Genomic DNA, 70,678 nt, shown 5'->3' on the forward strand with positions numbered 1-70,678 from the left:
AAGTCTATGGGGGGGATTGGGGAGCCTTCCAGATAACTAAGCATATCATATTTAAGATTATCATGCTACATTTTCTGATTCTCAATATTTTTTTATTTGAGAAATGCCATTGCCTTCTCAAATACATACTTTCTGGTGTGGTGTGAAAATTATTGCTGAATTTTTTGTGAATCACTATTAAATTTTAAATTCAATAACAATTTTTATTGACACATCAAAAAATATGCACTTGAGAGTATATGTAGCATTTATCTTTTTATTTTTGTGTTCTTTGAATGCTGTTAATGCTTACTCATATTATATGAGTAAGTATTAAGAGCATTCACAATGAATATGGGTAAGTATTATAAGAGCATTCACAATGAGCTCTTTAAATTTTTTCCAAATTTAACTCTAAAAATATATTTTTATTGATTTAGCTAATCACTTTTTTAAATTATGAAACAACAAATTCTTTAAACGTTTCTTTACTTTAAATAAATATTATTTTTTATTGATAAAGTTAATTGCCAAAAACATTAAATTCAATTCAAGCCAAACTTTTTGAAGCATTCAATGCAAAAAAAACAAAAAAGTTATAGCATTCATTTTTGCGCCCCATTAAATGTAAAGAAGGTTATAAATGTTAAATGATAGTTTTTGTGAATTTTGTTAAAAATATAGAGAAAAACCAAATATAAAGTGTTCATTGTGAGTGCTCTAAGTTTGTTTAACAAAATTTTAAAAATGTGTTTTTTGTTTTGTTTTGTTTTGCTTTTCTAGAAAACAAAAAGCGAATTATCTCGTAATGTACCACTTAATGTGGGTTAGCATATCATATCATATATATATATATATATAAAAGTCGAGTTCTAACTTATAGTTTACCTTGAATTATGATACGTGGTGTGAACCCATATTTTTTAAACATTGAGCTAGTCATTTAAGTAAAACTGAAACGATCCATGTATTTTAAGTGACATAAACGGTACATTTAATATGCCTAATTAACTCTTTTATATTGAATAGAAACGTCAAATTCTTTTACTTAAAAAAATCATCCTTTTAAGTAAAATTGAACCCCATGTATTTCAAGTGAAATATATATAATAGTGCATTTCATTTCCCTAATTAACTCTCTTCTGTTAAATAGAAAAGGAATAGAAACGTCGCATTTGCAGTCATTAAATTCTCTCTGATTTTTACCTATCTTTCCTTACTTTTAAGAAGCATCAAAACAATAAAATGATTTATCTACATTCGATCATGTAACGGGGGCATGAGTTTTCTCTTGGTGTTTCGATCATCTCTATCAACTTTCGGCTCAAGGGAGGAAAGTATGACAGAGAAGAACGGGAACGAATTGGATGGATTTCCAATGTCTGAAGGGGAACAACTGGGTATCGAAATTGCCGATGAGACAGTCCATGATCTCCGGATTAAGGGATCTAGGTGCCTTGTTGATCGCTGGGTGTGCCTAAAAATCTCAATAAGGAGACGTTCATTACAGTTCTCCTCTGTATTTGGCAACTTGCTGGAAACGTGTTGTTTAAGGAGGTACAAGAAAATTTGTGGTTGTTTGAATTTGCAAAGGAGTGTGACAAACAAAGGGTTCTTGCTGGAAGACCCTGGACCTGCGACCGTACCCTCCTTATATTGAACGAGCTTGACGGGCGACTAGCTCCATCTTAGATGCAATTCTCGTAGTCCCTTATTTGGGTGCAGATTCACAACATGCCTTTAGGGTGTATGAATCGTGCGGTGGGAACCCAAATCGAGGGTTCAATGAAGAGAGTAGAAGATGTAGCTATTGCGGAAGATGACGTGGGATGGGCCGCTACCTACGGGAACGAGTGGCGATTAATTTGTTTCAACCTCTTGAATGTGGCCGGGCTTCGCTCATTGCAGGAAACTCATGTTGGGTTTCATTCAAATATGAAAAATTGCCGGTATTCTGTTTTCGATGTGGCCGTATTATTCATGGCCCTAAAGGTTGCCCTGGGGTTTCCAACAGAAAACCGATCCATGGCAAGAATGCAGAGGGATGGGGTATGTGGCTTCGAGCAGATGACTCATCAAGGCGGGTGGGGAATTATGACGGCCGGAAAGCAGACGGGTATCCTTCTTTGGCGTGCTCTTGTCAAGGGCAAACATGGGAGGATCCGTGAAGAGAAAGCCCAAGAAAGGAAAAGCAATCCCCAGCGGAAAAGAAGGCGGATAGTGCTGGATCATTCCCACAACCTAAGGTGCGATCCCCACGCTCAACGGTCTACCCTGTGCCTGCTCATTATGGAAAGATTGCGGATCCATCGAAGAGTGATTCTCGGCAACATTTAATTTTTATGGAAGAATTTCCTAACTCTTTGACGCACGTATCTAACTCAAAAAGGGAAAAGATGAGTTATGCCAGAGAAGACAAATACTCAAAAGGAAACAGTGCTAAAAAGTAAGGGGAAGGCAAAGGAAAGAAGCAAGAGTATGCCAAGGAAGTAAAATTGGGAGATATGAACGTCGGGCTTCATATGGGAGTACCGAAAAAGGTGGGAGGATTGGGAGTCCTATCTGGCAAGTTGGGCCAAGCTAGCCTCTCCTATAGGCCCAAGAAGGAAATAATAGCAGGGAAGGACAACTCAAGACCAAAGAGGGGCTTAGGCCCACGTGATAAGGTCCAGCTCCCCATGGGTCCTTCTAATGACCCCCATGTTCAAAAGGAGGTTCTTGAACCTTCTGCACGTGAAGAATCTGTTCAGAAGACTGTTCTTCCCTCAGTCAACCTACAAGAATGAAAAAGAAAGATCGGGGACTGTTTGGAAGGAAATGGGGGTAACCTATTGTCGGAAAACTCTCCGGAGAAGTCTGCTTCAGATGGGGGGGACTCAAAACTGGAAGAAAAGGGGCTACAGGACTGTTGGCTAATGATCTGAGAGAGGTGGATTTGTCTGATTCCAATCATCTCGGGCGGTCCTCGGTGGGGGATATGGAAGGAGACTCACCTCTCACAACAATTTCTTTTTCATCCATGAAGACTATACTGGTTGCCTCTGAGTACAGGTATGGGTTGAACTCTTCTGGGTGTAATAGTGAATCGGCGGTGGTTGCAGAGCAACCCCTCCGGTCCTCATGAGTCTTCTATGTTGAAATTGTCGAGGGCTTGGGAACCCTCAGATAGTTCGGGAGCTTCACAATCTAGTGAAGATGAAAAAATCCCACTTCTTATTTCTTTTTGAGACAAAAGTGAAGTCTGGAGTGTTACATCGTCTCAGACATATGTTGGGATTTTATGGAATGTTGCAGGTGGATCTAGTGGGTCATAGTAGCGGGTTGGTGCTCCTCTGGAAATCCGAAAATGGGGTGGAAGTTAAAAACTTTTCACAGCGCCATATCTCAGTAAATATCACTAACCATGAGTCAAACTTTTCGTGGACATTCACAGGGTTTTATGGTCAACCTGACCAGACTCTCTGTGAAGATTCATGGAAACTGTTGGCCCATCTGGGTCTCTGAGCAGGGAAGCTTGGCTTTGTATGGGTGATTTCAATGAGATAGCTGATCTGAGTGAAAAATATGGGGGAGCAATTCGAAGTGAAGTTCAGATGGCCCAGTTCCGGGATACTCTAGTGAGTTGCAGATTGGGCGTCTTGGGCTATCATGAGTCAAAATATACTTAGAGTAATAAGCAAGAAAAGTAATCATTTGTTAAGGAAAGACTGGACCGAGCAACTGCTACTCCCAGTTGGTGTGCCAAGTTCCCGAATGTCACTGTCAAATCACTTCTAGTTACCAACTCGGACCACCTGCCACTATTGATTGAATTCGAACCAGTGCAATGGAAGCCACCAAAGCTATTTCGGTATGAAGCAAAATGGAAAATTGACGAGGAATGTCACTCGGTTATCCAGGATGCCTGGAATGACGAGTTGGTAGATAGGGATCCTATGAGATCAGTGGTGCAAGATCTGGTCAGTTATAAAAATGTTTAATAAACTAGAGTCGTGAAAAGTTTGGAGCCTACTCCAGATCTTTGAACCAGTTATCTAAAAGGTTGGAGAGATTACAGAGGCAGGAACATCCAGGTAACTTGGATTCTATTAGACAGGTTCAAGGGAAAATCAACAAGCTTCTTGAAATGGAAGATGTTAAATGGAGCCAAAGAGCAAAGAGAAACTGGTTTAAAGACGGGGGACTGAAATACCCAATTTTTCCATGCTTGGGTGAATCAACGCATAAGATCCAATTATATTGGGTGAATTAGAGATATGAGAGGGAATATGCAGAGGGGACAAGAGGCGGTGGGAGATGCTTTCACAAGCTACTTCCAACACCTTTTTGAATCAGAGGGTGTTGAAAGGATTGGGGAATGTCTTCCTACTGTGAATGCACGGGTCCAACCAGAGACGATTTCTTGGTTAATTGATAATTTCTCTCATAAGGAGATCAATACAGCTCTTGCTCAAATGCAACCCCTCAAATCCTCTGGGCCAGATGGTTTTGGAGCAGGTTTCTACCAACATCACTGGGATTCTATTGGGGAGAAGGTTCGAAAAGCAGTGATGGAGTTTCTGCATGGGGGTGCCCTTAACCCTAATGTTAATGAAACTTTTATCGTGCTGATTCCTAATATAGCCAATACGGTTTCTGTGGCGGACTATTGGCCCATTAGCCTTTGCAACGTGATTTATAAGATCATTGCTAAAGTCTTAGCAAATCGGTTGAAGGTGGTGTTGCCTACTATCATCTCCACCAATCAAAGTGCTTTTGTCCCGGGTAGGCTTATTACGGATAATATCTTAATTGCTTTTGAAGCCCTACACACTATGAAGTCTAGGATGAAAGGAAGGAAGGGGGACATGGCTGAGGAAGGCAGATATGAGGAAGGCCTACGATAGGGTGGAGTGGCCATTTCTTGAGGCAATGATGCGCTCTATAGGGTTTATGGAGAAATGGATCACTCTTATTATGAAGTGCGTAAAGAGTGTCACCTATTCAGTGTTGGTGAATGGGCAACCTTTTGGGAGGATCATCCTTACACGGGGGCTGAGGCAAGGTGATCCATTGTCACCTTACCTGTTTTTGATTGTGGCGGAGGGGTTGAGTGCACTGTTGGCACAGGCAGAAACTGACCAGCGTATTTTTGGTGTTCCTATTGTAGTGGGTGGCTTTAGACTTAGCCATTTATTTTTTACGGATGACTCATTCCATTTTTGTAGGGCGAATTTTAAGGAGTGGAATAATCTTTTTCAGGTGCTGCAGATCTATGAAAAAGCCTCAGGACAACAGCTGAATACTGCCAAAACTTTGATTTTTTTTTTCAACGGTAACACAAGGGCAGAATTCCAGGATTTCATTCGTAACACTGCGGGAGTATTAGTCACTTTGGGCTTTGAGCGGTAGCTGGACTCCAAGAGGCAGACTTTTGCAAGCATAAGTGGCCGGGTGAAGCGCAAATTGGACGAATGAAAAGAAACATTTTTGTCTTCGACGGGGAAGGAAATTCTAATCAAAGCTGTCGTCCAAGCTCTGCCTACTTACTGTATGAGCGTATTCCGATTGCCTCAAGCTTTGTGTAAGTCTCTTAATTCGCTAATGAGCTGGTTTTGGTGGGGGCACAAAAATAATCAAGGGAGGGTTCATTGGATGAGTTGGGAGAAGTTAGGTGCACCAAAAAATAGGGGAGGTATGGGCTTCAGAGACCTAGAGAAGTTTAACATGGCATTACTTGCAAAACAAGGCTGGTGGATTCTCACCAATCCTAATTCGCTTGTGGCTCGTATATTGAAAGAGAAGTACTTTCCGCGTGAAGGTTTCCTAAAAGCAAAGTTGGGAAGCCGTCCTTCCTTTGTGTGGAGTAATATGTTAAAGGCCAAGCCACTTTTGCCGCATGGAGTGGGATGGAGGGTAGGTAATGGTGAGAATTTCATAATCTGGGGGGATGCGTGGCTGCCACCCCCTCAAGCTCAGTTATTCCTCCCTAACCAATCAAGTTGGTCTAATGATTCTCGGATTAGTAAGCTTATTGACCCTAGTTCGGGTTGGTAGAATTTGGAGCTTATTCGGAGTATCTTCGATCCAGGAGAGGCGGCCCTAATTGGTAGCATGGTTTTAAGTCCTCTGCAACAGCCTGATAAACTTATTTGGAGAGGGACCCCTTCCGGTGTATTTTCAGTAAGGAGCGCTTACCATTTGGAAATGAGACGACTAGCCCAGACTAGTGGAGAAGGATCAGAGGTTGACAAGTCGAAAGACATGTGGAATAGACTCTGGAGGTTGCAAGCTCCCCCTATTCTCCGAAGCTTCTGTTGGAAAGTGTGCAACAACTTATTTCCTACTAAGACTAACCTGTTTAGACAGAAGATAGGGTCGGATCCATACTGCCCTTTTTGTAGAAGTGAACCAGAAACAATTTTTCATTGCCTTTGGGGATGCTCTGCAATAGTTGCAGTATGGCAGGAGGGGGGGAGAAAGTTCCAAAAAATGGCCTCAGGAATCACTGATGGTAGGGGCTGATTTCTCCTTTTCTTGGAGAGATTCGATTTTGAGGAGTTGGTAGAAGCATTGACTGTGGCTAGGATGATTTGGCATAGGCGTAATGAAATTGTTTTTCAAGGAGTATTCAATCCTCCAGCCCAAGTGATGGCAGCAGCTCTCGTATCTTTGCATGGGTTCACCAATGCCACAATGGACGAAGGTCCAAACCAGAGAGCAGCGTCTGCAATCCCCCATTTGCGGCATAAACCCCCAACAGGCAGTTGGAAAATCAACTGGGATGCAGCTATCTCTAAGGAGATGAAGAAAATGGGTGTGGGCATAGTGATTTGGGACGTAGACGGGAGAGTTGTGGCAGCACAGACTAAGGTGGTTCCTTATATCACGGACCCTTTAGCAGCTGAATCACTGGCAACCTGGTATGCAGTATTGTTGGGTATTGATAGGGGGCTAGTAGGATTATCCTGGAGGGTGATTTCATGGTGGTGGTCTCAGCTTTGCGTTTGAAGGATTCTTGCAGCCGGGCTTTTAGACAAGTTCTGGATGACATCAAGGACTCCTTCACCCACTTTTCTTCAGTGGAAGTTCTACATGTTTATGGAGATGTAAATCGCATGGCTCATCACTTACTTAATTATTGGACAGTGTCTAGATAAATGAGTGCCCCTATTTTATTCAAGCTGTTGTTTCAGTATATTGTGGATGTAATTGATTGAGCAAATAAGATTCTTTTCAAAAAAAAAAAAAAGAAGCATCAAAACATTAGGGCTCACTCTATATTACTCTTTGCTAGAGCCTTTGAAGTCAACAAGTCTCCTCTTGAAGGTTAGTCAGGTGTGAGGGGTTATCTCTCACGGCCGGTTTAAATAATTTTTTCTAAGATATTTGGCTACCTTTGTCTTAGATCTTCCCTGTTCGGAGCATATCTGCTCTTTAACTGTTTTTGTAAATGGATTAGCGAAAGATGTCATAGATAACACTTTATTGTAAAAATTTTTTTTGTATTTATGACTTTGTAACCTCATAGCATGTGGCTATGATTTTGCAGAACTTTATGTTTTGTGATGTAAAAGCTTTATACTCGTGATCTTTTATCAATGAAATACTAAGATCTTTTGTTTAAAAAAAAAAAAATGAGTCTCCTTTTGAAGGCAAAGAACTGGGCAAACCTATTGTACGTCCACCTATAACACTAGCAACAACATTCAAGTAAATTGTTTTGTTTTGTTTTGTTTTTTGAACTACTTTGCTTTTATTTTCTTTTTTCTTTCTTTTGTGGTCTTGAGGTAGTTGAATTAGAGGTTGATTCTGTCTAGCATTTCAATTTAATAAAAAATAATGGATTTGTATTTTAATTCATTTAAATTTTTATGAGATTTGTTTTTTTTTTTTTTTTTTTTTTTGAAAGCAAAATAAGGTATAAATTTATTTGATTACCTTTATGTTTGTTTCTCGATAAAGTTTTTATAAGATACTCCGATATAAATTTTTGTTTGGGTGGAGATCTAACCATATTTATGTTTTGTTTGTGAATTTTTTTGGTTGAGTTGTTCTACATTTGTATGTTTTATAGGATTTTTTTTCTTCGTTTGTGTGATTTACTCATATTTTCAGTCTACTTTTGAAAGCAAAAGAATGCAAAATTGAATTGATTGTTGGGCAGAAAAAGAATTTGTGAGAGAATTTTTTTGAGAGAATTTTTTTGATTGAGCCAGATGTCAGAGGATTTATTTGATTCTTGTGTAGAAAAAGCAAATTTTTATTTTTATTTTGAAAACACCAAATATATATATATATATATATTTTGAATTTAGGTTCAATGCTGCTTAAAATGCTTAATTATCAAATATTTGGTGTTTTAAAAAAAAATAATAAAAAAAAAATTGAATTTTGATTATCAAAGCATGAATAGAAAATTAGCAGGACTCTCTAATATTGTTGGTGTGATACTTATTATATTTCAATAAAAATAAAATACATATATTTCTGAACTTCTGAAAAAATACAAAGAAAAATAAACTCTTTTATTTATTTATTTATTTATTATGAATACAAAATAAAACCAAATATTTCATTCAACATTTAATGCAATCAAATAAAGACTCTCACATTAGGTTCAATGCTTAATTATCAAATATTTTTATTTTGAAAACACCAAAAAGTATTATTGGTGGTACTTGTATACATCAAATAAACTGAGATGGTACGTAAATTCATATTCCATCTAATATTTTAACGATATGCCATGTCAAATTAATTAACAACTGACACGTGTCTCATATCCTTATTAATTAGGGTTAAAAGTGCTTTAATAAAACAATAAAAGATGTTAGAGTCAAATCTAAAAGAAAGGATGGAGAATTTTAAACTTTTGAGGATTTCTTGTGTATGTTCAAAGTTGGACAGAGAATATTCAAGGTCAACGATTGACGTTGGTTCTTGAACGCTCGATGACGAACATTTAAAGTTGGACTCCGAACAATCAAAGTTAAATTCCAAACGTTCAATGCTTGACTGAAGTTTTTTATTTTTATTTTTTTTAATCTATTTTTAAGGACGCGTTATTCTTTTGGACACACATTGAAGTTTATAAATAAGGGACTTACACCCCTTAACCCCAATTTTCGTCCTTTTGAACTGCAAGGACCCTAGAGGAAGAGAGAGTGGAGGTTTGGAGAGAGGAGGAGTTTATCTTTGGTCTTATCTTCTTCAATAGGTAATATCCTAGACTTAAACTTGTTTGGCTTGATGTTATTAGCATGTTTAGTTCATCTTAGTGTTGTTTTCGTGGTTTAAACAACTATATTTTGTAAAACTAGGTTATGTGTTTGATATTGTACGTTGAGTTTAATGGTTGTTAGTCTCTCATTAAGGTTGGACGTGCTTTATTATGCATGAGATGTTACTGTGGTTTATGACTGTGGTTAGTACCTTAGAAGAGCCTTAGGCTGTGTTAGACTAGAAAAGCTTGGACCTTTGATGAAAATAAAGATTTTGCATGATTATCGAACGTTTGATAAGGTTATCAAATGATCGAGGTATAGGTCAAACAACCAACATGATAACCGAATATTCGATGATCAAGCATAATAACCATTTTGCCCCTAGTTTAAATTTAATGGTATTTCATTTAGATCGGAGTCTGAGATTAGATCCTTTCTCTGATTTTGAGGTGGGAGAATAACAAAAAGTTGACCAGGAGGAAAAATACGAGCAAGGTGAGTAAAATTCACACTGATACTTATTATTTTAATTATGTCATGATATGATTATTTTATGTATCATATGTTCATGTTTATAACTAACATTAAATACATTTTGAAATTATGCGAACTCTACTTTCATGAAAATGATTGATGAATAATGAAAATATGAAGTATGTGGGTTTTGTTAATACATACACGTAAAAGACTTTGAAGAATTGCATTGTATGTCATGGTACACCATGTAACAGGATAACAACCATGGACTACTACTATATAGGTTAACCTTATGGTTAAAGATATTTATTTTTATTGCTTGGCATTTGATCCAATTGTTTTTTAGGTGGTTGGTGCACCATGTACGGATGGAGATCACATTTACAACATTGTTAGTGGTGTGGATCACCCAGGGTCAGACTCGGTCGGGCTATTAACGATGATGATACGCGGCAACATTCGGGACACAGGTATTTTAGCACAGGTCCATCGCGACAGCATCAACCCTGCCAAAAAGTTAATATCACAGATAGACCATATACATGTTTAACTATGACATGTTTATCTAATATATCTATCATGTAATATATCTATAATGCATTACCATGACATTTTTTTTATTCAACATACGACCTCATTTATATTATTGGTGGTGATTCACAAACTTTTGCTAAATAACTGAGTTCACTACAAGATAACATGTATACTATGTATATTATTACTCACTAAGTTGTGAACTTTTGCTTGTATCTTTTTTACTTGTAAAACATGTGTTGTTTTATAGTTGGTCTACATTTAGATGCCGTAATTGAGAAAGACCTCGAGGCAATTGTGACTGTTTTGGAGTAATGAGATAGCAATCTTGTCAATACTTGAGGACTTATTGCGGGATTTTTTGCCAGCTATTCATGGTAATTAATACTTTTGGGTGACCTGGTAGACTTAGAGTTTTGAGGCATATTTGTGTCTTAAGGTTTAGTTTGAATCTTTTATAGCAATATTATGTACAATATATTTAAGTTAATGTGACGATTCTTACTAAATTCTCTCATTGTAATTATTAAATATAAAATAAAATCATATGTTTTTGCTACTTTGTATTCTCTTTTGAGGAGTAGAGATCCATTGGTCTTATTCTTTGGTGGAATTAGACGGGGAGGCGTACTGGGGAATTGATTACCAGTTAATTAATTTTTCGAAGCGTTACATAAGCTGCCACCAAGCACCTGCTCACTAATGATGCTTCAATTGGTGAAGCTCAAGCTGCTTTGTTAGTTGCTCAACTGCAGCCTCTTTTAGATTCATCTTCCCTGCTTATTTTAAAACAAGATGCCTTTACTGTTACTCTTGCTATCAATAGTCCCAACTTGTTTATTGATTATAATTTTGCTGGGATCATTTCTGACATCCGTTGCTTTCTTTTAAAAGCTGGAAAGCTTTGAAAGTTTATTGTAATGTCAATTTTAAAGCACATTGTTTAGTTAAGTAGGCCGCCTTCCACCTTGTGTTTGAAATAATTCTCACTTGGTCTCCTATTCATTCTTCTATCCGGATCAAGAGTGAAAAAAACCCTCATTTGTAAACCTTTTCCCCTTATTAAATAGAAAAAAAAAAAAGACACTACATCTACATTATAATAACTTCATTTCCTCTACTAAAAAACTCATGATATCCTCGTAAGGATCTAATCAAGTTGCACAGCAATGCGTTAGTGTCATATGGCATTAATTTTTAGGATGACTCTTGTTAAGATTTGTGTATAAATCTAAAATACGAGAACAAAAGCAGAAGCAAAAGAGAGAAAAGAGAGACAAGGATTTATGGGTGGTTTGGTGTTAAACACCTACATCCACCACTACAAATTAGTCTTAAGGGCTACATTGTACTCATTAACTTGATTGTTTACAATACATAGTTAGGTCTCCATTTATAGTTGCATAAGTCAACGTATACAAGGAACCCAAATCGACTTATATAAGGAAACACAAATCAACCTAGACTAGAAAATATAAATCAATAATATCATATACATAATATATTCTACTAAATTGACGTAGACTAGAAAATATAAATCAATAATATTATATTTAGAATATATTCTAACAACTTACAGCTCTAATACCATTTATCACAATATAGAGATATATTCATCACATCTTCTCTTAGGGGTGGGTATCGGGTAAGTTGGTGTCGGAAACCCCTTCACCGACTTTTGACTGACATAGTTGGGTAAAGTCGGGGAATTACTCGACTTTATTCCAAGAAGGATTTTTTTTTCCGAAATTTTTGGATAATTCGAAATCATCGGAAAAATAAAAAATTGATGGTCGGATAAATCGGCAAATCAAGCATTCATTCAACAAGTTTACAGCCTAAAATTCCAACAAAGTGAACAAACACAACAACCAAAACTCTCAAAACAATAATCAAACGGTTTGATTATGTTTCAAACCCACAAATCATAATATATATAAATGATAAATCAAAGAAAAAGGAGGAGAAAAGGAGTGGGAATGGTTTAACCGAGGCTTGATTCACTATTTCACTTGAAGACGAGAGTGAAAGAGACAGAGAGACGTTCTCGATCCCCGTTGGCCATTGCATCATCTGAGGCAAGAGAGAGAGAGAGAAAGACGGGGCTGGGCGTCACGGCGTGGGGCGGGAAGGAAGTGATCCTAGGCTAGGATTCGGGAGGGGAGACAACGTCGTGCGTGAGGTGAAGGAGTGAAGTGTGAAGTATCGCTAAGGGTTTGGAGAAAAGTATGCATATATATGTTTTCTTAAAAGACGTCATTTGGTTCCTAAGCAAATTAACATCTTTTTTACTTTGTCGTGTCGGGTCAGTTACCGATGGAAACCGAATTCCACCAATTACCGACCTGACTTAAATTTCAGAATTTTAATTTATTTCGATTTTCGAATTTAAAATTATTCGGTGAGCGGTGGGTGGTTGAAATCGGTTATGTGACGGTCGGTGGGTTTTCGGTAGTCAATAATCGGATAATTTGCCCATCCATATCTTCTCTATATTTAATTAATTGGAATAGATATCTAAAAAAAACAAATTAAGGAATATATATAGCCCATGCCTAGGTTGTGATAATAGTTCTCAACTTATTACCAAATTTAAATATCTATAACCCTTTTTATGGTGATATGGAAAAGTACAAGACGTAGACCCCATGCAGCCTCATTCTTTTGTCAAATGCATCATCTGTCCCATTAATAACCCAACTCAGTTTAGTTAACTGTTGTATTACCTTCCAGAATTGTTTCAAAAGTTTGATTTATGCCGAATGAGTTAAGGAAATTGAGATACTATTCAAAGGGTAGGTGTCCAAACATGTGAATAATTAACTAATTAAGGAGGTGAGTATATATCTATATATACAATTGAAGGTGCAAAGCAATGAAGAGTAGGAAGCAACAAGGCCCAAAGCAGAAAAAGGATTAAGCAGAGAGATCCAACATGCTATAAGAGAAAGTAAAAGAGTGGGGCAGTGGGGTTCCATAAGAGAATGATGAAAAGAATTGAACACACTCGACAACATAGATTGGTTTAGGAAAAGGTTGAGTGGAATGGTTAAAGGGACCCCATTCCATCCTTTCTACAGTATATAGTACTGTGGACTAATTGAACTCTCGTGTTTGACTTGACAGTCGTCTCTCTCTCTCTCTCTCTCTCTTTTCTGAATGAATGTATGTATATGAATGAATAGGGATTAGGAAGGAATAGGATGTCATCGATCTCATCTTTCTTATTTTCTGCTCTCACTTTCTACTCACATGAAACTTCTCATAGTCATCCCTGAGTGGAGAACAATATAATTAGTTCTTGAAGGTGATTGGGATGAGCATGTGACCCCAGCTCTAAGTCAAGATTTACACTTAATACTCCTGATCACCAACTTGCATCCATGTCATCGCCCAGCCTCCCTTCAGGAGAGTGGACAACACGTACGTCCAGTAACATCATTGAATGAGACAGATGTGGTGATATATATGCACTTGGCCAGTACTTCACAATTCTCACATTCTTACTTCTGGTTCTTGGAATTTATTTGCGAAACTTACAAGTCACTCTTAAAATCGGCTTAAGGGGAGGGTGGCCAGCTCCTTATATATATACATGGTTAAAATTGTACTTAAATTATGAAGGGCACTTAGAATCGTAACATATATATATATACCATCGCGCTCTGCAGCTGACATACACGACGGACCATTCTATCGATACTGACCCGATAGTATGTCACTATGTCTTTCTTTTTTGGCGGCTCTAGTATTCATATTTCAGTATTCAATGACTTAATATTATATATATATATACATAGTGTCAAGACATTTTAATATAGTATATAGGCCAAAGGATCCTTCATTACTTGTTCACAAAGCTGCAACCCATTCTGTTTCACCCATTAACTTCTTGGATGTTAACTATCTAGTACATACACTAATATATATATGCCAACATTTTATTTTTTAGTACGAAAATAAATGAAGTAGTAAATATTGGTGTGATTTAGGTAGGTAAACCAGATAATTAAGAGGAGTCCATGTGATCAAAGAAGAATTATAATAATCACATTTTGAAACCCTTTAGTTGTTGGTGGATCTTTAAATTTGTGGCCTAAGCGCATTGGATCGGAGAAGATAACAAGAGGATTACAAAAAAGGGGTCCCATGATCATCATTGCATGCCATGTTCTATCATTTGATGTCTCTTAAAAATGGATGCTTTAACGTGAAGATATGTGGACTTATTTTGTTGAGAGTATATCAAGAAATGAGAGAATAGACAACCAAATGATTTGGATCTTCTAAAGAAAAGGGATCAAAAGTTTAGTGAAGCCAAATGTGGGGAGGAAGAGGGATTTGGGAAATTGCTTCATCGCATTTTTGCAGAAAGGTGAAAATCCACCCTCCACCCTCCATCTTTCTCTTTCATGGTGATATATATATATATATTGTAGGCAATATTATGTCTAGCTAGCTCGGTGGTTGCAAATGGTTGCTGCAGCTCTTTTTAAAGTTCGACATAATAACCAAACAAACTATTCTATTTTGAAACTTGAATCCGCCTTAATTAAAATGAACATGACTTGTTTGTTTGAATGAAGAAATTTGCATGATTGGCCTCCACATCTATGGGTATCAATTGCCTTCTTCTTCTTCTTTTTTTTTTTTTCTTTTTTTCAAGTACAATCAATTAAACCACTTATACTTTTGGCAATATATATATATATATATATATATATATTTATTTATTTATTTATTTATTTATTTCTGATAAAATAAAAAAGGATATCTTGTCCCTCATTTTCATTTTTTTTTTCTTCCTTTTATTTTCATTTTTTATATTTTTTTTATGGTACAAGATTTGAATGTGATACACCCTTCTCGAATTGATCTAGGTCTCTATCTTGAGTCCTTTGGTTGCTCCAGCAGGGATAGGTTTTAAATAAGGATATCATGTTGGGAAGTTAGGAAAGTCATCCATCATAAGTTGCAAGAAAAATGATCCTTGCACAACAAAGTTGTGCACAACTCCTACACAATTACTTACATTGGTGGGTCATACATGAGTCCCACCAGTGTGAGTGGTCGTACAGGAGTTGACCCACATACAAGGGCTCCACTAATGTGAGTGATTGTGCAGGAGTTGTGCACAACTTTTATTGTGCACCAATCATTCCTCTAAGTGTAAACTCATGTGCCTATTATGTGATACAATGGGCCACACCAAATCTTCTTCTATCTGCATTTCCATAGCTACTCCTATCCCTTCTATTCCAATTGTCAGCGGGAAGGACCCACCTTCCCCTGTTTTGATAGACTAGTTTTTTTCTAGTTGGTTTACGTACTTACCAAAAAAAAAAATCTCCAAAATGCTGTCTTGTTTGATTCATAACCCTAAACTTTTCTATTATTATATTTTTTATGTGTTACTCAAGAGTAATACTAGAAATCACATTTTTATCTTACAACTTTTCCATTATACTGAACTGATAGTTTCAATAATTTGGATTGGTCATTGTTAAAATAAATAAATAAATCCAAAAGCTAATTGAGATTCCCACATCAATCAACATTGTAAAATAAAAATGTAGTTTCTAGTGTTTCTTGTCAATTAATCTTCAGACTAAACAATCACAAAAAGTGAACCCTTTATATATATGCTCAAGGTAAATTCAAAAGCTGCTTTCATGGTAAATTTTTTTGGGACTATGAATTATCCATTGGAGGTAGATGTATAGCATGGGAATTACAAAATATAGATGTCAATTATAGTCTAGCTGCCGAACTGAGCTTAACTCCTTTTGTTTAACAAGTTATGTTCTTTTTTCTTTTCTTTATTTTTTTTTTTAAAAAAAAATTTATATACAGGCCAAAACAATTAAAAATTAAAACGCCCTTAAAGGAAATTCCATATTGAATTGAAGCTTGGAGACCAGGGCACTTATGAAGCTTTAATTTGCCAAACTATTCATTTGAAACGGAGATCCATTTTATCATCTAAATTTGATTATATAGATTTAATGGTATATAACATTGAGGGTGTGAATTCAAATTCGTGTGTCGGTTACGGGTCATGTTGAAACATGGGTATAATATTACTATATACATCAACCATAACCTAACCTATTTAATTAAACGGGTCAGAACCTAAACCTAACTCGCTAATTTTGTGTTGAGGTTCGTATAAAAAATTGGTTACCTATTTAATTAAACGGGTCAAACCCCCGATCCTAATTTGCTAATTTTGTGTTGGATTCATGTCGGTTCATGATTCGTATGAAAAATTTCCAGCCTTAAATGTCGCATGTCGGGTTCAAATCATGTCAATGCATAAGTATAAGACTATATAGGTTAACTGTAACCCAACATATTTAATTAAATGAGTTAGACCCCTCAACTCTAACCCGCTAATTTCGTATTAGATTCACAAGTCATGTCAAAAATTGTCAACTCTATTACATCATTTAAAAAATTTAACCGTGCAATAAAATTGATCCAATACTGAAATAGAGAGGATTATATTCCCTTAGTTTTTGACGTTGGAAGAAAAATTCTTCAACTTTCTTACAATTTTTTTTTTTGACACAATCGTCCCTGCCGGGTTGGACTCGGGTCTGACCAAGCTTGGGCTGGTTCGGGTACAACTACAAGCCCTCCTCTTTTTGTTTTGTTCTGTTTTGTTTTGGCATTTTCCCTATGTTTTCTCTCATTAAAGCGTGCTCGTGCTCTCACTCGTTTCTGAGTGGTAAAGCAAAAAGAGTTACTGGTATGAAATCCATTATGGAATCCAACCTCCTAAGCAAAACTCAAAAACTGTAATGATGTTGTTTTAGAACATTGCAACTTCACTTTATTTCTATGTTTTTGTTGGATACTTGTCTAAACCCTAGTCTACATCTTAATCATAAGTATCATATATATTTTCTCCCCACTTTTTTTTTTCTTTCTCTTTTCTACTTTTCTTCCTCTAGCTTTCAAACCATATAATTACCATTGTTGCGTTTGGTCATTCCAATTGACATTGGAGGACAACCCATACATGATACACCCGTGGGTGCCCTGTTAAATGTTAATCATCACCCCTTTTTTTCTTTTGGTGGGTCGGTTTTGTACGTTTGCTCTCTTACCTACCTACGAGGGCTTAAAGCCTCAACTTCTAAAAGACTGAGAAGTATCAAAGAGTTCTTAGATTGATGAGAAGAAAATAATATGTATAAATGAAAACTACTTATATAGACTAATCTTGATAAATATAGTAGAAAATGGGATAAGCTTTGCTACACTTTTTATGATGGTGATGAGGTGATTCTTCCATTTTAATTCAATTATTTGAATTATACTTTCACTCAAAGAAACATAGGTTAATCATGATTGTAGAGTAGAAGTGAACTTAAATAAATACCCTGATGTTACTAATATGAAAAAGAGTGTACCATAAAGATATTACTCTTTTATTGATAAAGGCTCACAGTTTTAAGCTTTATGATTATATATCCTTGTAAGATTTTCATAGTCCCATCATGAAACCGATATGTAAATTATAAAGAGTAATGTTATTTAGTATATTGTTATACGACTGTCATACAATTTGATGATGTAAGAATAAAAATAAGTCATTGAATCAACACTTGTCTAAAAAAAAAATCGAAGATTGGTTTTCACTGCCATGTCATCCTAATTGTATAATAATCGTATAACAAATTACTAAATAGCTTTACTCTATAAAGAGTAAGAGTAATACAATATTCCACACCGTTATCCCCCAATACTGACATAACATTACTAATCCACCCTTTCATCAACTCATTATTAAAAGGAAAAAGAAAAAAAAATCAAAATGATAAATTGGCAATGCCACATTAGCATATTGAGATAGCAGTGTCCTAAATTAGAAGTTTGGTAGTACAAATGCCATGGGTGTCAGTGTCACCTGTCGATATAGTTTTTAACAAATTAAATTAAATGCTTATCTAATTAATATATTTATTATAGATATATTAAAAAGCTAATGGATATACACAAATATAAAAATAGAACGTAAACCAACAAACTAGTAGATCTATCAACATCCAAATTTGAAGGTCGAAACTTGAAGCAACAATTTCACTTTATTGTTATATGGAGGACATCCCCATGCGATTTTTAGGTAATATAGATTATTGTTAATCTGGATTTCGATTGTTTTTAATATAAAACAAAATTTCATGTTAATTTTGTACTCACTTTAGATTACGTTACGTTAATTGGGCTGAATGTCTATGGTTTCAGGCATGAGGCATCTGAAATCTCTATTGATTGGTTTGTGCTTGTGGTGGATCGGGTTCCATCCACTTGACAGGGCTCAAATTTGGGTAAAGCTATTCCAGCCCTGAGGTGAGTCGCTGCATCCAAAAATACAAATGATGCAGATAAGCAAAATAAGAAGCTTACAAGACATGAGAAGCAAATGATGTGGAAAAACTACTAATTAAGACCGAGGATCAGGATACCATATATCTCCTTCTATGTTTCAAATAGGTTTGGAGCACCACTGCCAATACGGTACCGCTTTGAACCTAGTAAAATAACTCGTATTGATTGACTAGAAAGCTATTCCTATCCTGCATCGGGTTCTTAGAATCTAACTGATTTCAATGTCACTGGACCCCCAAAAATTAAAAAAAAAAACAAAAAAATCTGTACGGTAATATGCCTCCAAAATTTGTAAATAGAACGAACAGCCCTCTTGCTCATATCTATTATAATACATTATTTGCTTCTCTTTGCAAACTCAAAACCAATTTCAGAGGTGTTTGTTAATAAACATGTTCTGGAATTGGCTTGAACACCCTCATCGTCAAGTTTTCGCTGCATCGAAAGAATATTTGATTTATCATATCCATATGAACAAATAAGGAAGTAAACAATCAGGGCAAAGAAACATAATCCCACCATAATATTTGTTGGGAAAATGTCAATTCTTCAGTCTGAGTGATCACGAAAACGGATAATTCTGTTGATGAAAGGCCTCTCGCGGCGGTAGCTGTTAATAGAAATGAAAAGATTATTGACAGAACTCACAACTCACGAGTCAAAACAAACAGGATTTGGGATAAGCAAACAAAACTAACATGGTCAAAGAGAAAAGGCTTCGATATAGTTAACACTCGCTAGTAATGATTTTTAAATGGATGGAGAGCACAAGAAGAAACTTACATGACAAAAGATGACACGCAGAAGCAAGCCAACCCAATAGAAAAATGAATTGCAAATGTTGGCCAGAAATTTTCACGATCCAAAAATATCTTCTCAGAAATGAGAGTAGTTACACTTGAAAACAACAGAACTGTCCATCCTGAAGGCAAGCAGCTGGAAAAGGAAAATGAAGAATCCTGTGGAAAGGAAGAAATTATTTCAAGGTCAAAATAACACCAAAACAAACAACAACACTTTATAAAAGCCATACCTGGAAATAACGCTTTATGAATACCAGAGAGTATAAAATCCTCAAAATCATATCTTTGCAACAGTCAAGAAACCACACATAATTTATTTTAATCTCAATTCTGGATGTAGAATCTGTTTCAATTATTAGAAAAATAAATTGTTGTTCACTGCAGAGCTCAAACAATTCAAAAAAGATTTCGGAACATTACCAAGACAACAGAAGAAAAAGGTACAAAGAAGAATGCCCACAACGAGAAAAGGATACTTATGGAATTTGCCAATATTAAGCCAACTGCACCAGCTGAACGAATCAGTAGAACATTCAGGACTATATAAATCAACGAAAAAACAAGCAACGAATCGTTTGAGCGTTTAAGTTGGTTCTCGGTTGCAACTGCGTGTAGAAATGCTTCAGACGTTCCTGATGAAAAACCAGAATAATCTAAATATAAATTTCTGGAAAAATTGTCTTAAAGCACAGCAGTAAGATATCTGGGTTACCTCTCATTGTCTACTAGGTAATCATAGAGGCTGAAGTTTTGACATTAAATGACGACTGCCAAGTACAGTTCATGGGCATTGACTAATTAGTCAAAGGGTTAAGACATCTGTACTATCCGTTTGTAAGAAAAGTACACTTTTGAGTTTTTAGTTTCTATTACATCGAAATTGGAGACTGGGTCTAGTACACACTTCATCTAAAATGCCAAACAATCCTAGGATTACATTCTGAAAAAAGTGTGGTATAAAAGTAATATGTGCAGCTAAAATTACAAACAAAAATAAAAAAATAAAAAAAATAAAAGAATGGGAAACCTGCTATTCCTAGCACAGCTCTTTTTTCCCATGTTTTAACAACCAAAACACACTAAGTGACCCAAAAAGGTGACCTATTCACTGGTTCATCGGTTCAACTGGATCGACCAATTTGATATCAAATAAATTTATTATGATTGAATAAATAAAAAAGATTATAATGATAATAGTATGATACAATTTTTACCGATTAACTTGATGCATGCATTAAATAATCCAAAAATACATTTTTGAGTATTTGAGGAAAATAATTAAGAAAAATGTGAATTTTCACATAATCCTTTCGTCCCACAAAAATGATGAGCTTTCCTTTTAGGACCATCCCAAAATAGATGAAAATTTCTTTATGAAAGCATTTACCAATTTTAATTCTCCATATTACCCTTAACTTCAAACCCATCGTTATTCAAATTTAAGCTCACATTTTTTCAAATTTGAATTCACCTTCTTGGCCCACCTAAAGTTATTTTAAAAGGAATGTTTCATTAGAAGGCATGTCTTTTGTCAGCTTCCTTTGTCGAGGAAGTATAAAAAATAGACCAATAAAATTGGACTGCTTCACTGGTACATTGACCAATTCAATCCCATTCAATCAATGAACTGATCAGTTTAAACAGCACAGTCCAGTTCAAGAATGGATTACGGGGTGAACAAACTGAAAATAAGATCAGTTCACGATTCACCTGCTGAACCAATCAGTCCTGTCCAGCCTTTAAAACACTACTTATTTAACTACTGTCAAGTAAAATTGGATAACTAGGACTTGGGATCGGTTCTGGCAAATTTCCAGCCAAGAGAAGCATTTTACTAGTTATTTTTGACAAGCAGATGCCAAGAAAATCTAAAATGAGGAAAAGTTAAACAAATATTCATGTATGAAGGCCATGAAAAATGATCAGAATGACAAAAAGCTACTCACCATTCATAGCCAAGAAGATTATATAAAGGCAATAATACTGGAGGGCTGTTGATGCTTCTCCATCACTCCATTTCCGACCATACAACAATCTGATGAGAGAATAAGAGTAACTTGGTCCAAATGCCATAAATACAAGTCCTACATGATTCACAGCTGCAAATTCAGACCAAGTGGGGAAAAAAGTTCACAAAGAAAAATGAAACAAATGATACCATCCCAGAGTTTGTAAAAATAAAATTAAATCACTATATACAGTCATCAACTTGTACCAACTACATATGTATATTGAAGTCTGAAATTTTGCATAGAATGGATATGTGCTCAAAGGGAGTACAGAATTGTTAAAACAAAATTTATCAAAGCCCTTTGGAAACTCAAAGATGAAGGGAGGCATCTATACTGCTGATATAACCTACTAAACCTAACCCCAAGCTTTTGGTTCCTCCATGGTGACCTCCTGACACTCAAGCTACAGCTACTGATTGCTTCATGCTGCATGGCCAGACAGTCTTAGCAGACTCTAATTCACCTCAGGCTTCTCACAAATGCATTCATTTCTAATTTTGTCGTCATTTCTTTACAAGGTAGTAAACCAGCCAAGTATGGACTACCCTCAAACAGAACACAGGCCAAGTGAATGTTATGACTGTTAATTTTGAACTCACAAACTCTAAACGTTAAATAATATAATTTAACCCAGATATTGCATGAGTGTTTTTACCCAGTGTAGACATCAAGCTGAACTCCTATTTTCATTTTCCTCATTATATGTGTCAAGTCAATACCACCAACAGTTGCAGTTGCAACTCCTTACTGCAATTCAAGAACCAGTTTACTCTCTCTAACTACGGAAACTAGATCTGGAAATCCATGCTAGTTTAATCCCTTTTCTGTTGGTAGCTGTATTGTGCAAGGGATTTCTGTTAACGTTGAGAGGAAATTTTTGTTGGTCAGGCAGGGAGTGCTAAGAGTGTAACATTTGGGCTGTGGCACATGCCCTAAACCCTAACCCTATCCCCTCAATCTCCATTCACTAAGTATAACATATGAGATGTGCCAGGGCAAGATGCTTGTTGGCAGAACTCAACAAAATGAACAGGCGACTCAGATAATCAATTATGCAATTGGCTGGCCTAAGACCAATGCCTCTAGACACCACTACAAAGCAGAGTAGACTTGCACATTAATGAAGGGAGGCTGGGGATCTCAGAACTTTCTTGTGCAGGCTAAGCTCTCTTTAAACAATCAGATTTCCGCATAAAGAAAGAAAATATTTTTGACTTTTTGGAAGCTAAAATTACAGAATTTTGTTAATCAAACGTCAAACTCCTCCACAAAAAAACTCAATTTGTAACATCATTAAGTGGGGGGGGAGTAAAATAAACAATTCTACCAGAAATGACAGCATATTTGGTATGAGTATCCAGAAAACATGTCACAAAGGAAAAGACATAAATGGGCAAGGTCTTTTAAGCAACAATTCTGGGAACTCAATGCAACCCAAAACACCACAGTTGCAACTGATATGGAAGTACTAAATACAATTTCCACCCCCCCCCCCCCCCCCCCCCAACCAACACAGAGAGAGAGAGAGAGAGAGAGAGAGAGTTGAAGAGTTGAGAGGTAAAAAAAAAAGTTTAATTTCTATGAACAAAAATGCTATGATATGGAATCAAACCAAAAAAGGTTTTAGTTGGGGAGGGGGTTGTCGCATGTTATATATGCTTATTAGAAATAATCTGATTTGCCTAATAGTCCAGCCAAACTAAGAGGTTTCAATAATTGCACTAATATGGCATCTTTAGCACAAAGAGGGGAAAACTAAGAGGGGATAAGTCTACCTACATGTATGAATAAGCAAATTTATCTCTGCAAAACATAATGTCCTCTTCTCATTCCTAATAACATCACATATTTCCTATGACCGCTTCAATGATACCTCCCAGGAACAAAAAGGAAAGTTGTCAATAATAGATTGATTCAAAAGTGGTGAGTATCAAAACATACCAATTAACATAACTAACTTCAGGGCCTCTGCAAGGCGATTTCCCAATTTCCTACTTCTATCTGGATATTGTCCTGTCAGTATATAAATAAAATTAATACAGAAGTACTTGTCTACATCTCAAGAGAAATTAAACATGCATAATTTATAGAGATATACCAAAGCAGCACTCTTTATCAAATGGAGTGTTAAATAACTAGTTATTCCAAAAATTTAAGTTCATAGGAAAATGGTTGAATTTGATCATTTAATTAATATTCCAACACTCTTCTTTACGTGTATGCTCAAACTCCCTTTCAATAAGCAAAGGGCAACACGCAAAATATTTAACATAAATGCAAGGTATATTAAAGAGTTAGAGTTCGAACTCAGAACTTTTCTTCTGATACCATATTAAATCATTAATTACCTCAAAAACTTAAGTTGATAGGAAATGATGAATTTAATTATTTAATTAATATTCTAATATGGAGAAAGAAATATAAACCTCGAAACCAAGAAAATGATAAACCACGAGGAAAATGAGATATGTGCTGGATTTCTGTGTCCAAGAAAAGGAAACAAAGGAGAGATGAAAACCTGACGCGGACCTTGCAAAGGTAGCATATGAACTTTCTTCAAAAGGAAGAAACACTAGCCTCACCACTAAGCTTCCTGGAACATATTAAAAAGTTCACAGATTAAGCATGCTCAGAAAGTCAAAACAGGAAAACATTAAAATCCATTACATTTTTTTGAGTTAACATAGAGCAGATCATAATAAAATCCATCTTTGTTCAATAAACACTCCAGTTGTCATCATAGGGTAATTAACTCTACTCCAAAAGATATCTGGACCATATACTTACCTAGTTTGTCTACAAGCCCATACACAGCTTGGTTATATGGTGTATCCAACCACACAAGGACCACCTTTTCTCCTTCCTGAAGGATCAACTTCCGAAAGGATTGAAGGGTGAACAGAAAACACATCTTTGACAGCTGACTATCATAATCCTTCAAAGTTCCTGCTCTGTAAGAGTACTCTGTTATTTAGTAATGCACTAATGATTATGAAAACAAGAACAAGAAGACAGGTAATAATTGATAAGGATTTCCCTGGGGTTGGGCAACCTGATCCAGCACAAAGGCAATTTCTCTTAGAACAATAGTTTAGCCATGTCATTACATATTGGTGGTAAAGAAAAAAACAGATATGTTTCATACTTTGTAACATCACCATATTACTTCATAATCATACTGTTCTCATATTGAGAATTATTCTCACCACTGGCGTTTTAACTGAAAAGATTCAGTTGCAGCCTATTTGTAGCGAATAGGAGCAGGAAAATATATATACTGTCTTGTTTTCCTTTGAGAAGAAAATACGGGTGTGCAACCTCGTTTGGAAGATATAATGGTCAGCTGGGGCCTTACAAAAAAGGCATATGGCAGCAAACTACTGTAGATCACACCTAAGCTACCATATTATTTCTGCTAGGCCTCCCTAATATCTCTGTACACATAATAGGACAAATAACTCAAATGTGAAAGATTTGACACGACGCGGTCTACAAATTTGAAGCAGATTCCTCTCAGCAATACAGACATACATTTTTGTGAGCGCACATACTAAAATGAAAGTTTCAGTAACAAATTTGTAAACCATTGCCAAGCTGTCAATGCATACCATTCACTTTCAACATAAAGGGAATGTTAAAACTATCTAGCCCATAGGTAAGGATAGGACCCACAAGATGCTGCCTAATATTTTTTTCAGAGAAAATTGGAAGTCAGTTAGCCCGTTGCAGAAGACTAAATAAGATTCACACAGAAAAGGTGACTAGGATTGACACATTCAAAAGATCTAATAAGTTCTATTTGAGAGAAGATAGCTGAAGGACAAGCTTTTTCTCTTCTTTTCTCTCTCTGGTGCAACAATCATAGCATAGTCATCATTGAAGAGAAAATGATGCACAACATAAAATATTCTTATACCTAAAGGGGAAAAGATCAGAACTTCTAAATGCACGAAAAAGAAGATAATAGCCCCAATAGCCGAGGAACAAGCAAGCTCCATATGCAGCTTGTGACAACGCAAATACGAACACTTTCTCCTGCAAATTACTAATAATTAGAAGCTTTGGGGAGAAATTTGGCAACAGACCCACAAAAGAAAACAAACACGTGCTATAAAATAATGCCCATGATTTTTTTAAAAGGTTTCTCAGGTGATGAGGTAGATAAGTAGAGGAGATGATACATATCAAATATTTCAAACCAACACAAATAATATTCAACTGAAAAAATCACCACCTACAATGAGCAGCCCTGCATTTTGTGCATCACATTCAAGGACCAAAACATTTTTTTGGGGTTTCGTTTTTGGTAACCCCGAAACAGAATCTTATGAAAAGCAACAGAAGCACTAGAGTACACCAAACCATACGACTTTCATTCCACCCAAACCTCCTTCTCTAACAGTCAACAGCAGAATAAAAATCATCACAATTGTTTTCATTTTCTTGTTTGATCAAACATATCCTCCACATTTTATCAGTTTATTTGATGGACTCGGCAATAAATTTAGAACTTGCGACGAAATCCATACTATGTATTGAAACATCAGCTCAAAACAATGCTGAGATTCCCCTTGGTAAATAAGGACAATTTTTAAGACTGAAGTTCATTCATCAATTAACAATGGCTTTGGAAGGCTTAAATGTCCTGTGACAACAACACATAGGCTTCTGTCAAGCTAATTAGACCCCAAAGTTGAAAAGATTCTAAATTTCCAAGGCTCAATGGTCTCCCTTTGTGCATCTTTTAATTTCATCATCATCTAACTCTCATTTTTGTCATGCTTAACAATACAGCAGAAATCATTTCCACAGATAGTTAATCCTTCTATTTAACTTAAATCATCTACTATTTATAAAAGAAAGCAGTTAACAATTATGAACATTTTATAGTGAAATACTCACTATTTCTTGATAGAATACATTTGATTATAACCATTTCTGATGGAAAAAAGATAGAAAAAAAAAGCATGATATTGATACTAGCATGAATGGTCGCAACAAAAGCTCACTTTAGATACATTCATAGAGACGCCCCATAGCAACTCTACTTTTAATTAAAACCACTATGATGGGAAAACCGCTTGCAAGAATGCCAAACAAAGCACCATAATGTTTCCAGCACAGAAAGTAAATGTCAGAAATTTACACTCATAATGTCTTAGAAAAAGTGTTAGCCTAAAGAAATTATGGGTGATTTGAGTTTCTCTCCAAAATTCACCTTCCTAGACGTCCTTATCCTGTGTTCTAACAACTAGTTTCTCTAACAAGTGACAACTAATAGTGAAAAGCTGGTTCCATGTAATAAAGTGCAGTTTGGGCAAGCATTTTATTCCGGTCCTAGTTGTAGCATGAAATATACAGAAGTCCACAGCCATCACTGACCAGGAATCCCTGCACTACAATCTTCTAAAAACAACAGAAAGATTTCCTCACACATAAACAAGTGCATGCCCCTGACAGGTGGCAAACTAAACTGAACTCTTTGAGCCAACATTATCAAATTCCAGACTAGCTCTATGAGCATACTAGATTGGCTCCTCTCCATTGCACAAGGAGTAACATTGACCATTAAAATTGTGCCAACAAAGCAGACAAATATCCAAAAACCAATAAAATCACTCCATGTGTGATAGGGGCTTGCCATTTAGGGGTCCTACATGGTAACTTAGTAATTTATAATTTAATGAGTACTTATTGAACCTCTTTGCATTTGTTTCTTCACTAGAGTTTTCTTTTTTCTACTACCACTACAACTAGAGTTTCTTCACTGGCATTATTATTTTTCCTTTTTCCCATGCATCACTCAATTTAACACAACCAACAAAAAAAAAAAAAAAAACCAATAAATTTGTGCCATGTAAGCATGATAATTCCAATAACCAATAAATTATGCAAACATCAAGGGAACCGCTCAAGAACCAAGACATATCATAAAAGGGAAGAGAAATATATCAGGATCTGGTGATCTGACTAAGCAAATTCACAACATATAAATATCAAGATTGACAGCATAGTCCGATTTCAACCTTACCGTGTCAATTTGATTGACAATCAGGATATACATTGTTAAGCAACGCGCAAGCGTAGCTGCAGTTTCAACCACCAACCGCAATTTAAGCAGAAGCAAGTTCTGAGAAAGGATATACAATGGCTCTGCCAATAGCTCTAATACACAAGCACAACCTGCCATATGATATTTACTGGTCTCATGGATCAAGTTTACAATAATATAACAAAAGAAATATAATATTGATTCAGTTCTAACTCAGTCTGCCTAAGATCCCCTAGACCTAGTACCTCAAGTAATATTTTTTTATACATGTGATATCAGGCTCATGAATGCATTTGTCACCAGTATTTGCCAAAAATTCTACACTATCTAATAGTTGCTGCAAATAAAAATTTGGCATCCTCAGACAAAAGAAACAGTCAACGTCTAAAGTCAATAAAGCAGCAAACTCATATCATCCAAGCTAATATTCAAAGGCGCCATGATAAAAAAGCCACCAGCACAAACTACCTTCATAGGACTTGCATCATATATTCTATAACTCCTGTACTTTCTATGGTGATTCTCTTAAATTTTGTGAACTTGATTGATATTAGTTCTGCATCTAAAGGTATGCAAACAACAGCATTGATTGTTGAGGAAACAATCGAAAAAAGATAGACTTGTGAATCAGGATTAAAGAACTCTTCTATAAGCTGAAATTTGTAAGCCTCACAGAAAGAGGATCTACAGCAAAACATGGAATTGGAAAAAATGAAAGTAGACACAGAACTTTACCATTAATCAAAATAGCCTGCGCGTATGGATTAGAATAACTTAATTCTTGCCACCAAAAGACAAAAAGTGATGCCGCTACTGTTATAAATACTCCAAGTGGGAGAGTCAACCAAGCAACTCTCATTAGCTTCACTGTGTTTTCTTCCACTGAAGCGCCATCGCTGCAGCATAAGACATAAGTTTTATAAGAGTTAGATTTATTCTTTGAGTATCATGCACCAAAAGCCCTCACTTAGACTACAAAAAAGAGATAAGTACATCAACCATCAAACATAAACCTCAAATTTTTGTCCTTACTTCAAACTGTTTATATTCAAAATGTGCCATATTTAACCTCATAAAAGGATAGCGCATTAATACGAATCAATACAGAAATTGATCACATCACAAAATTGTCATGCAATACATAACTCAAGCAGCACAACAGCTGTTTCACTTACATCCAACTAGGGGGTGTCAATACCTACAGACATGACTCAAACACAACCCAAAGTTAGAGGGTTTGGGTTTTCCCTTAATTCTGAAGTAGTCAAGATCAGGTTGTTTTATAACTTCATTATTAGACAGGTTATAATTGGGTTGACCAGCCTAATCCATAGTAAACTCGCAATTATGATTTATTATCACATTTATAATGACACATGCTCGTTCTGAACCAATTTCACAAACTATTTTTACATTACATAATTGCTTTTACAACAAAATTTTAAATAGAAATAACTAAAAGTAAAGGTTATACTTGTAAATTGAAAGGGAAAGCAGTTAATTAATGGTTACAATTCCAAATAAAATGTCTATTGTTAATGAATTTCATCTTTTAATAAAAGAAAAATAAGTGAATATGTATTCATAGGTAGACTGCATCTACATGAACTTGACCTGTTTATTAAATAAGTCAAGCAGGCCATGTCATGGGGAAATTTGCCGAAGTTAAACAGGTCATGGTCAGGTTGACACATACAAAAGAGTACCTGTTTCTCGACAGCACACATCTATAACCTGTCCAAAGGAACTGCTTACTCCATCATTAAATTGCATTTTGCAATAACTTCACAATTATTAACTCTTCCTTCATCTCATAAAACATCTACTAGACTAAAGCAAACAAGAGTTACCACCAAATACAGCATTTTAGTTAACTTAAAATAGTCTGGTCAAATCTAGAATAAAAGTTTTAGGAACCAACAACTGCCTCACTCTAAATCCCAACTAAAACCCAAATAAATTAACTTATGAACCCAATTTAAGCAAAATATTTGATCAACACATGAACAAACTAGACACATCGGGCTCCAAGGTGACATACCGGGAGAAAAAAAAAAGCATAAAAACTGCGTTAAAAAAATACTATTTGGGAGCACCTTTTGATGTCTGCCCGCAAGCATGCTCGCCGGAATCCCTCCCGACTGAGAAACAAGACACAGGTTACAAAAAGATGGAATTGTACCGCATAAAGCTGCATCAGAGAAAGGAAATTCATAAAAAAGAACAGTTCTATAACAACGTTTCAGAAAGCAGTTGAAAATCCAAAAAAACGCAGAAGATGGGGAGAAAGTCTTTGACATTCCATAGAAGGAACCTTGAAAAGTTATGACAAGTAAGCATCCAAGAAACCCAATAATAAGTTTTTAACAACCTAAAACAAAGGCCGTGAAGGGTGAAAATAATTTAGGCAATTCATAACTAGTTCATCTAATCTAGAACATGTTCATAGACAAACTAAATGATCCTTACTTATGAGAATTTTCTATCTTATGGCATAACTAAAACAAGTTAACGAAATTTTTGTACATGCACAAAAGCTGAAATGTAACACCCACATTGGTGCATGATTGGAAGAGTAGTACATATTGAGGCATAGAAACGCTTTGGTACCCATTTAAGAAAGTTAGGGTTCGAGAATGAAGATCCGAATAGGAAATTCTCGGATTAGGAAACTGGTCCTAGGAAGAGAGGTTCCGGATAATGAAGTTATTACCAAACTACGGAGGTTTAGTTTAAGAAGTGAAACGGAAGGTTCAGATAAAGTTCAACTCAATTAGGGTTTTGGATCGAACTTATAACAGTTGTTTGAAAGAGTTGGATTTTGAATGGGAGTTTGATGGAATCTTGGAGAATGATTTACAGGACTTAAATTGATTTAAAGTGAGAATAATAGCAAAATATTTTTGAAGACCCTTTAACTAATTAATGGTTTCCTTGTCAAAGTAGGATTCCTAACGAGTAAAGGAGAGAGAGAAAACTACATCTATTCAGTATTTCAATCATAACTTTCTCCTCAAATCTCCGATTTAAGTGATTTTTGATACATTAGAAAGCTAACTTCAAGGCCTAAAAATTAGTGTCTCACAAGTTTTTGAGATTGGGATGTTTCGGTGGTCAACCAAGGCTGCAAGTTGGACGAGAGGAGTCCTAGGAGGCCAAGGAGGGGGCCACCTAAGTTGAGGAGGGTTTGAGGACTCTTAAGAAGAAGAGAAAAAAAACCCTAAAGCCTCTCTATTTATACATATTTTACACTCTAAAAACCAGACCTAGCATTCAAATCCACTCCCCCCCCCCCCCCCCCAAGGTTGGCCACCTATAGAGAGTGACACAAAGGAGAGGTTTTTCTTGAGAGAGAAAGAAAACCCTTTGCTGCCCCTTCTTTCCTTCAGCAAGATCACAAATTTCTTTGAATTAGCAAAGAGAAATCGAAGAAAAATCATTTGCAAGGCTCATTTCACGTTCTTTTCAAAAGTGAAAGGTAAGATCTAAACTGGATGTATTTCGCGTTCTTTTTTTTCATTTTTTCTTGTGAAAAGTTTATTGCTTTTAGGGTTTAGATGTTTTTTTATTTGATAATTAATGCAATTCATTAATAAGCGTATAGGAGTGCAACTCTAGTACACATAATGTATTTTTTTTTAATAAGTAATCTAGATATCATTAAAATCGTAAGGCGCTCCCAGGTACATGAAAGTCGTGAAGTTTTAATTTAGTTTTGAAGGCATGAAAGTCGTGATTGCATTGTCGCTAGAAAACAGATATGAAGACAGCAACGGTTGAATGAACAAACATGTTGATCAGAAGCTAAATTATAGCTTATTTTTAGATCTTAGTGAGTCTAGTTTCATATAGTGCAACTTTCATGACCAGATTCCTTATATTTTGAAACTGGTGACCAAAAAACTGGGCAGAGGTCACTGAGTTCGCATTCTGCAGAATTTAGACCTCTGAAGATTGATATGGCTGGACCCCTTATCGGTCTGATATGAGGATGAACCACCTATGCTTTTGTTTCTCTGGAAGTCTAGTTTCATACGGTACAAGATTTAAAACAAGACGCTGGGTAGATTAAAAGTTTTTTTTTGATAGGTAATAAGTAGGTCTTATTAAAAGCGTAAGGCGCCCCTCAATACACCGGCAGTATACAAGAGAACGCACCTAGCTAGAAAGAGAAAAACGAACAAGAAATTCATCAAAGGTAAACGACAACGGTGACACAAAAGCCACCGTCCAAAGATACAAAGTATGAAAAAAAGAAGCTAAAATTTCCTCCAATGATCTCTCCAAGTCCTCAAAACACCTATCATTTCTTTCCTTCCAAACACACCAGAGAATGCATGTTGGCACCATCTTCCAGATAACAGCACTCCTTTGCCTCCCAGCCGTCCACCAACACTCAAACAAGTCAAGGACTCTTAGAGGCATAACCCAAGACAGCCCAAAACGAGAAAAAATAGCACTCCACATAGCGTATGCAACATCGCAGTGAAGGAGAAGGTGATCCACTGATTCCCCGCTTCTCTTACACATGCAACATCTATCCACCACAATGATATGCCTCTTCCTGAGGTTATCCCCCGTTAGGATCTTGCCTAGAGCCGCAGACCAAGCGAAAAAAGCCGCCCGCGGAGGAGCCTGAGTCTGCCATACACTCTTCCACGGAAAGTGACTTCTCACATCGCAAGTCAGAGAGCTAAAGAAAGACCCTACCTTGAACAAACCTTTTTTGGAAGGGGTCCACCACAATTTGTCTTCACTGCCTCTATTAAGACTGACCGAGTGCAATACCTGGAAAAACGCAGCAAAGGTATCCACTTCCCAATCATGCGCTTCTCTAAAAAAGCACACTCTCCACTGATTGAAGCCCCCCACAGGCTCCACATTATCCGCAACTGAAGCATCCTTCGCACGAGCAATTCCAAATAACACAGGAAAAGCTTCCTTAAGAGTTGAGTTCCCACACCACAAATCATGCCAAAATTTTGTTCTAGCCCCACCTCCCACCTCAAATCTAGAGAATCCTACAAAATTCTCCCACCCTTTCCTGATGTTCTTCCATAACCCCACCCCAAAAGTACATGTAGGCTCTAGGGAGCACCAACCTCCCCATAGACTTCCAAACTTGGAATCCACCGCTATTCTCCACCAAGCATCCCTCTCAATCCCATAACGCCACAGCCATTTGCCTAATAGAGCCTTGTTAAACACCACCAGATTTCTAATACCCAACCCGCCTTCTGAAACTGGAGTGCACACTTTAGACCATTTCACCAAATGATACTTGAACTCATCACCAATTCCTCCCCAAAGGAAGTCTCGTTGTAGCTTCTCAATACGAGCACCTACACTTGCCGGGATAGGAAAAAGAGACAAAAAATACGTGGGCAAGTTGGAAAGAGTACTCTTGATTAGGGTAACTCTACCTCCCTTGGAAAGGTATAACCTTTTCCAGCTGGCCAACCGACGTTCAACCTTCTCAATAACACCATCCCAGATATGAATAGATTTGTAGGAAGCCCCCAACGGAAGGCCTAGATACTTCACCGGTAGATTAGCAACCCCACACCCTAGAATATCGGCAAGACCTTCCACTTGAACTACGTCTCCCACAGGGATTAAAGCTGACTTGGCCAAATTAACCTTCAAGCCCGAAGCAGCTTCAAATAGAAGAAAGAGGCTTCTAAGATAACGCAACTGAGCATGGCGAGCATTGCAAAAAATCAAAGTATCATCTGCAAATAACAAGTGTGAGAATGAAACATTACCCACACTAAATCCTTCGAGTAAGCCCCCCCCTACCGCAGCTGAAATCATTCGACTCAATGCCTCCATCACAAAAACAAATAACAAGGGTGAGAGAGGATCCCCTTGTCTCAATCCACGTGAACTGCTGAAAAATCCATTGGGAGAGCCATTAACCATCACTGAAAATCTCACAGAGGATATACAATGTTTTATCCAAGAGCACCATTTTTCTCCAAATCCACATCTCCTCAATACAAACAAGAGAAAATCCCAATTGACATGATCATAAGCTTTTTCCAAATCCATTTTGCACATGACTCCAGGCTCTCCAGATCTTAATCTACTATCCAGACATTCATTAGCAATAAGTATTGGGTCCAAAATTTGTCTCCCCTTTACAAAGGCGCTTTGAGATTTAGAAATAACCTTTTCCAGAACCGTCAGGGAATAGGTCAGTAAGTCGGTTGACAGTGAGTCCGTTAGGTTGAATTGACTATTTAGGACTCATCAAACCTCAGATTCACTTGATTCATGATTCATTAGAAAGAAAAGACAAAGAGCTAAAATTCTAGATATAGATCATAGGAAAAGTTCTTATTGATTGATCACCGTGACTGTACAAATTTCAGACTCAGTTACTAGAAATCCAGCACATTGATCACGACTTTGAGCAGTGATTACAAATGGGCCAGTGGAGTTTTTAGCTCAAAGCAGAGCCTGTAGAAGGGTCTATGTGTGTTCTGTTAACCCTAAAAAATTCAGGTCAGTAGCCATTCCAAAGGAGATACAGCAGAGAGTTAAAGGGCAAACTGTTCAGAACTAGGTTAAGTGAGATAGGTCTCGAATGTTCAATTACGTGGTGAAGTAGTGTTGTTATTTTATTCAGGCTTTTAAGAAACGTGTAATTGGGTGATCAATGAGTATATTGAGCACTTTGAGGAGCTGAGGTAAGTATATATGTTTAAGCCCTTCTTAAATTGCAAACACCCAGGGATTTTCTCAAAACATAGTTTCTTTTCAAAAAATTAAAAGGTCGGGATATTTAGAGTTCAATGTTTATATGCTTTCTATTTATGAACCGTTCCAACTATGATTATGATGAATGTTATTTTTTCAATGATTATTTGATGGTGTTAATTCAACAATGTTTTTACATGCAAAGGTTAGTAAATAAGACTAGACTACTTTAATTAACAGTTAATTATTCTGCTATTGATTGATAAACATCCTGTTATTCGCTGTTGGTTTATTTAACTTAAGAAGTGAACTATGTTTTAGAAATTAAGGATATTCTTCAAATGGTAGAATTTTATTACAAAGTTTTCAAAGTACATGCACCCTAGAAATAGAGAGCTAAGACAACGAGAGAAATAGTGTAAGTACTTGGACCAAGACATTTCAGAGGAGAAATATAATTTTTTTAAAGATTTAACGGCCTCAGAAAAATCAGAGATAGCATGGTACTGGAACTTAGAGGATGGATTGCAACCATTTCACGTGGTCTATATCCTGGATGTTTCTATTTTTAGTGCACCCAAAGTTAATTAGATAAAATCATCCCATAGAACTCCTGCGGCCACGGGTTAAGTCAAGATCCTTAGGGATCGCACAACCCGGGCATAACAGTATGTTAGGCCATCAAAGCAAGTGGAAAGAGAAATCAGAATTTTTCCTATGTGGCCATAAGAAAGAAAAATGTTTTAAGAAAAAGATGACGCTAAATTCTACAAATGATATTTTTTATGAAACTTTTATCTCATGTGATTTATTTTTATTATTTATATTTTTTATGAGTTATCTCATGTAATTTTATGAAGCAAATGTGTTTGACAAAGTGAAAAAGAAATTGAAACGGTCTATTGAAATTGCTTAATTGTTTTTACTTATTCAGTATTCAACTCACTTTTGTTTCTTTCTTTCTTTTTTTTCACCCAAACAGATAGTGTTGAGGACACTAGTGAAAAGCCAGAATGACTAGAAGAATAGAGTTGAAGCAGAGTCAAAGATAGTAATGGAGAATAAGTGTTGCTGTTAGTACATTAGATATTTTAGAAACGTAGTAGTTAATGAAGTATATTTAGTTTTCAGAACAAAGGGTTGTAATGAGATTGATACGTTATGATGTAGTTGGTTTTATAATTCAATGGAAATTAGTTACTTTAGTAAGTTGTCTTAATTCTTTGAGCCGCTGAATGCATGAGTTCACTATCTCAGTTTGGTATAGAAGGGGATGTGACATGAAAGGCAGAGAGAGACAGAGAACACTAAGGTGCATCAATCAAACAATAAATCAAGTTTCCTTTATATTATAATGATTGAACAGGATTTCCAACTCACATGGAAAAGCTTCGGATGTGTCAAATAATGTTAGGAAAAAATGGTGCTTAGTGGCTTCAAAACGCTGCTTAAAATTATATCAATTTTCTGCTGCTTTTCAAGTGCTCTGAACCCAAAAATAGAACCCTTAGGCTTTTTTTGTTTCAGCTCAGCTACGCCATACATATACCACAAGTTCTGGAAGAAGTTTCAACAATTTGCACCAGAAAAACAATACTTTGGTATCTAGATTACAGCCAAAGCCTAGAATGGATTCCAAGAAACAGTAAAGTAATTACAAGCTTCAAAAAAAAAAAATACTAATAACTAATTCATCAAAAAACTGAAAGATGGTGGATATTGTTACCGCGTAGTCCTCTTCTGTAAGATGCCTCACGATCCATGAGTTGAATACAAATGGGATTCCCCTTGACAAGAACTGCGTAGCTAATCCGAAACAGAAATGAAAATAATAATAAAAACGACAATGAGAACATCTAAATAGGATAAAATAAAATCAAAACCACAAGTCAAATTATTCAGAACATGAGCCTCTCTTACCGAGAAAACGTGCGGAAAGAGAAAAAGAAAATCAAAATATTGAATTCTAGAGTTAGTCATTACTTTAGAGACGAGAAAACAAACTACGCCGCGACTCAACCGAGTTTACCTAATGACAGACATTTTATTCTCGCTTTCTACTTTCGTCTTTTTCTTTTTTCTTTTCTTTTTCTCAGCAACCAAACAGGACAAATTCAATTCTAGTGGGCAAATTGTTCACTATCCGGGAAAAAAAAAAAAAAAAGTCTCAAATATTTCCTACGAATTGAAAAAGAAAACAATTAGAGAAAAAAATGAAACTCAAAAACTTTCGCTTCTTTTCTTTTCTTTTTTTCCTCTGCTTTCTGAGCAACCAAACAGAAGGTGAAGAAAGTTGAGCAAATTAAAAATTTCGCATGAGATTTATAGAGAACTAACCGAGTAAGTATTTGAAAGTGCGAGAGAAATCGGTAGGGTCTTTGCCTCTCAACATTTGGGGATCAACCGTTGACATCTTCAAATGAATCTGCTTCTTTGATTAGTTAGCCCCCAAAAATCATAAAATTCCATCCATAAATATGACACTATAATAGCCGGGTCGGATCGGATGAATGAAGCTACTGAACTAACTTTTCTCAACGATATGCCGCCTTTTCTAAATAAGCATACTCTTGGTACTAATTGCCGATTGGAGTTATAGAGTTATATGTTTCGCAACGATATCTGCCGCCTTTTATATTTATGTTCCTCTCGTTATTTGATATAAAATAATTTAAAAATTAGACAACAAATGAATGGATGAAAATTTAGGGCATGTTTGGGTAAAAGTTGTTTTTTTTTTAATTATATTTTATTATTTTTCAAAAACCTATTTGAATTATTTTTTAGAATTTAAATTCTATTCAACTTTTTTTTTTTTAATTTTGTCTCAAATTTTTTAAATCCAAACATAATTTTAAAAAACAAGTTCTCTAAATATTCACAATTTTGAATATAATACAAAATAATTGCACACGCTAATAAACCCTAAAAAATTACCTAATCAAACAACTTGAAAGTGATAGATACTTTATTACTTCCCATTCGGTAATGGGAATAATAGACTTATGAGAAACTGGTATACCTTTTTCAAGAATGACAAAAATTTTATTGCAAAAAAATTAGAGAAGTACATATTTTTTAAATAATTTTTAAAAAACATATGTCACTTATAAAAGCTGTAGAAATTTTCTACAACCGAATGGTAAGAAATTTATGTTCTTTTAAGAATGCATTTTTTTCCTTTTTTTTATTATTATTTTTTATAAGAAGAGTATAATTGTATTATTAATACGAAGGTCTTGAATTTAAAATGATCCATGAACTTACGTCTTAAATATGTAAAATAAAAAATTGAGATCTAAAGATCAAAATCAGATAAAGCGGGAGGAATTCCATCATATATTATTTTTTTCATAATTTAAAATCAATTTGTTGTTTGAAAGTGTTTTATTTACAAAATAATAATAATAATAATAATCCTTTTAACATTCTCACATCAATTAATATAAAAGTACACTTATCAAGACATGTGCAACATACAGATGAATGATATTGTATCATTTTGCAAGAGAATTCTATATATAACTCTAAACTCTTATTTGTATAGCTAAATCAATGAAGTTTATAAGCAAAAAAATTGATAGTAGGCTAGTAGCCAATAGCTAGCCATCCTATTATTGTGTATCAAATATTTGATCAAGCTCTAAAAACTGTAAAGAGAAACTTAGTGAAGCGTTTATGATCAAAAGAAAGAATATGTAGCATAATTGAATATATATATATATATATATATATTTCTAGCATAATTGTAAAGTACAGCAGCTTAAAAAAATAAATAAAATAGCACAGCAAAATGTGTTTCCGGGCCGGAGGCTGTTTGAAATGGTGTAACATATTACTGTTACGCAAAGCGCGCTCTGGCCTTTGCTCGTTTCTCGCTTCCATTTCATATATCTATGACTGTGTATCTCTCTCACAGAGTTTCAAGGCCAAACCAGCAGGCTTTGGCTCTGCAAATTTTACAGTTTTGGAGATGACAGCGAGGCTGACCGTACGTACTTAACCACCATGGGTTCCACTGGTAAAGCCCTTCCGCCTGATACCGGTATCTCTCTCTCTCTCTCTCTCTCTCTCTCTCTCTCTCTCTCTCTCTCTCTCACACACACACACACACACACACACAGAGATTCAATGATGATCCATTAGGCTTAAAGCTTTCGTCTTGCATGTTTCAGACATCTGGGTTTCTTAATTCTCCTTCTTTTTCTTTTGCATTTTTCACGTTTCAAACACCGATCTCCAATTTGTTAACCGATAAAGAAAAGGAAAAGGAAAGGGAAAGGTCCAGGTGTTGAACACTTTGTATTTCCATCGTTTGAATTGTACGATGATATTACGATGCTAATTGCTAATTGTCCCACATATGCAATCTTAACCAAAAGTGTAAGTAAATTTTTGGACATCCTCCATTTGCAAGCCAGTTTTGAGATTCAATATGGAATCGAATGGGGTGCGGCCGCTAGAATATTAATCAAATGATTAAATTTATAATTTTTTTTATGCATGCTTAAGGCTTTGGAATAACTAATGATTTAAAAGGTATTAAAGCAAATGTCTCGATTCAAATTTTATCTCCGTTATTCGCCTCATTTCAATTGACTAAAATGTCCGATAATATATATGTGCATAATATTAAGTCATTGAATATTAATAAAATTTTTACGAGATTTGTATCACAGGTTGTTGTGATTGTGTCAAGTTTTGTATAATCATATAGCTTATGTGAATGAAGTAGAAGAAAATGTTTTCCTTTTCTTCTTTCTTTTCCGGTTTTGAGAGGAGGCAAATATATTAAATTATCATTTTTCCTAAAAGCTTAAGCTGATTGAAAAAGGTAAATTTAATCACTTAATCAATACTTTAACATTTTCCTTCACGTTAAATCACCACTTATCTCAAAAACTTAAGTTGAAGACAAGGTTCGTACTCATGACCTTTGTTCTGATATCATGTTAAATCATTATTTATCCTAAAAACTTAAGTTAATAGGAAATTGCTGATTTAATCATTTAATTTATATTCTAACAACTTCTACTCTAAGGTGTAAGCTTCACGTTTGAACCCAAATTGTTATAACAAATATTCACTCTTCCTGGTGCGAGACTTAATGACTTAGATTCACAGTTACTAGCAAGAAAGAGATAGCATATTGTTTCAGTTGAGAGCATTGAATTAATCAAGAGCTGAAGATTAAAATGACTTCAGTTGAGTTCAAGAGGGGAGGCATTATGGCTTGTGATTTCATAGAAGTTATGGACCTAGCTGCAGTAACATGCTGAAATAAAATGTTTGTAAGCTGACATCTGGTATTTGGAATTAAGTTGTATACATTTAATAGCTCCCTATCTTCCATTGACGCTTGGATTTAACATTAGCTGATCCCATCACCCTCAAACTGTTCATGGCGAGAATAATATCCTCATTGTCTTTCACTACTCCACGGTAGCACAATAGTTATTGGATGAGCTCATTGAAAGATTGATTCTTGATCATATTCTTTCTTTTGATATAGAATCTCCCAGTTGCTTTTCAAAGACTCAGTAAGTCCCAAAATGACTGCTGAACTCCAATATTCATTATAGTACTCACTTTCTCTGTCACCAATGTGTTTATTATGCGCTCTTCAAACCTCCCAATCAGAAACCCATCTGTCTGCTCTTATATGATTCTTGTAGGAATATCTACTATGGCAATTCCCTCATGCAGCCTAGCAAGGTTTCATCTAATTTAGAAAGGTGATCTGAATAGAAAAATCTATCACGGAGATAGGTTCAATAAGTTTTTTCTTTTGTTTTTCTGAACAAATCTTCTTAAGACACCAGGACTGCTATAAGCAAGTCAATATACAAGCTACCACTCTGCTTTATCTTATGTGCCCATTCCCACATCTCCTCTTGGTTGCTTTACACTCTCTTATCACCATCTATTCTTTTTATAGGGTAATCCTCCAAGCCTTGGTGAGAGGCAGAATACTAAATTCCATTGTTTTTCCCACTATTGTAGGATACTAAGCACCACATTATTGGGATACCCCAACATAATTGGATGTGCCTCTTCCTAAAAATTCTTCCCTTTCCCTTTTTCAAAAACTACTAAACAAGGAAAAAGATAATTCTTATAGTGTTTTTCATTCCTTTCATCTCCACCTAATGCCTCCAGGAATAGAACTCAAAATTGAATTGAAAAATAATTTTTAATTGTCTATTACTGTCTAAAATTCTTCATTTGCATTGTTTGAGTTCATTTATACTCTTGTAGTTTAAAAATGTCAATAAGATACAATGAATCCAATTCTATTTGTTCTTTGTTTTTCTTTGTTTTGTGACTTCTGTTGGACCTAAAGACAATTTTTGTTTCTAATATAGAATCACTCGGGTAATTGTCTCTTCTATCTTGGTCTTGCAACAATTTGAATTTGGCAGTATGCTCACTCGCTCATCTCCTATGATTCCTGATATTCCTTTTTCATACACATCGTTTTCTAACAGGCTCATTTACTTAAGGTATGGAAAATTCAAATAGTTGGTCAAACTTGAGAAATTTTGCATACACAGGAAGACAATTGCTACTTCCACCTAAAAGTAACTTCCAGTGCATTTTTCCATCCAATGCCAGTTCGATTGTCGGCTCAAAATGTTTTCCAGAGCCTAATGGGGGACAAGTACACCATCAACGCACTTCATCGGCTAGCTTGCTGTTAGAGGAACAACCCTCTTGGCTTCAGGAACTCCTTGATGAGCCCAAGACACCTGTGCGCAGAGGTCATCAACGTTCATCAAGTGACTCTATCGCATGCTTGGACGGAGCAGCTAAGACATTTGGAGAAGATGGATACAAGTTCAAAAATATTTCTTCTGGAGCTTCTAGGGGATCTCCTAGCTTTGATCATCATAAAGTTTTGTCACACGCTTCCTTTTATGCAAACTCAAGCACTTCTGGTACACAACAAAAGAGGGTGTGTGAATCATCCTTCACTTCTGTCACTTGCTCAAACGGCCTTTTGTCTACAAGTGATGGCATTAGTTCTCAAAACTCAGGATCATCATGCCCTCCACAGGAACCTAATGGCCTGCCATTTAAAGCCGTTGTAAAGAAACATGGAGCACATCTGGAAGGCTCTTCGATAAGAAGAGATTGCTTCCATCCTAATCCTTCAGCATCGAGGACAGATTCAAAACGTCCTAAGCAGTATGTGGTCCACTTAATTTGTTTCCAGAATCATTATCTTTTATTTTTCATGGTGCACAATACCAGTAACACCAGCTGTTGATCTACAATGACTTGTGCTGCCGAGCTAATATTTTGCTTCCTGATCCAATATGCTTAACCTCTATCTAACACTGTTCTTGATTCTAACCTGTTTAGAGGCTGCACTATTACTGTTTGATTGTTAAAAACAATGCATAAAATTGTGCATCCGGTTACAGAACAATTAGTCTTCAAAGTAGTTTTAGATCTAGTTTTGTAAAATTTAGAACTTTAAGTGCTTCTACTAACAATATAGTATGTACAAAATACAGGCAATTTACCCAACAATCATGGATGAGGAAACTTCAATATATAGATGAACTGGAAAGAAATGTCCAAGCTTTGCAGGAAAGTCTTTCCGAAACTAAAATCCTCAACCTTAGAATTGTCCAGTTGCTAGTATAAGATTTGACGTTATCGGCCAATCTGATCTTACAGGCAGAAGGATATGAAGTTTCAGCTGCACTTGAATTTCTCGACCAGCAAATTCTTATTTTGGGCATGGAAAACAGGTCCCTCAAGCAACAGTTGGAAAGTTTATCTCGGGAGCAATTCATAAAACATTGTAAGTTCTTGTTAAAAGATAGAAACGTTTTGCTGCTTTACTTTGCTTCTTTCTATGTTGTTTTTATTGTATCATTCAAATGAATAGCATCAGTCACTCTCCAAAAAGAAAATGAATAGCATAAGTTTATGATTTTAAATGTTGCATCCTTGATACAATCTCATTTTTCTTTTTTGGAAAAACTTCACTTACCACCCTTGATCTTTCATCACTTTTGCAATCATATCCTTATACTTTAAAAAGTGTCAATTTAGTGTATCCATCTTTCATGTTACGATTTTCTGTTAAATCCTGTCAAAATTCTCAAAATACCCCTGTTTTTTCTTTTTAAAAAATAAATAAATAAAAATCAAAGATTCATGCATAGATATACTAAATTTTGACACCCTCCGTTAGGATTTAAAGAAAAATGCTAACGGATGGTTGAAATTAAAAAAAAAAAAAAAGAAAAAAAAAGAAAAAAAAAAAAGAGGAAAGATAAATATACTAAATTGATACTTTTTAAAGTTTAAGGGTTTGATTGCAAAAGTGATTGAAAGATGATAAGTGAATTTTTTCCCTTTTTTTTTTTTTTTTTTTTTTCCTCCATATGTCTCCTTACCAATTTTTACAAGTCAGAAAATGGCCCTCTTTTGATATGGTTTTCATTGAAGTTATTTCAAATGATATTTGTACCACCATCCTGAGGTGTCATTCATTCTTTCATGGACACTTTAAGACAATCCTTTTTCATTTGAGTAACTGAATCTAACTAGAACCTGGTTTTATGGTATCATTCGTATGCCCTGGGCTTGATGTTGGCACAGTGGAACATGATATGCTACAGAGAGAAATCGTAAGGCTTCGATGTTCGTACGACCAGCAGCAACAACAGCATCAACAGCAGCAACAGCAGCAGCAGCAGAAGCATTCTACTCATCGTTGAACCAAAAAGTAGAGATCTTGATTCCCAATTTGCTAACACCACTATATAACGTAAGGAAGTTGGTTCCAGATAAATGAGTTTGAAGCTTACCCTACAAAAGATATTGATAAACAGAACTGATGCAAGAGCATCTAAAAGCCAAAGAAAAGAAGATCCCTAGTCTATTTTATCCAGTCCATTAGCTATCTTTTATTATTATGTTATGCTTTATATCATATATTTTTTTAGTATTTTGAAGAGGTCATGTGACTAGCACGTGACATTTAATGAAGTTGGATGGTTAAGAGTTACTTGTTCTATGAAATCCCTAGGGTTAGGATTCTGGGGTTACTAAAGGCTATTATAAATAGCCCCTTTTTTGAGTCATTGTAGGCACTTTTTTTTTTTCTTTTTCTTTTTCTTTTTTCTTCTAATATATGAAATTTCATATATGAGTTCTTGGACTCTTTGGAGCCTGGAAATTGATATTTTATTGTTTCAACTTCAATCTTTTCTTCTTCTCTTTGTTGTAAAACTTGTTTACTGCTTGAATTTCTTCTTAAAACAACTGAGATTTGAGATCTATCTCCTCTCCATCTCTGACACATCTGCCTGACTCCGCCTATAACATTTCAAAGGCAGAGGTTAGGCGGAAATAGTCTTTGTCAATTGTCGGAAAAGAGTCAAAGGTTTTCTAACTCTTCCAGCCATGGCAGAGGCGGAATGCGGAAACCTCAATACACACTCCTAGGTTTCCTTGTTAAGCCGATTGGTAAATCCCGAGTTTCCTTCTTTAGCTGATTCGTTTTCTTATCGACGTCTATTGATTCTTTAACACTCTCCCCCAAGTTGGAGGGGATATTCCAGCTTGCAAAGAAGGTTATGAATACAACGGTTTGTTCTATTGATACTCAAAACCATTATTGTTCTTGAGGGAATATGTAAGACACGTCATCATAATTCATACACCTGACACTTCCAAGACGCCCATATGGAACCTTCACTTACAAAATAATAACACTAATAATAAATAATGAACAATGGAAAATAAAATTATGAAGCCTCAAATGACATTTTCATGACAAATTCCATGCTGGACCTATTGCCAATGCTACAAAGATTTGCTGGTCAGCCTACAATACTAATTCACAATTAAACACAAAAGTTCTGTATTGCACCTATTTCTAACACCAGGAAAATTTGCTGGTCAGCCTACAGTGCTGAAGCACAATTATATACAAAGCTATACATACAATTTATTATTTCTGTTTTTTGATGAACTTCAGAGTTTTTATCTTTTTCTTCCACCTCAAAACTGCCATTTTCAGAGATCTCCGATTACGATATCTTTGTCGATCCTTCAACCAGCCACTATAATCCTTCCCTCGCTTGCACTCTATGAAATCTGCTAGATCATCATAATCAGATAATTTTCGGGAGCCTTCTAATACACAATTCAGGAAGATATTCCCATTGCAGGTTTCCACCGTTTCCTCCTCTGTTCCATCAATAGACTCCTTCATTTGATTAAGGATGGAGACATTCTGTGAAGCTTGTACTTGCTCGTTTTCCATTATTTGATGGAAGCTTCTGAGAGAATCAGAGGTAGAAAGAAAAAAGAAAAAAAAGTTTTTGCCTTGAGAAAGAATAACAATATTGCCAAAGATCTATGCTTAATGACAGTGCTCCATTCTTGGTGAGGCTGATAAATACCGAGCAAGCATATCACATTGATTTTTTTCCACCCCACAAAACTGAGCTCTACTCGTTTCACAACACAGATTATTATTATTAGGACAAGGTATGTATCAATGCATTTGGATGTATCCTTTATTTTGACAATAGCATGTGTAGTAATATTTATTCCACTAGTACCTAACATTATGCTTAGTCGGCATAATTTCCCGGAAAAAACTTTCCAAAAAACTAGATGCGGTTAGTTCTTTTTCTATTTGGAAACTCACATGTTTCTAGCATAGTATAAATTTTGCATGCTCCCAAACACTAGCCAAAATAATGGTTCGTCATAATATGTCCCAATTCAAAAGCATAAAGCAATCATTAAGACATTAGATGCATGAACTCGCTGCGTTACATGCTCAACATGATTACCAAAAACCATGCTCATATGATGGAGACAATAGTCATGTACCTTAAGTGAAGCGTCTGAATCTTTCGAAATCTTGATGCAACTCTTCTACTAGATTTTTGGTCCACCAAGGGCTGCAACATTTGCCAAAAGCTTCAAGGAATGAAATACAATACCAAGTAACTTGATAAATTTATACCAGGAAAAAATGAAATTCACCTCTCGAACTTCATCATCAGATAATTTTGATGAAAAGGCTTCTAATCTGGTTGCAAGTAATGACCTTAGTGCTAACAAATCACCCTCTTCAAAGACAAATAGATTCATCAGTGCCATCATCACAGATATGCAGCCCTTCACTAAGAAATTAAGCCCACTATTAAAGCTTAGAGACAGTAAGCCTGAAAAGTGCAAAAGCATCCACTTGGACTCATTATGCCTTGCGTTAGTTTTCATCATGTCACTCAAGAATCTTTGAACTGGTAGACAGATATTGAATTGTCGGAAACGGCGAATAATACCCACCATAAAATCATATTGCTTACATGAGGATGCATTTTCCAAGGTTTTCAGACATCCTAAATTCCCACTATGCCTTAAACACCAAATAGCTTGCACCAATGAACTACTCAATAACTTCAAAATGGAAGCAAGAAGATAAATATCTTGGGAACTTGTCTCCCCCTTTTTATACAATACAGTATCACTAACATCATCTGAAAAAGCTCTAAGTATGATACAATCTAAGATTGATAAAATCTCGTCTCTGCATAATTCATCAAAAACATGTTGATTCTCTTTCATATACAAAAGAGATCCAGCCACCAGGTCAGATTTTGTCCCAAAGAACATATTGTGCAAGTAAGAGTCCCACAAATCGTCTGATTTGGAAACTACGCGATCAATTTTATTTCTTGTAGCTTGCTGAATATAAGAGTCAAAAGTCGGCTGACTTCTCTCAAGCATACGCAGATTGGCAGAAGCTTTAGATCCGATGGGATTACCATCCATCTGCAAACTAGACATGTGTCTGGTGTACAAGAAGACGGACCTTTCAAATGCTGTAAGGTACCAATCCATAAGTCTAAGATCCGGCCTCAAATTCTTAGAAGCCATGCCAATACCAATGGCTTCAGATACCAATGAAATTACATGGGCCTGAAACATCTTTGGTGCAGAAAGCATGATGGGGTTGAGAAGCAATGATATGGCTGAAGTAAGGCTCAGTTCAGGAAATCTACAACCCTTGTCATGCTGCCAAACTAAACTGTTAAAGAAATTATCAAAAGCCTGCTCATCAGAAACCGATAGGACAAAATGAGCAGAAACCACCTCCAGCACACTTCCAATATCACAATGACTAAAATGGCACGTAAACAGCACTTCATTTTTGGAGGAAGTAACATCAACTAGCATAAGGTACTGTCTCAATGATCTACTTGTTAGAAGCTCGTCTGCCAAAACCTGAAGATAACATTTCCACGTTAAGTTGTGTATGGCTTCAACAAAGCTCTCATAAAAGAAGCTACCTGGACAGGAAGGTACAGAAACGTGGAAGGAAAAGAAAAAGATGAAAGCTTTAGATGAAGGATGCATATCAATCTTGAAAACATTTTTTGCTTGAAACGATAACCCTCAATGTTCAGAATCAAGTGCGAACCACAAAGCTAGTAATGCAGATTTACAAGAAGCACAGAATGAGAACCAGGATATTTGCAATTAATTGGCATACAAGGAGGAAAAATATTATACTGAGCAAACTAGGAAGGTCGTAAATAGCAGCACTCAGAGCACCAGCAACACCAAGCCATTGCTATCCACAATTCCACATATTAAAAGTATCAGCAGCCGATGAATAACGAAAATCAAATGAAATTCAATTTCTCAAATGCATCGTTCAAGCAATCAAACAATACCCTAATCCATCACGATACCTACAAATAATACTACCATGTACGTGCAGAGCAGCGAACCCTGATTCGAGGAATATGATATTTCGTGCTAAAATAATTCTCAACATGACAGGCACGCAAATGGATTAATGGAACAGCATCAAAATCAATATATTTTGATGTCTTTACAAACAATGGACCCAAGCAAAAACAATGTGAAGTTGGAATGCTAGACGATTACCTCGAGCAATGCACAAAGAAACGGTCGGCACGGATCAGAAGGCTCTAGAAAACACAGGGAAGCTGCGAAGTCCTCAGCTACGGAGGTCGTACAACCACCATCACCGCATTCAAGCGAAACCGACTTCTCGAAGCTAACACAACTCCTCCTCTTTCTCCTCTCACTCTCACTCTCACTCTCACAGTTTCCAATAGCGTCCAAAGAAATCAAAACCTTGACTACGAAAAGCAGAACCCGGCCTTTCTCCAACAACAAATTCTGGTCGCACGCAACCAAATTCAAGATCACCATACAACACCGCAAGAGCAGGGTTAGTTCTTCCACAACGCCGGTACGCATGTCTGTGCCCGAGTAGCTAAGTTCGTGTAAATCAGAGAAAAAACGCTTGAATCTGCGATCGAGTTCTTCGAATAAAATGTCCGAGAGTTTATGCACGTCTCTGAAATCCGCTTCAGAAGAATTAGACCGATAAAACGGTTCGGTTAAGGACAGGTGGAGCAGTAGGGAGTAGATGGCTTTCGTTAGTGGCGGCTTCAGATCCTGAAATTCAAGAAAGTGAAAAGGGCAAAAAAAGGAAAAATGTAAGTAATACAAGAGTTAGGAACTAACTGTATAGAAAATTGAAAATTTGTAGCACCTCTGGGGATTGAATTGCGGAAATTAGGGCTCGGAGAGGAGGAGGAGGAGATAGGGTTTGTTTGGAGGGCTTAGAGTGATACTTCTTGATTCTTGTGATACGCATCGCTGGAACGCACACAGAATCTAACCTAATCTAATAGACATGCTATTTTGATTACAACGGGTAGAGATGTGTTTGGCTGGAGGAGTTTTGATTTTCTAGGCGGGAAAAACTCAGAGAAAGAGAGACGCATTGCTGACGAAAGATCGGACATCGGATTTTTTTCTTCTTCTTTAAAGTGGACATCAGATTGAAAAATGCTATTTACAACTCCCTTGACGACTTGACGTGGTAGTCGTTGAATCTTGATTTTTTTTTAAATTATTTTTTCGAATTTAAAAGAATTTAAACATGTGAATTGTAAGAGACTATTTATAAAATTTATTTTGATAAGTAATTGAACAGGTGATTGTATGAGACCATTTATAAAACACATCTGACTAAATAAGTAGGTGAACATGTGATTGTAAGAGACCATTTATAGAACCCACCTGACTAGATAAGTGGTTGAGAAACCTGATTTTTATTTAGTCAGGTAAGTCTTATAAATAATCTCTCACAATCACTTACCCTAATTCTCTCAAATTCTCGTAGATAATTTAAGATGATCATCATCAATTGTCAGTAGTAAGCACCGAGCATTCTACTACCTATCCTTACCCTTTCAAAAATAATAATAATAATAATAAAAAAAAAAAAAAAAAAAAAAAAAAAACTTTTAAGAGTAATCGAACCACCTTTATTTTTTTCATATATACTTATATAAATTTTTGTTTTTATATTTTTTTATTGTAATTAACACGCATCCCAATATGATTATTGTTGGCATAACATTAATGATTTCCGTCAAAATTTTGGATGAAAGCTCAATGCTTAACCTATTTGTTAATGTTTCTTACTACACGAAGCTTTCGGTCACTTTTTATATTACATTAAGATATTTACAAATAAATGAAATTCTATTGAGTGATTTTACATTTTTCCAAAAAAAAAAATTACCCAACCTCTCCCATCACCTGTGGATGATTGACAACTACCAATTCAACTTTTGGGGTAGTTACACTACTCTTGGAATCCCTCCGAACGGCCACTCCAAGGGGCTTCAAAAGTGGTCGCACCCGCCCTTAAACCCATTGAGAAGTTGTACCACTTACGGTAAGCCATCTGGTAGCTGTTACCACCAAATCGATCGTGTGGTGGAGTGACACCGACTAAGATGAGAAGGGTGCAAAGTTTTTTTTTATACTGGTTGTGCCACTTCATGGCACTTTAATTATAACTCTGTTACAAAAGTTATAAGACTTTGTTTGTTTTGATTTAAAACATTTTTTAGAGATGATTTTTCTTATTTTTCAATGTTTGGTATATTTGAAAATCTTAGTCAAATCACAAATATTTTTCGGTTAACATAAAAAACCTTGTTTATGTTGCATAAAATAGTTTATTTTTTATTTTCATAAACTATTTTTTGACTTTAAACTTTTCCTTCTCACAATTCATTTTTTGCTGTCGTCGAGGTTGCCAGCCGTTGGAAGTCATCAGCTTCTAACTTCCTTTTGCCACTCGGCTTCAATGTTGTAATGACTGGGGACTTTTTTGTTCAATAAAGTTCATTGGCAAAAATAAATAAATAAATAGATTATAACAATCAAATATACAGAACAACACGTACATATAAAGGTCCCAATTACACGTAAAATTATGTTTAATTAGCTATACATATTTTATGATTAGCAACAAATTAAAGCCTTCAATGTACTGAGAGGTGGCTAGCTAGTAAATAGTAATAGTAAAAGCTATTTTTCACGAGTTTAGTAGTATGGTGCTTTAAAGAGAAGCACGTAAATGAAGCAACAAATGGCAAAAAGAATAACGAAAACATCAAAGCTGAGGGCTGTCATTGCTTGATCACTGAGCTCCATGTTCGTTCCCACAAACCGATCAACCGGTTCCGGCATGGGTGTATAGTTCCTTAGCTCTTGCTCGTAAGGATCCTCCAGTTTCACCCTCATTTTCTCGGCTTGGCGGCTTGCAGCCTCCTGAGCAAGCGTCCAATCATAGAACCTACGGCTTTCTTCGTCGCACAACACGTCGTACACTTCTCTCAGCTTCATAAACTTCTCCGAAGCAGCTTTTAGGGGGAGAGAGGTTGTGTCTGGATGGTACTCTTTTGATAATCTCCGGTAAGCGCCCTTGATCTCTTCCATATCTGCATCTACTCGTACTCCTAAGAACCTGATATTTAATCCCAACAAGAAAGGAATTCTGTAGTTAATTCGATCTGTTGCATCTTGTGATTAATTCATGAGTATCCAATATGGACCATATAAAGCATACAGATATTCACAGTCTAAGTCTTACGAGCTGTTCAAGTACAATCTTAACTATATGTGTATAAGTGTTTGGTACATGCATTTTCCTTTCAAGTCGGTTTTTAAAAGCAAGTTCTATATAAGATTTGTATCATTCGCTCCACAGCCGATGTCCATGGCGACCTACTTTATTGACACTAACAAGTAACAGGGATAGAAGAGGGAGGACCAATATAGGCCATGGCCCCTCAATTTTTAAGAGCAACAAACTTTTAAGGTAAAAATAAAAATAAATAAATAGCTTATTGACCCCTACCAACAAATTTTTTTGGCCATAACCCTTTCCTATAATAATTTTTTGCTCTGTCCCTGGACACTAATCCACTAACCTGATGATAGTTATTTCTTTTTTGGCAACCACTCATATATCGGTATATATTCAATGACTTAATATCATGCTTATATATAACATCAGTACATTTTAATCCAGTATGTAAGTTATCTATTAATCTGTGACTCAACCACAAAGTCGCAACTCATTTGATTTCTTAGTCGACAAATTCTGTCTAATACCATATTCGGTTACGGTGACTGTCTGATACAGTGATACTAAATTAAATGATACAAACTTTGAATAGAATATACTTTTAAAAATCGGCTTGGAAATGGATGATGTTTAAAAACTTATATACACTTAATTAAAATTGTATTTAAGCCATATAAAAGCTTATATATAATCGTAACAATTTTATAGCAGCAATAAATATAAAAACATTAACATAGAAGAACGCGAAGAAAGCGCGCAGCTGTTGAAGTTGTCAAAGCTGCGCGACAAAATTAAATAACAAAAGCAGAGACTCACTGGTAATGAGAATCAGATTGGTCGTTGAGCAAATCAGCAAACTTGTCACCCATGACACTCTGCTCGTCTTGTTCATTGAGCTTTTGTTGTGTTGACTGCCGAGAAGTAGTGCTTCCTCCAATCCAACCTTCATCTCCGGTACCGGAATGGAGTCTTGGATTGACCTCTCCCGGTGGTGGTCTTGGGCGTTTGCGTGGGCCTTGTGATGCAAAGACGCGCAGACCGTCACGGTTTCTTGTTCTCGCTTTTCCTATTGTTGGGCGGTCTTCTCGTGGATGACCGCCGTTTTGGCCTCTGCGTAGGAGAGAGTATAAAGCCTGAGGAGCTGTTGCGGAGGCCATGGGAGGGAAACCAAAACGGTCAGGTTTTTAGAGGTGGAGTAGACGAGCTCTCGTGACCGCTTGTTTCTATGGTCGGGATTTTATTTATTTATTTATTTATTTTTCTTTTTATAGATTTCTATGGTCGGGATTTGATGCCAAGAAAAAGAGAAGGTTGATATTCATTTTCATGAGAATACTCACTACTCACTAGAATGTGTGTTTTTTTTTAAAAAAAAAAATTGTCTTTTATTATTTATTTATTTTCATTTTTCTATTTTTGTTTCTATTTCCTTCTTCCTGTAAGGACCTTAAAAAGAAATACAAAAAAAGTACAAGTATCGATAAAATTATAAAAAGTACAACTAAATAAGAATTTAGAGCAAAATAACTACAAAAATTAGATCAAACAGGCAAATGATGTATATGAGTGATTTGCATTAGTTTTCCTAATTAATACAAGTTTATAAAAATTGAGTAACACCTTTAAGCCAATTTTTTTTTCTTTTTTGGGGGTCAAGGAAAAGTACGTTCAAGGTGGTAAAGTAAGGGTTCATTTGGATTTGTGATTTCAAAACGTGCAATCTGAAAATATAATTTTAAAAAACGAAATTAAACGTTTAGTAAAATTTGTAATTTAACCTTCAAAATCGTCAATTTTAAAAAACGCATCAATTTCCTGTGATTTGAAATCGCAAATCTTTATATATTTTCAAATTGCAACTTTTTAAAAGTTCACTTCTAAATGACTTATTTTTTACTATTTGTTTCGAAATCATGCTTTTAATCTATAAAATCGCAGTGCTAGACATACTCTAAAAACGATGTAAGAATTCAAGTGAATCAAGTGATCTTTAAAAGTGTCTCATTGTATAAATTATCGTGCACGTGCTTTAGCTAAATGGATCGTTTCTCATTTAGTATTTGAAAGCATTTTTATAGGTTTTTTCATTATCTCTTATATTCAGATCAAAAATGAGAAAGTTCATATCTTGTAAACTTTTTTTTCTTATTCAATTTAAAAAGGAAGAAGAAGAAGTGATCTTTAACACGCTCGTGAAACAAGTAATGACAATGACTTTAGACAAAAACGGGCACGCATCGCATCAGATCGAGAATAAGAAAGTTCATCACCTGTAACCCTTTTTTTTTACTCAAATTTTTTTTTTAAAAAAAAAAAAAAAAAAAAAAAAAAAAAAAAAAAAGGAAGAGGAAGACTAAAAAGAAAGAAGAGAAGAAGTGATCTTTGACACGCTCGTGAAACAAGTAATGACAATGACTTTAGACAAAAACTGGCACGCATCACATCGGATCGAGAATAAGAAAGTTCATCATCTGTAACCCTTTTTTTTTTACTCAATTTAAAAGAAAAAATTTAAAAAAAAAATGAGGAAGAGTAAAAAGAAAGAAGAGAAGAAGTGATCTTTGACACGCTCGTGAAACAAGTAATGACAATGACTTTAAACAAAAACTGGCACACATCGCATTGGATTGAGAATAAAAAAGTTCATCACCTGTAACCTTTTTTTTAACTCAATTTAAAAAAAATAAAAATAAAGAGGAGGAAGAGTTAAAAAGAAGAAGAGAAGAAGTGATCTTTGGCACGCTCGTGAAACAAGTAATGACAATGACTATAGACAAAAACGCATGCAAAATAAAAGTGTCTTGTAAACAAATTTGTGGACAAGGAAGGTTTCTTTTAGCAGCATTCTGATTTCTAAGAACAAACGGAGGAGACCAGGAGAGGCCCAAAAAGCATTTCAAGCTGAGGCCCATCTCAACTTTTAGCCACGCTACTAAGCTCGTTCCTAACTTTCTACTGAGTGAAGCCCAAAACTAAAAGATAAAAACACCTTTATAAATTCTCAAAAAAAAGACAATTACATTTATAAATTCAAATATATATATATATATAATAAAAAATAAATAAAAATCCACGGTCCATGGTCCACGGCCACTGCCGTGGGTCACCAATTCTTTTTTTTTTTACCTAAATTTTTTATAAGATTATTTTTGCCATTTTTCGTACATAGAAATACATTGCAATTTTCTTGTAGTTTTGGGAGGCCCAGTCAAGGCTTTGAAGATTTGGGTAGACAAATCTTACGCTTAAATTCTTTAATAGTCACCAACCTAATAGAGTTCAGGAAGGGCAAACCAAGCTAAGGCATTGTTCTATGTCTAACAAGCATGTGCACATAGTGGCAAAGCTAGAAATTGATCTAAGGGTGTGGAATCCATATGTTCGTCTTAAAAAACAGGATTATAAGTACATTCAATGGACTAATTAAAATAGGTTTCCTCTGTTTCTATAGGACCCCGACCTTTAATTTGGATTAAGTATACTCTAATTGATATAAGTGGTGGGATTAACTCCAAGTATTAAAGAGGTAGAATTTTGAACTTTTAAGATATTCATGTGTTGCTCGAACGTTTGAAGTTGGATCTATAAAGCTCAATGTTGGATCTCGAATGTTAGAAGTTGAATTTCAAACTTTTAATGTCTAGCTGAAGGTACTTTTAAGACACCTCAATCTTTTAGACGCGCATTAGAGGCTTATAAATAGGGACCTTCCACCCCTTAAAAATTTGAACTCAGAGAGAGAGAGAGAGAGAGAGAGTATGTTTAGACAAAAAATGAGCTCTCTTGTAGTTCTATCTCTCAAGAGGAGGTAATTCTATTAGCTAGAGTTCGATTAATTTGTTTGGAGTGTTAGCATCTTATCCCACTTATTAGCTTCTGTTAATTTTGTTTATGAGGTTTAGATAACCTTAGCTTGTAAATATAGGTTTTGGGTTTAACATGGTAGGGTTGTTATGTTTTTAAGACAAGATTAATGTTGTTTAACCACTTAATTATGTTAAACGTACTTTCTTGTGCATAGAGGTGTTATTGTGGATTAGGACAGTGTCAAGTGTCTTAAAAGAAAGCCTTAGATTGTATTAAATTAGGAAAAGTTTGGACCTTTGTTAGAAATTGAGATTCTACTCGATTACTGAATGTTCAGTAAGGTTAATGAATGTTCGGTAAGGTTACCAAACATTTGATGGTTAGACAGAATGACCATTTTGCCCCTAGTACCAAGACATATGGGTATTTTTGTCTAGATCATAGTAGATCCTTTAACATATTTGGAGATTAGAGGCTGTCTAGGTGTTATCCGGTGGAAAACCACGACCAATGTGAGTAGAACTCACACGGTTACTTGTTATTTAAATTTTTTACATGACATTATTATTATTTTATATCAAATGTGCATGCTTACAACTCACATGAAATGCATTTTAGAATGATATGGACTCCACTTTTGTGAAATTGATTGATGAATAATAAAAAAAGATGAAATATGTGAATTTTGTAATTAAATACATGCATTTAAAAGATTGTGAAGAATTACATCATATGACATGGTACACCATGTAACGAGATAACGATCATAGGCTATTATTATACAAGTTAGCCATCTGGTTAAAGAGATTTACATTTATTGTTTAGCATTGAATTAATTAGTTTTATAGGTGACTGATACACCATGCACGCATGTGGTCACGACTATAACATTGTTAGTTGTGTGGATCACCTGGGGTTGGACTTGGCCAAGCTACTAACAATGATGGTACATGGTAATATTTGGGACGCCGGTATTGTACTATTTGTCCCTTGAGACACTAACAACTTTAGTAAGAAGAGGTTAAGAGTTTGGATAGATCATATAGAGTTAAACTATGACATGTTCACTTTAATCTTGTGTATTGCACTCACTAAATTATAGACTTGCATTTGTATCTTTCTACCTGTAAAACATGTTTTGTTTAATAGTCAGCCTAATTGGTGATGACGAAATCGAAGGGAAACGAACCATTTTTTCCCGAAGGTTTTGGAGGGCTTGGCCCAACTTATTTTTTAGGAATTGAACCCAGGATTGTCAGACCTTTTGATGACGGAGAGAACGCAGGAAATTGAGTACTTTCTAGATTTGTGTTTATTTTATTCAGTGTGTCTAGAATGAGGGCCCTCAAATTGATTATGAACCTGTTGTTGAGGTTATTCAGGATTGTGATCTAACTTATAATAACTTTGACTAGTTAAACTTTTGGTCTAGTTTAACTCATTTAATGCTTTAGTACCTTCAGACTTAATTTATAATATTTTTCTTTTGACTTGATGATCAGTCTTAAACAGAAACATTGGATGATTATTTATGTTATGACTTGATGTTTTTAGTTTTACTCTTGTATTTATCTATGGTGGAATGATTAGTTACTATCTCTTTGTACGACAAGTGAGAAGTCTTTCTATGTATGCTCTCTTATGAGAGTGCAATGTTTCACTGTGTTTTCATTTTGATTGCCCAAATGAAATTGGAGAGTGACATGAGATGAAATAAATTGGTAGTTAATTTTTCTCATGGCATTACAGTTTCAAACTATAGCAGCTTCCAATTTTTTTTAAGAAATTCAGAAAATAATCGGATTATTGCGACATCCAATCTCACTTGCTCTTATAAAAATACAATAATACAGATTATTTTACTTTTGAATGATAGAAGTCACTCTTTTATTATTTTTGTGTTCATCCAAGAATGATATGTCTTTTAAAATTACCATTTGATCAAAATTTAATAATGATCAATCACAAACTCGATAATTATTTTAAAAGCCACATCATTTTTTAAGAGAAAAAAAAATGATAAAATAGTGACTTGTAGTTCAAGCACTGCTTCTATTCCTAAGACTATGGACCAAAATAAAAGAGTAATGTTTCTTGCACAACTCTTACACAGTTTTTACATAATTCTAACTATTTTTTTTTTTATGAACAATCATTGGATTTGTTTTCCTACGTGTACCATAAATATTCAATAATTAAACTTTAAAAAGAGTTGATAGAGTTGTGTACGAATTATGCAAGAAAGATTACTCAATATAAAAATATCCTCGTAAGACAACAAGATTTAATGCGGTCCTAGAAACATTCAACTAACTCCCACATGCAAACCGTACCACACCCATTGTTCTCCATACAAGAAAACCACCTTAAACGGAAAGCCACCAAATCCTTGGGGGACAAGCTGATCGATGAATACTAAAAAAAATTAGCAAGGAAATTAAACACTTCTTTCTCGCCAACAAAACTCAATTAAGTAATCAAGTCAAAATAGGGATTTGAAGCAGATTCTTCAACATGTCTCCCCTTGACTCATATCATATAATGATCAAACTAATCTTTCTTTTTTAATCACGTACAACAATCCCTCGCACACAAAAAATAAATAAATAAAATTCAAATTCCAAGTATTTCTTTTTCTGGCATGCCACGATGGTTTCCTAGCTTCCTTCCAAACAGCATTCTGGTTGGAACGAGGGCTAGCTAGCTTTCTTGATACCAGCTCATGAGGAACAATATTCATGCATTGGCATGGCTAGTTGAATGACTTTTAGCCATTGACATTACATATACATTTATATACATTCATGATACCAAAGTCAAGCAGACGTCATTTTGCCATGCATCCTTGACAGCAATTCTATCTAATCTGTGTTTTTTTGCCTACGTAATATTTTTATCAGATTCCTTATCGCTTCAGTTTCAGACCATGCAAAAGCTAAAATGATAGTCTTTTTGGTCCAATCAACCAAGTCTTCAGAAAACAATGCCCATATTTTCCCTAAAAATGTTAGCATTAAACCATATATCAATGTTGAATAATCAAAAGTTAAAAACCCACGAATATGTTTTCCTGTAAACCTCCGAAATCAGAATGCTTCGATCTCTTCAAGCAAGAAGCCCATTTCCAATATTAGTATTCATCACACACTGAAAAGATACAACCCAATAGATTTTGACAAGCACTGGCTCTTCTCATTTGCTCATTTAGCCCTAAATCAGATTCAAAAACTAAAAATTAGTTAAAAAAAGAAAGAAGAAAAGAAAGTAATTATAGAAAAATAAAAGGTGCAATTAGACTCCAACAGGCTGTGGTGCCGGAGGCGACTGTTGCGCGTCTTCTCTGCGGCGGTGAGCATTCTTGTTGTTGTGCATCCACACTTTGAGCACGTTGCGCTTGACGCCGACCTCGGAGCAGAACTGGTTGAGCTCCACGTCATCGTGCCTCTGAATCCTCCACCCGATCCTCTCCGCAAACTCCAGCATCTTATCCTTCTGCTCCTGTGTGAACTTCGTCCTGAACCTCTTCACACTGGCCGTCGGCCCCACTCTCTCCGGCGTCTCCGACCGTCGATCCCCACCACCGCCACCATAATGATGATGGCGATAGGCCACGGCGGGCCCCGCATTGTACAACAACATCGTCGTCGGCAGCCGAGGAGAGTGCACTTCCCTCCGGTGGAAGTTCCGGTGGCAACCACAGGCGGCGCACGTGAGCGACTCGCGAGGGTCTCCTCCGCCGCTTGGCATGAACTCGCCGCAGCCATCGCTGGCGTGGCCGCCCATGGAAGCCGCGTGGTTCCGCATGCACTCTTTGTACTTCCCAACGGTCTTGACGGTCGCCTTGGGGTTCATCACCACCGGTCCACCTGCTTTGTCGAACCGGCGAGCGGCCTTGTCCTCCTCCACGACATCGTCGTCGTCGTTCTCCTTCCCATTCTCGCACTTGGCTACGTGTTTGTAGGGTATCACGCTTAAGTCCATGAAAAATAAAAGGGCAAGAGTTTGGGTCGGTTGGTTTAAGATAATGGGAGGGATTAGGAGAGGAGGATGTTGCGTCGTGCTAATGCGGAGAATTGGGACAAGAATTTAGGGGAAGCATTTGGTTTGTTTTTTAAGAATGGAGAAATTCCCAGGTTGCAGTTGTCACACTCTTGTGATATTATGAGGCGTGAAACATATTTAAGACAAGCATGACGACAGGTGAAGAAGGAGAAGTTAAGCCAGAGAGAAAGTAACGTACACGTGTCTGTTCCGGCCGGTTTTTCTCTTATATATTACCTCGTAATATTTGTCCGATTTGCGCGCTTTTACATTTTCTGTTATACTACCATTATATTATAGAAGGTGTATTAAGCTTTATTGTTTACTGGGTCTAATCGTATAATACATATAGGTTTAAAAATCTAAAAAAAAAAAAAACTGGTTTAAGTAATGAAAAATATTTAGGGCATTACAATTTTTACTATAATTTTCATACAAATTTGATGGATGAAATGATCAAACTCTTATACCCATGTGAAGAGTAAAGTGTGAAAAATACTTAAACTATCATGTCAACTTTGCAAAAGACTTGCAGTAAAAGCTTACGTAGTATTTATAACAATACTCTCAATAGAATTTATTGCCTTTGTTTTGGTCGATTCTTCATAATTTGCTCTTGAATATTCACCATATATATATATATATATATAAAAGATTAAGTGTACAAGAAAGGTTATATGATTGGATGAAGTTTTCAAACCTTGTTGATAAAATTGGTATGAATGGCAAATTTTGGAAAATTGGAAGGGAGGAGAAGACCCTGAGCAACTTAGCTAAGAAAAAAAAGGGTGCAGCGCTGTCCTTGTATATATTGGAAAAGTTCATATTTGATTTTTTTTTGGAAGAACTGAATTTGTTGATAGTGGATCTTAATTACCATTTTACCATAAGGTAAATATGCAAAAGAATGATTTAATATGATCGAGTTGTTTAATTTGCATGGTAAATATAGGACATTGAAATAAACTAAAATGCCTGCATATATATATATATATATCAAGTCCAATTAAATTCTTAAAACCTTATGGCATGTTTGGGTACCCTTGATTTTTCAAATATTTTTGAAAAACTATTTTTTAACATTAAAATTCTACTCAAATTTGACATAATTTTTTTTAGTTTTGTCTCGGGTGTTTTAAATTGTCCAAACATAATTTTAAAAAGCTACAAATATCGATATTTACAATTTTTCAAAAAATTGTACACTCAAATGAGCCCTTACATTTCAAATGCCTAAAATCATATTAATATAATCATGAAAAGTCAAAAATAATACTTCATCAACATTATTTTTAAATGTTAAGAAATTACTTAAGAGGTTGCACTTCATTTTAAGGGTGAGAGAATATATTCACTATATATTTTAACCATGAACAATATTAAAAAGAAAAAGAAAAATATATTCAAACTCAATTCAAATGCAAACCATTGATCATTTGATTAAATTTTCTTTCAAAATTGAATGTCATCAAGATGTAAGAAACAAACACATGAATGAATCCATTCAAGTTAAGTCATTTTTTAAGTTTTACGAAACTGAAAAAAGTCAAAAGAGAGAAAAGAAAAATGGTGTCTAGCACTTGCCTAGTTAAAGGTTATTTTGACTAACTGGTTGGAATGCAAATTTGAGTAAAATTTTTCCAAAATTTGGTGAGTGGTAACAACATACAAAAAATAATATTAAATACAATAATAAAAGTGAGTGATTCAATAAAAATAAAAAATAAAAAATATATATATATATGAACAAAAAAAAGAAATAATTTTTTAGAGACGTGTTATATACATCTCTTATAAATTTTTCATACATTTGATTTTAAATCAATATTTACAATGTAAAAATAAAAATATTATTTGTCGATTTTTTTTACACAAATTGGGTGGTTAAACTTAAAAGTTTCCACCGGCTCGTGCCGGTGTGTACAGTGGGTCATGAAGTTGGAGTGTTGGACGCAAAACCAAGACGCGATTACGGAAACCTGATCGCAAGGAATTCCACACAATTACACAAACGAATTTTTGTACTATTGAGAGTCCCACGTGGCCGTACCCAATTGGCCCTATCAGCACAGCTGCGCTCGTGAAAGGTCGACGTCTCATTATCAATGAGAGGGACCCACCACGTGGGTTCTGATAAACTGATCAGAGGATCCAACGGCTGAGATGCTGAGCGAAGCGCTGACGAGATCTTTCACTGTATGGGCACATATATAAAATCCTTGATTAGGCATATTTTTCCCGCACGTCACGCCTTTTCCCGCCATGCTGCCGTGGGGTCCACATAAAAATGTCAGAGAGAGAGAGAGAGAGATATAGGCGTGGCTTCCAAGGTAACAGAAGCTCACCCCACCACCGTCCAGGAGGGGGGGTTCTCTTCCTCTGCTTACTGAAACATCGATCCCTCTGCAACACGTAATAATTTCGTAATTCCTTTTCGTATACTTGCTTATGGAAAAAGCATATCTACATGCGGTTGTTCGTACATTAATTTTTTTTTAAAAAAAAATTATTTGATTAAAATTATTGAAATGAGAAAATTTAGATTATCTAATATTATTTAAAAACTCTTTAATTAAATTATCATATTTTTTTTAAAAAAAAAAACCAATTTTTACTTGCCTAATAACACTTTTCAGAATTAAAAACAAAAAATACTCACTAAAACACATTAACAAGCATACTAATCTAATAATTATATATCTAGTCATGAAAATTAAGGTGAAGTGGTGATGTAAATAAATAAAGGAAGCCTCATGATAGTCCCAAGCATCTTTAGCAACCAAGACACTCAAAGTTCTGACCTGAATAAGGCCGTACGTACTTGTTGTATAGGAAATGGGGAGAATTAAAATGTATTGCTGACTTATGAGGAACTGCCCAGTGCCATCGATCATAAGCCTAAGCTAGCTGCTAATGGGCTAACAATAAAAAAAAATATGCTACCCGTATTGCATTTCGAATTCAATAATAATTCTTTTAAAATATATCTAATAATAATTTTTAGTACAATGTCATAAAGTGTGACATAAGATTGCATTTGAACCGAGTTTAGGACTTTTGGAGCCGGTAAGAATACACAGAATTAAGATTAAGGCTCGTATTCAAGCTGAGTTTTAAAGAGTTGTTCAAATTCGTCTCGTTAAAAACCTAGTCGAGTTCTAGCTTAGCTTGAACTCGGCTTTTTTAAGTTGAGCCTCCAATGCGGCTCAAGCTCAATTAAACATTTGTAATATACACATATTATGTTTATTATGTTAATATTTATACGTTATAATTATAGAATCTTATATTTATAAAACTTATTTATATATATATAAATTTCAACTCAATTTAGGTGAAAATGTAATCAGCTTATATTGGGTTACTATTATTATTTTTAGGACGTAAGTTGTACTCTGACTTTGTGTAGACTTAAAAAACCGAAAAAGGCAATGGTGTTTCTTTGTCCCTGCTAATTTGTCTGTCTTGTTATGGCTGTGAAATGAGGAACGTATATATGCACTATGCAGATTAAAGAAAGAGGCTGTCCCCATTAGAGGACCTCTTGCTGGCCTTTTACAGGGTACTGTCTTTGGTCTTTTCGGAAGCAAAGTTCATCTTTTCTCCTGTACGATGGATTTCTTAAGGATCCTCTTATTCTTTTCCTTTTTTTTTATTTTTTATTTTTTTATTTTTATCGATTATTCTTGGAGTTGAATTATTGTTACAACAACTTGAATTTGATTGGTACTTCACACTCATAATTTCATAAAAAAGTGGGACAACGAGTTTGTCTTTTTATTTTGGAAAAAATACATAAATTCGTTTCAAATTATCGCACAATTTGTCGAGGTATTCTTAAATTATTAATTGTGTCAATGTCTCTCGTAATAATAAAAATATTCTTTATAAAATTATATAAAAACAAAACAAAAAATATTTTTAAAAAAAAATTAGAAAGGAAAAAAAAAACGAAATTAAAAAAAAAACGAAAAAATAAAAATAAAAACCAAGGTTTTTCATTTTTTTTTTTTGTGAATTTTTAAGATTTTGTTTTATATTGACATTTTTTTATATTTTAAGAAAGACATTGACACAATTGATAGTTTGAAGGGCACATTGACAATTGTGTGACAATTTGAGGGATATGTGTACTTTTCCCTTTTATTTTTGATTGGAAAAGTAATAATTTATGACTTCAATTTTAGACAATGCTTAATGGTAGTGTACAGAAGATCTCTTAAAAATTTTCTAATGGTCTAGATTTAATTTATCTTTTCTTTTTTCTGAAAACAATTGAAATTAAATTTGAACAATTAAAAAAACTACAATTATATTTGACAGCACCCAAGCCAAATAATTTGATATATATTACTGACTGTTATAGAAATAAATCTCTAGCAACGGTAACCATTTAGGATAAAGAAATAATTTATTTTTAGAGTAACGTTACGCTTACAATTATTTTACAACTTGTTGATTGTCAACAAATTGTAAAACGGTTATAAAAGAGTTATAAGTATGGAGTTCTTATTTATAATTTTATATAAAGAAATGTTAAAAACTATACCTGATCTCACTCAGTTGACGTGGCAGTATTTATCAACCCATAATTTTGTTTTTAACAAAAGAAAATCCAAAAGTTGATGAATGCTATCAGATTAACCCAGTAAAACAAAATAAAAACGAGACAAGAATATGATTTTTAACATTATTCTTTCGTATAAGAAGCACGTGTTGATTAGAGCATTCTCAATAGCCTCATCAGATTTTATTAACCAAAAATAAAATAGCTAAAAATCATATTTTCTCTATTTTAGCTATCCACTTTTTTAAAGCACCCCCAAAAGCCTCATCATTTTATCTATTCATTTTTCCTATTCTATTTAAATATTCTTTTTAAAAATATTTCTTTATTCTTTGTCTAACATTTAAATTTTTGAATGTTTATATTTTCCTAATACTCGTATTTCTGAATATGAGTCTTATTCTAACGGACATATTTTCTAATATTTATATTTTCTTAACCATCATATATATATATATATATATATATATTCTAAAGGTCATATTTTTTTTAAAAAAAAATGTCATATGTTTTCAATATAAGCGTTGAGAAGCAGAATGTGAAAAATAAATATTTGCTTTGAGTGTGAAAAAAAAAAAAATTAAGAAAGGGAGAGAAAATTTTATTAAATTTTATTCTTTTGGTAAATAAACAGTACTCACCAAAATAATTTTCGTAGTTTTTAATGATTTAGCTCACAAAATAACTAAAAATGTTATAATTTAATAGTTTTAAAATTGAAAATGGTCTTGGTTAACAAAGTTTGTAACAGGATGGAAGGAGAAGAGGGTAATTATAATAGTTTGACAAAATAGTTAGTGGGTCGTCACCTGCAAAACCCTCCTACATTATTGATTGGCCTTTATTTTATACAGTTTTCAAAGACGAATCATTACAAGCCTGAAGCCTGAAGCCTGGTGAAATAATTCTGTGAAACAATGGTGTAACTGTAGTTCACATCCATCTTTGATTCACTTTTTTGGGAGAAGTGAATGGTAAAGGAATTCTTTTCTTTTTATTTTCTTCTTTTGATCTTTCCTGCGTAGGCCTTATTTGAGAAAATCACCAAAAATGAATTTTTTTTTTTTTTTTTTTTTTTTTGGGATTCTGAAAAAATCACCAAAAGTGAATTTAGAAATGGTCTTTTGGATGTTGCGTAAGACCCAAAGTGAACCCACACATATAACGTAAATTCTAAGTAAACCCACAAAGCATGAAAAAGAAAGGATTAATCAATCTCAAGTTTTAATTTCTTTCTGAATTTAAAATAATCAAGAAATGAGTGTCGTACCAGTAATGTTAATGTTTTCTTCATGCCTTTTATAAATTAAAAATAAATAAATGTTCTCTTCATATGTCGGCAGAAATGCTTAAGTGGACTTTACGATAGCAGTCCTCGACTTTATTTATTATTATATGGTCAAAACAAATTTCAAATCAAAATGCAAAAAATACTTTTTTAAAAAAACATTTAAAAACATAAGTTTGTAGTAAAAATTGTACATATTTGGTGAAATAATTATAGAGGTAAAAATTATAATAAATTATTGAGTACCATTTTCTTGCAAGCCGATTATCAAGAGTGTGTTCTACTCATAATTTATATTAATCTCTGTCCTTTGATACTTTTAAATACAAGTTTCTCCTGCAAAAAAGCATAAAAGTTATAGGCTGATAGCGGTAGGTTAGGTGGAGTTGATATTAAAAAATATAATATATTAAAAAAAAAATTCCTACTTCAATACAACGTTGTTTTGGTGGTATTTGAAAAAATCTTCTTTTGCTTGGGGTTTCAATTTTCTTACTTTTCACCTTTCCAGTTTTTATTTCATTCGACAACCCTTAACCTTAGCCGCCCTCCCTATCACTGCTGCTACCCACCTGCCGTCGCGCGGTCAACACTGTCATTTCTAGTGTTTTTTTATTATTATTACTTTTTCAAGTTTTCTTGTGGATTTTTTTTTTTTTTTTTTTTTGATGATTACTCTCTTCAACCCCTGCTTTCTGTAGACACAAAAGATATACCCGTTCCGCTGGGAAGATGTTATGATTCTCTGTACAAAAACCATCGCTTATTAGTGTCTCTGTTTTTCTTGTGTGAAAAATCTTAGCAGCTAACACCATGTGGTGACAGGCAGTATCTCCGCTTAGGGCGGTGACAGAGGCAGATTGGAGTTAAAACAGACCATCTAGGGCGGTGTAAACCCCTACTCTTTAAAGCAATTCTCTTGGCTAAAGCAATTTCGAGTGAGCAAACCTTAACCCAACTTTCACTTTTAAAAAAAAAGAGGCAGAAAAAAGGATGGTTAAAGAAACTAAGGCTACATTTGTATTCAATGATGAGTAATACTAGTGAGTAGAGGCAACTGATGAATGAACCCCAAAAGGACATAACGACTTGTAATGAGGAACATAACCAGATTATACAAGGATGCTAATAAGCTATATATATCATCTATAATTAACTATATATTTCGATTTTCTATTCACATCGCACAAAACTAGAGGGCATGCGACTCACTGCTCGTCCTCATTCCTCTGTGAGAGCAGCCAAGAAAGATAGTCAGATCCCTCATCAAACTGACTTGGTGGAGTAACCCTCTTTCGGATCAGCATTTCTACAGTTGGGCACTTTCTCTTCAGCCCACCCCTAGGCCTCGATTGAAATTGGTCATCTGACTCTTCAAAGTCCCCCTGAACGCAAAGCAATTAATGAATCCAAGCATGAATGTCGTTTTCTATACATGTTGGAAAAGGGTGTCTATCCAGATGAACACACAATAGTTTTGACTCATCCATGGATAAAAAACTTACAGGTGTGTAAACATGGTTCCCTGTTTTTTCATGATTGTCTCTCACATGCTTGTGCGCGAATCTCATTCCACAACCACTAAAGCTACAGGCAAAAGGTTTAAGATCAAGGTGCACAGCCTTCTCGTGCTGACGGAGATTTGATTTCTGAATATATATATATATAAACAAGTGCAAAAAATATCATTGAAAAGCCATATAATATTCAGTTGTGTATATATAAAAATAAGCACCTTTCAAAAAAAATAAAAATAAGCTGAAAATGGAGAATATCGATGGTGTTGTATCTTACATTTGAAAATGTGTGAAGACAACCCTTGTGATGGCATTTGATTCTCACCAATGACACTTCGGCTTCATGCATTTGCAGGTGTCGCTTAATGTTCTTTTTCAGCTGCTTGGTCCCACATATCTCACAAGTAATATGTCGGTGGCAGGACTTGATGTGGGCCTTAAGGCATTGATCATTGGCAAAATATTTCATACAACCAGTTTCACAACAGAACGCCTCCACTGAGTCTAGTTTAACTGCAGCAGTAAAGGCATTTGTCAAATAGTGCATTTGATAAAATTGCCACTATTTAGCAAGAGTACTTGTTTCTCATTTCAAGAAAATTGTTACTAAACAAGATAAATCTACACTATAAAAATAAAGAAGACATAAAGTGATATCCAGAAGCAAAATTATAGTAGGAATTGCAATTTTGGAAAGCAAAGCAACTTGCCATGGGAGTCCTCATGCTTCCGCAACTTTGACGCAAATCTGAATACCTTCCCACACCCAATTTCAGGGCAGACATACTGCTTCTGGCATTCAGTATCAGTGGGAGGGTGATCCTCGCCATGGAATTCTTTTACGTGCCTTTTCATGTTGCCTTGTAAAGAAAATTCACGGTTGCAGTTCTCAATTGGACAATTGAAGAGTTTTCCTTGGTGCTGTAGCAGATGGCGAGTCAAGTGGTCCTTTCTTCTGTAGCTGGAATGGCAATCATCAACAGGACACTTATATGGCCTCTGCAACAAAATCAAAAGGATCAAATAAGAGTCAAGAGCTACGAGAACTGCAAGGATAACTATCCACAGCATCTGAATATACATGACAAGAAACCTTCAAACCTCAACTTGGAAACATGGCGTGATTGAGGCTCACTTGAAGGAGCTTCTCAGGAGGTCTCCCACCTGATACTAGTCCATTCAAGTCTGAAGATACAGCCTCTCGCATTTTGGAGTTCATTGTATGGGATCCAATGCTACACACTTTAACATCTCAAATAAGTAAAGATTCCTGCAAAATAATTCATCTTCATTCGACCCATAAGCTAAATAAATTTCATTACCAAGGTGCAAACAGCCATCAACACAGCTGGCAGGTAGGAAATAAAAAAGTATCATAGCAATATCTTATAACATGCACCCACCTCTAATAAAGCCCATATTTTGCTCATATGAGGCTCTAGTAGTTTATCGGTTAACGGCCTCTTCAAAAGAATATATGCTTTCTACAAAAGTTAAATTTAGTAAACTAAAAAGTGAAATGAGTTTTGAGATCAAATTAACCACATGTCATATTTCTTACATGGGTACAAAAACAGCAACAACAAAAAAACTCATTGATAAATCAATTCTATTAGTGCAAATTTTTGTAAGAGAAGTAATTTTGTAGTGTTTTAAGATCTTCTAGCTCATGGGCCAACATAATCACACACTGATCTAGCAGGCATATACTACAAAAAATCAATAATACAATCATTTCAAACCAGCAAATTCAAAGCCGAAATTGTTATGAGTTCGTGCGAGATAGATCATCTACAACCAACCACATCAGACCAACCCCAACCCAACAAAATAATCATTTCAAATACACAAATCTAAAGCTAAAATGGGCTAAACCGAATCTCAAAAACACTTAATCATGCAAACCAAAAAGGAAAACCACGCAAACAAATACCTCAAGGGAATGACTCTGCATATGCTGCTTCAAATACGCTGGTTTCTTGAAAGTGGAACCACATTCTGTGCAAGTATTGGATTTTGTCCCCCCTATTTTCTCTTCTTCATCAGCACGCTTCTCCCCCATCTCTTCCTAAAAAATAGGAAAACAATGAAAAAATAAACAGCTATTTCAAATTTTCAATATACAAACAAGCACATATCAGAGAAAGAGAGGCAGATGCAGACCTTGTGATGGGCGAGGATGTGAGAGGTGATGAGGGACTTCTTGGACCTGCAAATGCCACAGTACTCACAGAAATAATGCCTTATGTCTCTGAATATCGGCTTTTCTATCTCTCCCATCTGACCCATCTCTCTCTCTGTACCGTTCCAGCGAGAGTAAGAGAGAAGAAGCTGTGACGGCGCAAAGACAGGGTTTTACAGAAGAGAGGAATGAGAACCTAGTGCTTTTGCTTCGGCTTCTTGGGTGTTGCTGCGTACTTTGCTTTGGAGCCTAAAGAAGGCTCAAGGGCTGCGTAAGGGAAAAAAATAACGTTTGAGCCCATCAGCACAAGGGAAAAAACGACCAAGGATCTGGCCCTTTATTTTTAATGATTCCATAGAAGAAGAAAAATAAATAAATAAATATATAAAAAGAACAAGAAAATTTTACAAAAAAGTTTTTAAGCTCTATCAATCATCAAATCGGAATTTATAATTCAAATTTCGTCAATTAAAGATCTCTATATTATAATAAATTGTCAACTTATTGAAATAACTACATTTATCTTCTAAGAAATAATCAAACTTAATATAAGTTGGAAGAAAATCAAACTTAATTCGTTGATACAAAGAAGCATCAACGAATTCATAACACAGACGATGATGGCTCTGGAGAGCCAGAGATCTAAAAACAGATCAAATCCAAAAACCAACGCAGACCCATACGCGGTTATATCCTCAAATTTGCAGAAAACAAGTCATTTTGCTCAAATTGTCTAAAACCACAAACAGTTTTCTCAGCAACCAAAAAGAGCGGCAGATATAGATAGAAAATTGAACAAAAATGACGGAAACGAAAGTGAATGAGAAAGTGCGGTGACCTTACAGCGCCGCCGACGAAATGGAGCTGAACCTTTTGTGTGTGTGTGTCTCTCTCTCGCTCGCGCGCAAGAGGCTTTGTTTTAGGGTTTCTTGGATTTTATATGTGTGTAGGGAATAGGGAGGAAAGGTAGTGAAAACTAGCTACTTTTCTTTCTGGTCTTTTTTTCCCCCGTTGGCCCAATTGTTTGAGGTTAGTTGGGCTTCTTTTTATTTTTCCGCAACTTCGGTTTAAAGTTCTGTTGCAACTGATACGCTAAATACTGTGTAATTAAGTATATATATATATATATCTCAAATTACCACTCAATTGTCACTGTTCTTCAACTATCAATTGTATCTCAAATTACCACTCAATTGTCAATGTCCCTCAACTATCAATTGTATCAATATTTTCCTTAAAAACCACTAAAAAATATCAACTTTTTCTCTAGACTAATAACGAAAAGTTAAAAATAACCATAATTTTTTTTTTAAGCAAACCTTAAATTTTTTTCAATAAAACAAAAATATTCTTATAAATTAAAAAAAAAACTAAAACTAAAACTAAAAATTTAAAAAAAAAAAAAAAAGAGAAAATTTTATAAAAAAAAACACTTTTTTTTTTATAATTTTATAAAGGGTATTTTTGTCGTTGAGTGGAATATTAACATCTTTTGGTAATTTATGAGAAACCACCAAAATAACTAAAAATCATTTTTTTCTATTCTGGTGAGCCACTTTATTAAAATTCACCCAGAAGCCTCACAATTTTAACTAGTCAATATTCACTATTCCATTTAAATAATAATTTTTTCTCTATATAATCTTTTTACAAAAAATCATTCATATCAATGAAATAATGATATAATCGTGTGAGAGATGGGAGATGGGAGAAGAAAATTAGAGAAAAAATGAAAAAAGTGTGCTAATCATATGAGAGAGAAAGGTGAAACAAAATTTGGTGAGTGTGTTGTTGAGTGAAAATGCTTCATCTAATTTGGTTAGTAATTTCAGTCATCAAATTTTTTTGGTTAAAATGGTGAGGTTGCTGAGAGTGGTTGTTCAGGATTTTCATCAAATTGGCTCACCAAAATAGTTAAAAAACTATTTTAGTGAGGCTACTAGGACAATTGATAGTTTTGAAAATATTGACAATCAGAATCATAAGATGATAGTTTGAGAAGAGTATATGAACTTTTCTTACAATTTCTATATAATTTGATGATGTGGTAGTGAAATTTAGTCGTTCAATGAGCATTATCTCAATTATATAAAAATTGTATAACAATCTAATAAATAATATTGCTATTTTTTTTCTTAATTTTTATTTTATTGAGTTGGTTATTTTATATTTTTGCATATAGTACTGCCTCTAGCTAAGATATTTGTAGGCAAGTTTATAAAAAATCTTGTCATCATATTCTATTAATAAATATTTGATGGAAATGGAAATCTAACACGTCGAATTTAATATCCATTAAGGGATGATAATAATATGAAGTTTTAGTATTTTGCTATGAGTCTTTTTAAATTTAAATACACATTCTACGATTTGGTCCTCCTAATAATATAGACTAATACTATAAGTTTGACGTGGCGTAGCAGTCTCAGTCAACCTTTAAATTAATTATAATTAATTAATTAATATATATATATATATATATATATATATATATAATACATTGTCACCCAAAGATACAGTTCTTGACCGGCCATCTTTATCCACATGACAATTTTTACTTCTATTTTTTATTTTTTTAGGAAAGAAAAACCCTAAAACTAGCTAAGGGACTACCTTGCCACATGAAAAATATGGTCGAGAATTGTATCTTATGATAATAAAATATTATATCTCTAAAAATATATATAAAGTTTGTTAGAATTGTCGGTCTTACATATCAATATTATAATATACATTATAATATAATTAGAAGATAAAATCATAAAAATCATATTGCAATCATGAACGTGTCTCTCTCTCTCACACAGCATGATCTGATCTGAGCTCTCCCATACTTTTCTTCGTTTCTTAATTGTCAAAATTATTGTGTTTAACATTGTGTTCACCTTCAAATTATTAGTAATGATCCTGTTTTGCCCACTTTCAGAACATCGTTTCTAGGCATCCACTAATGTCATGCTAGTCACCGTGAATTGTGTAAAGTGTCCTTCGATCGGGCGAACCGGACCGGCAACATAGAATAACATCTTTAAGGTTTGCCAAACACGGGCAGTGTCAAACGCACCCTAAACATTCACCGTTGGCTTATTAAGTTACAGAATATTTTTTTTCTTTTTTAATTTTGCTACTAACTTTTTG

General features: G+C 35.1%; 7 protein-coding genes across 11 annotated transcripts; 2 read left to right on the plus strand and 5 right to left on the minus strand.

Annotated features, from left to right (window-relative positions):
* Positions 1–5,655: 5,655 nt before the first annotated feature.
* On the plus strand, positions 5,656–10,511 carry LOC133860406 (uncharacterized). The gene is made up of 6 exons (XM_062296021.1): positions 5,656–5,874; positions 6,016–6,417; positions 6,502–6,881; positions 6,983–7,067; positions 10,009–10,132; positions 10,447–10,511. Exons 1-6 carry the CDS (start codon positions 5,656–5,658, stop codon positions 10,509–10,511), a joined length of 1,275 nt encoding a protein of 424 aa, XP_062152005.1.
* Positions 10,512–18,244: 7,733 nt separating this feature from the next.
* LOC133861959 (uncharacterized) lies at positions 18,245–36,755 on the minus strand. 4 transcript variants are annotated; one of them, XR_009899098.1, is made up of 16 exons: positions 36,500–36,755; positions 35,889–35,968; positions 29,557–29,651; positions 28,196–28,356; positions 27,440–27,591; positions 25,325–25,443; positions 24,196–24,359; positions 23,927–24,001; positions 23,350–23,421; positions 21,343–21,495; positions 19,873–20,028; positions 19,627–19,679; positions 19,377–19,552; positions 19,113–19,203; positions 18,671–19,028; positions 18,245–18,562 (listed from the first exon to the last, which is right to left on the minus strand). XR_009899098.1 is itself a non-coding variant. In XM_062297794.1 (15 exons), the coding sequence occupies exons 4-14, from the start codon at positions 28,317–28,319 to the stop codon at positions 19,143–19,145; spliced, it is 1,305 nt and encodes a 434-aa protein (XP_062153778.1). In that variant the 5' UTR covers positions 28,320–28,356; positions 29,557–29,651; positions 35,889–35,960; positions 36,500–36,755; the 3' UTR covers positions 18,634–19,028; positions 19,113–19,142. The 4 variants fall into 4 exon arrangements, 3 of the variants coding, with proteins under 3 accessions (XP_062153778.1, XP_062153777.1, XP_062153776.1); XM_062297794.1 differs by lacking the exon at positions 18,245–18,562 and having other exon boundaries at positions 18,634–19,028; positions 35,889–35,960; XM_062297793.1 differs by lacking the exon at positions 18,245–18,562 and having other exon boundaries at positions 18,634–19,028; positions 21,343–21,480.
* Positions 36,756–40,667: 3,912 nt separating this feature from the next.
* On the plus strand, positions 40,668–42,900 carry LOC133860407 (uncharacterized protein At4g06598-like). Its single transcript, XM_062296022.1, has 4 exons — positions 40,668–41,350; positions 41,683–41,762; positions 41,853–41,975; positions 42,782–42,900. Exons 1-4 carry the CDS (start codon positions 40,668–40,670, stop codon positions 42,898–42,900), a joined length of 1,005 nt encoding a protein of 334 aa, XP_062152006.1.
* Positions 42,901–43,920: 1,020 nt separating this feature from the next.
* Positions 43,921–47,998, minus strand: LOC133861263 (uncharacterized). The gene is made up of 5 exons (XM_062297009.1): positions 47,739–47,998; positions 47,102–47,641; positions 45,188–46,432; positions 45,032–45,102; positions 43,921–44,469 (listed from the first exon to the last, which is right to left on the minus strand). The coding sequence occupies exons 1-5, from the start codon at positions 47,841–47,843 to the stop codon at positions 44,139–44,141; spliced, it is 2,292 nt and encodes a 763-aa protein (XP_062152993.1). The 5' UTR covers positions 47,844–47,998; the 3' UTR covers positions 43,921–44,138.
* Positions 47,999–49,393: 1,395 nt separating this feature from the next.
* On the minus strand, positions 49,394–51,359 carry LOC133861275 (NAD(P)H-quinone oxidoreductase subunit T, chloroplastic). The gene is made up of 2 exons (XM_062297023.1): positions 50,955–51,359; positions 49,394–50,015 (listed from the first exon to the last, which is right to left on the minus strand). Exons 1-2 carry the CDS (start codon positions 51,293–51,295, stop codon positions 49,592–49,594), a joined length of 765 nt encoding a protein of 254 aa, XP_062153007.1. The 5' UTR covers positions 51,296–51,359; the 3' UTR covers positions 49,394–49,591.
* Positions 51,360–57,035: 5,676 nt separating this feature from the next.
* Positions 57,036–58,084, minus strand: LOC133861545 (zinc-finger homeodomain protein 2-like). Its single transcript, XM_062297329.1, has one exon. It carries the CDS (start codon positions 57,924–57,926, stop codon positions 57,237–57,239), a length of 690 nt encoding a protein of 229 aa, XP_062153313.1. The 5' UTR covers positions 57,927–58,084; the 3' UTR covers positions 57,036–57,236.
* Positions 58,085–64,835: 6,751 nt separating this feature from the next.
* On the minus strand, positions 64,836–68,511 carry LOC133861960 (transcription factor IIIA-like). 2 transcript variants are annotated; one of them, XM_062297795.1, is made up of 7 exons: positions 68,379–68,511; positions 67,522–67,807; positions 67,292–67,426; positions 66,069–66,357; positions 65,636–65,871; positions 65,347–65,490; positions 64,836–65,226 (listed from the first exon to the last, which is right to left on the minus strand). In XM_062297795.1, exons 2-7 carry the CDS (start codon positions 67,645–67,647, stop codon positions 65,050–65,052), a joined length of 1,107 nt encoding a protein of 368 aa, XP_062153779.1. In that variant the 5' UTR covers positions 67,648–67,807; positions 68,379–68,511; the 3' UTR covers positions 64,836–65,049. The 2 variants fall into 2 exon arrangements, with proteins under 2 accessions (XP_062153779.1, XP_062153780.1); XM_062297796.1 differs by having other exon boundaries at positions 68,384–68,497.
* Between the last annotated feature and the right edge of the window lie 2,167 nt (positions 68,512–70,678).

Source organism: Alnus glutinosa, chromosome 2 (assembly GCF_958979055.1).
Source record: "Alnus glutinosa chromosome 2, dhAlnGlut1.1, whole genome shotgun sequence".
NCBI classification, from domain to species: Eukaryota; Viridiplantae; Streptophyta; class Magnoliopsida; order Fagales; family Betulaceae; genus Alnus; species Alnus glutinosa.

What these genes read in the sequence shown, in the direction of transcription:
- LOC133860406 (XM_062296021.1), top strand. Translation starts at nt 5,656, where the DNA reads ATGGGCTTCAGAGACCTAGAGAAGTTTAACATGGCATTACTTGCAAAA. An exon ending in CGCATGGAGTGGGATGGAGG is followed by an intron (nt 5,875 to 6,015) that starts GTAGGTAATGGT and finishes TCGGGTTGGTAG; the next exon opens with AATTTGGAGCTTATTCGGAG. An exon ending in GATGCTCTGCAATAGTTGCA is followed by an intron (nt 6,418 to 6,501) that starts GTATGGCAGGAG and finishes CTTTTCTTGGAG; the next exon opens with AGATTCGATTTTGAGGAGTT.
- LOC133861959 (XM_062297792.1), bottom strand. Translation starts at nt 36,575, where the DNA reads ATGTCAACGGTTGATCCCCAAATGTTGAGAGGCAAAGACCCTACCGAT. An exon ending in TGGGCTTGTAGACAAACTAG is followed by an intron (nt 24,002 to 24,195) that starts GTAAGTATATGG and finishes AATATGTTCCAG; the next exon opens with GAAGCTTAGTGGTGAGGCTA. An exon ending in TCATAAAGCGTTATTTCCAG is followed by an intron (nt 19,553 to 19,626) that starts GTATGGCTTTTA and finishes TCCTTTCCACAG; the next exon opens with GATTCTTCATTTTCCTTTTC.
- LOC133860407 (XM_062296022.1), top strand. Translation starts at nt 40,668, where the DNA reads ATGGAAAATTCAAATAGTTGGTCAAACTTGAGAAATTTTGCATACACA. An exon ending in GATTCAAAACGTCCTAAGCA is followed by an intron (nt 41,351 to 41,682) that starts GTATGTGGTCCA and finishes TACAAAATACAG; the next exon opens with GCAATTTACCCAACAATCAT. An exon ending in TGTCCAAGCTTTGCAGGAAA is followed by an intron (nt 41,763 to 41,852) that starts GTCTTTCCGAAA and finishes TCTTACAGGCAG; the next exon opens with AAGGATATGAAGTTTCAGCT.
- LOC133861263 (XM_062297009.1), bottom strand. Translation starts at nt 47,843, where the DNA reads ATGCGTATCACAAGAATCAAGAAGTATCACTCTAAGCCCTCCAAACAA. An exon ending in CCGCAATTCAATCCCCAGAG is followed by an intron (nt 47,642 to 47,738) that starts GTGCTACAAATT and finishes CTTGAATTTCAG; the next exon opens with GATCTGAAGCCGCCACTAAC. An exon ending in TTCTTTGTGCATTGCTCGAG is followed by an intron (nt 46,433 to 47,101) that starts GTAATCGTCTAG and finishes TGTTATCTTCAG; the next exon opens with GTTTTGGCAGACGAGCTTCT.
- LOC133861275 (XM_062297023.1), bottom strand. Translation starts at nt 51,295, where the DNA reads ATGGCCTCCGCAACAGCTCCTCAGGCTTTATACTCTCTCCTACGCAGA. An exon ending in CAATCTGATTCTCATTACCA is followed by an intron (nt 50,016 to 50,954) that starts GTGAGTCTCTGC and finishes ATTAAATATCAG; the next exon opens with GTTCTTAGGAGTACGAGTAG.
- LOC133861545 (XM_062297329.1), bottom strand. Translation starts at nt 57,926, where the DNA reads ATGGACTTAAGCGTGATACCCTACAAACACGTAGCCAAGTGCGAGAAT.
- LOC133861960 (XM_062297795.1), bottom strand. Translation starts at nt 67,647, where the DNA reads ATGGGTCAGATGGGAGAGATAGAAAAGCCGATATTCAGAGACATAAGG. An exon ending in ACATCCTCGCCCATCACAAG is followed by an intron (nt 67,427 to 67,521) that starts GTCTGCATCTGC and finishes CCTATTTTTTAG; the next exon opens with GAAGAGATGGGGGAGAAGCG. An exon ending in GAAGCATGAGGACTCCCATG is followed by an intron (nt 65,872 to 66,068) that starts GCAAGTTGCTTT and finishes TTACTGCTGCAG; the next exon opens with TTAAACTAGACTCAGTGGAG.